This window comes from Lissotriton helveticus, chromosome 8 (genome assembly GCF_964261635.1).
Source record: "Lissotriton helveticus chromosome 8, aLisHel1.1, whole genome shotgun sequence".
NCBI lineage: Eukaryota > Metazoa > Chordata > Amphibia > Caudata > Salamandridae > Lissotriton > Lissotriton helveticus.
Genome location: NC_136069.1, coordinates 280,186,664 through 280,258,752, shown reverse-complemented (window position 1 = coordinate 280,258,752; position 72,089 = coordinate 280,186,664).

The window sequence follows — 72,089 nt, the reverse complement described above, 5'->3', positions numbered from 1 at the left end:
GTTTTATGCTGCTATAGTGTAATATTATCATACATTACTTTGTATTCTGTATATTTAATTTTATAGTGAGGGTGGTATAATATTTAAATGTTTAGAATGGCTTAATTTAAATTATTTTTTAAAACCATAACGTTCTTTCATCTGTAAATAATTTTATTGGCCCAGTTCACAAAAGTGTGTATGCATGTGTAGATATACTTATGTGCAGGCCATTTATCATTTCATTTTTTATTGTGTGATTAATAAGAACCTTTACAAGACAAGTTAAAACAGACATCACAAAACAACATTAACATATATTTAAAATGTTATATCTGGATAATATTATTTAAGCTGATGTGCAATTTGGCAAAGTGTTATGTGCATTATTATCAAGTGATGTACATAGTGAACATCTGTGTAACCAAGCCCATACATTTTGCCTACCTATAGCTCAATTGCATGTGCTTACATAATATGGTGCTGATTAAAGCATGTTCTTAAAAATGTACTTCATTGATCATTCAGGTCTGTGCGCACACATGTACACACACCCACACACACACACACACACAAACATACACGATATGTAGAATTGAGTCCTTCTCATTGCAACATAGTCTGCAATTTTATTTTGGCCGAATTTCTTTCCACCTGGGGGTTAGGTCCTTTGTCGGGAAGCAGCCCATTCTGTATAAAATTGTTTCATTTTCAAATGCATGGGAACATTAATCATTTTTTTAAGCCTTAGATGTTCATACATGTAATTAATGACCAAGCGTGGGATTTCTTTGCAAAGGTGCCCTTATCTTGTTAGAAGGAGTGCTGTTTTACAGCATTGCTGACCAGTGTTTTGAATGCAACATTAATAGTTGGTGTTGATGAAGCTGAAAAGCTGTCAGAACCCTTGCTTGACACATAAACCAATTGTGAGACGTTTTGAGTAACCTATGAATAAACGTACACTAATCACATGTTAAAGAAACATGAAAAATAAATGTAAGAGAACTTAGTTCCTGAATTGTAAAAATGTGCAGATAATTGTAGAATAGATTAAATCATATTTATTTTGATAATATAGATTCATATTTTATTAACCAGATGTTATTTCAAAGTGTGGTAAAAAGTTAAAGTGATGTACTGAAATGTTATGAAATTACGTATAATCCTCATTGAAATAGTAATGTGTGTAAAGAATTAATGAAATCTAATGTAATCTAGATAATTTAACGTATGAATTCCAAATTTCATCATATTTGCATATGTGAAATTGTGCATCGAATGAGATAAGAAAACTGATGCTGCATAGCCATTTTTAGTGCAAATGATCTGAAACCGTCAGACAATGATCTTCATATATGTATGTTTAATATAAAACATTTTATGATTTGAAATAACTTTATATGTTAGAATTTTGAAAATACAGTAATGTTGCATAGTTACATGTGATCTTTGCAATCCAACAAATAACATATTCTGAGTGCTTATAATTAAAAGGATTTTTAGTCTATTGATTTACCCTATGAAACGTATATTTCCGTTACATTATATTCTGCATATTTTAAATTAACTTTATTAGAGGCCTGCATTTTTCTTAATCTACTTTGTCTTACACTCGTGAGAAGTGTTCCTAAACTTTCAATGTAAAGCGAAACTGTCTTACTAGGAGAGTTCTCACTTGCTTACAAGGCCTGTTGATACTCTGGGAACATCTGCTATTGGAAACTGTCCTCTTCAACACACTCATATTTAAAAGGAACATTTTTTCAAAGTTTACGTATACTGGATGATCTGACAACTTACGTGATCATTACCACCTCTTTCTATAATATGTGTCTTCCTTTGTGCTGGATGACAATCATCTTATACGAACTGACTAATGGACTGAGTGGTCTCATACAATGAGGTGACCAAGGAGGTGTCACACCGAAACTAGAAGAATATATTATAGATTGGTTTGATGGATCAATGGTGGTTCTCTGACAGACCCCGAAGACTACTATTTGATTCCCTGCATCCTTCTGCTGGGAACTTATGCAGAATCTAATTGCTCTTTTCCCGGCTAATACATATGCTGTGTTCGCCAATCTTGGACTCTTTCTCGATGGGACACTACCCATGAGCTGTTGTGGCTCATGTGCTTGCTGAACTTTTCCACAGCTCCTTTTTCACCTTATGGCAAGCCCAACTAATTAGACTGTCCTGCACTCCTAAATAATAAATGTTTATTAATAATGTATTGCCCTTTTGAATATTTTTGAAAAAACTTACCCTTAACTCAACCAAAGACTATATTTATCATGACCTGTCTCCTTAAGTTGGTTGTGCATTGCAATTGATTTGTTAATGACAGGGAGAGATCAGCAAAGAGACATTTCTGATCATCAGGTACTAAAGTCATTGTTTTGTATTGCCTTAACAGAATTGTTGGTGTGCATGATTTTAGTATAGCTAAATTTCTTCAGAAGGTTAGGGCTGCCAATAATTCACTGTCTCCTACAGTATAATTAGATTCAGTTGGACTTAATTCTTTAGAATAATAAGCTAATGGAGGCCTCTGATTCATAACAGAATGTCCCAGGGATTGTATTCCACTCACAGCTATCAGGGATGCATCTGCCTCAACAAGGAAGAGTAGTTGAGGGGGATCTGAATGCCTAAGGAATAGGGCCATGATGAACTATTTTTTCCAGGGTCTGAAAGCCTTTTCCTGCCTCCTATGTCCAATGAAAACACACCCCTTTTTTCAGAAGCCTGGTAATCGACTAGACCAAAGCTGAGAACTGGCTGATAAACCTTCTATAGCAATGAGCAAAGCCTAAAAAACTCTGCACTTCCTTAACTGATTGAGTTGATTTCTACTTTTGAGTGGCTTCTACCTTCTTCAGATCTTTGTATTTGTTATGCTGAAATAATGAATCTCAGACAATCAATCTCCACCACATGGAAAATACACTTTTCTAACTTTGTGAGCAACTTATGTAGCCTTAATTTCATCAAGATACTTTTAACCTGACTTATATGTTCTCCCATGGTTTTGGAAACAATCTAAATATCATCAGTATAAACCACTGCACAGCCATTAATGTAATCATGTAATACCTCATTAATAAAGAATTGAAAAGCTGCAAGACCATTACAGAGACTGAATGGCATTACCAAACATTAAAATATAACATACTTAGAACAGAAAGCATTCTTCCATTCATACCTTCTCTGACCTGTACCAAATGATAAGCCCCTCTGATATGAAGCTCAGTAAAAAAGTAGCAAAAAGTAGCAAAACACAGAGGAGAAGAAACTGGGGAACCCAGTCTACAGAAGGTCATCCTGATATTGTCTTAGATACTTGTTCTCTTTTTTGGTCAGAGCATAGATGCTACTGCAAGGTAATTGGGCCCCTGGTTGCAGATCTATTCTACAGTAGTAGGGTCTGTGTGGGAGCAACCTGACCCTTTTGTTTTTATCATACACATCCCAAAAACTCTGATATTCTTTGGGAATTATTACACTCGATTTACCTATGGCACTTAAAGTTTGTTCTGAAAACCCAGGAAGTGGTCTTAGTACTGTTGACAATAAGAAGAGGGGAAGGTAAGAGAACCATTTACCCAATCTATAGTGGGGTTATGCTGGTAGACCTACACTACTCCTAGAATGGTCTGAAATTGGGGGAAGTTATGATATCAAACCTGTTCAACTCATGATGTTCATTGTCCATGGAGAGTTATAAAGGTCTGTACAGGAATTCATAGGGCCAGACAGTATTTCCCGTCCATCAACTGTATGAATGTTCTCCACTGTAGGTCGAGGTAGAATAGGGATACCCACTTTACAAGCAAAAACTGCACCCATAAAATTACCTGTGGCATCAGAGTCAATCAGAACATTAATGGAGGCCTTAGACTTGGATTTCCTTTCTACACTAACAGGAATGTGAAAATGCTTAATAGGGTATTTCCTTCTGGTGTTACCCAAATCAAAAATGTTTGTATCTACAGTACGCAGCAATTTGGTCTCCTCAATTACCTGGCCTCTTTGTGTCCCGATGGCTTGAAAGAAGAGGATGGTGTCTTAACTTCCTCTTTGGGGTTATTAGGATAATCTTTTAAAAAGTGACCTGCATTTCCACAGTATAGGCATGATCTCTTCTCTTTTCGCCGTGCCGCTCTTCAGAAGAAAGAGGGCCATGAAGGCCTCTCATCTGCATTGGTTCAGGTTTGTCCTCTTTTTTAGCTTCTGATCACCTTTCCCTTGACACTATCTGTCTTGGTTCACTTCTTACTTCAGCTGACCTACTTTCAACTAATCAATCAATTCGTCCTAGTCCTCAGGCTGATTCACTAACTGAGCTAATAAGTCCTTTAACTCATCTCTCAATCCTCGGTGAAACAGAGGTGCCCTTTTTTTTCTAGGCCAGCCTGACTGCACTACCAACCTATTAGCGGTGGTTAAGTATGTGCTTAGGTCTTTATTGCCTTGTTTCAAGTTTAATAATTCTGTGTCAATTTACTGCATAAAAGTGGTAGGGACCATGTAGCTGCAGTTTCTCCTAAATTAGAAAGCACAAATGCCACCTTTGATTTACATTGAGAAAGCAATTGGGTTTGCACTTGAAGTGCAACTGACACTGATTAGGAAAGGTAGCAAATTTGGATGGTTCCCCAAAGAAGCATTCAGGTCAGGCCAACCGAACACTTTGAGCGGTTCTACTTGGACTTTTGGGCTCACTGATATGTCCGCACCAGAAGCTCCCTTATTTACATCAGACCCTTGTGAATCAGTATAAACAAAGGTAGGGAGCTCTAACAATGATTTCTTAGGTAATTTTTAATAGGACAGTATTTTAGGATGTGGGCCAGGATCACTGATGCCGCCTTGCAAGTCATCTAATCACTGAATCAATTTCTGAGTTTCACTTTGGGATTGGTGAACTGCCTGTCTCAAGTCCCTTGTCTCATTTTGTAACAATACTAATACTGCAATGATGTCAGATAGTGGTGAGTTCTGGGACTCTATCTTGCTCGGACAAGTGGAATATACTTGGGCCTGCTGTTTTGTCACAAATGTATGCAAGCAGTATTTAAAGAAGTTGCATCAGATTTTGTAAATGTGAGCTGATTATCCAGAAGCCAGCTTCCAGTGTCTCCCAAGCCCTGCTATAACTGGGAGAAATTTCACACTTCCCAAATCACAACAGCCCTCAGGGGAAATGGGATTTGGAGAAAAGAAAAGCCACAGAGCTGAAGAACCGGGGTCTGTGCAGAATGCCCACAACTGATTGAATGTGCTCACAACCTTCTAGCATCAGTAATCTAGAAAACACAAAAGGAACACTGTCACCTTCCCCTGATATCTAAATTTTTTATTATTACGTAGTTCCTACACAACCATACAACTCTTACCCAAGATTTCCCTCTTTCCTCGCTGACAACCCTGAAAACTCAAAAAGACAGTAGGTCCAGAACACTTAAGGATGAATGACCCCTAGAGTAATCCAACAGAAAAAATGAAAAGGTTAGAAAATAGCTTTCCACATGCAATTGTTTCTTATCAATACATAGTCACAAGTCTCTGTACCGTAGTAAAGTATCTTCTTTTGTTGCACTGTCTTTTAGCATCCAATGTACAAGTGACAATGCTCCAGAGCCAAGAGTCTCCAAGCAAAATCCTACACAGACCACCAAATGGACGGTGAGTACTTCTTGAAATAAAAATTGAAGCATGCAGCTTACCCAAGGTTTGAGGAATGGATTGCTGTTGGTGAATATTTTCCACTTATCTTGCAGTAGACAGTGACGGAAACCACAAGATCCAGGAAAGAAAAAGCGGTAACAATGGCCCAGCATGCCTCTCTCCCAACACGACAATCGGCCAATACTGACCGGGTTTTTGGGTGTATCCATAACCCAGAATCCTTTATTTTAAGTGAGGGGAGGGGCCCATCCAGGGCGAGTCATTCAGCACTTAAATGCCGGTCCACAGAACGCACATGTTTTTAGCGCGTCCGTTCCTCTGAGGAAGAAGTTTGAAATACTTCGAAACGCGTCAGGCTTTGAGACGCAACTGAACTGCTCAAGCAATCGACATCCCTGCTCCTCCTGTACCGAATAAAGGCTTTGTAAAAGAACAGTTGTCAGAGTGCTTCACTATGCCGGGCAACCTTGGAGCGTGTATTTATAGGCGGCAAGTCCAGCCATCGGGAGGCACCACCCCTTGAGTGGGGGACAGGAGGCTTGACATCCATCGGACCTCTTTTGGGACAACTGTTGCGGATTAAAGGAGGCGCATGGATATCGAGGCCCATCTGGGGGCCTGTAATAGGCAGCAGCTCATCAAGCGGGACTGATCTAAATCAGTGTGGACTTCATGACCCAGCATGCCTCTCTCCCAACACGACAATCGGCCAATACTGACCGGGTTTTTGGGTGTATTCATAACCCAGAATCCTTTATTTGAAGTGAGGGGAGGGGCCCATCCAGGGCGAGTCATTCAGCACTTAAATGCCGGTCCACAGAACGCACATGTTTTCAGCGCGTCCGTGCCTCTGAGGAAGAAGCTTGAAATACTTCGAAACGCGTCAGGCTTTGAGACGCAACTGAACTGCTCAAGCAATCGACATCCCTGCTCATCCTGTACCGAATAAAGGCTTTGTAAAAGAACAGTTGTCAGAGTGCTTCCCTATGCAGGGCAACCTTGGAGCGTGTATATATATATATATATATATTCACTGAAAAAACCATAGGTTATACACCATATATAGTTAGGAATTAGCATTTAAAAACCTTATTTTACTCACACAAAACCATTGAAATTCCATATATAGTTAGTTGTACTAACTATATATCACGCACCCGCAATCCACTGCTGATCATGTCACATATTACATCATTCATGACATGGTCAGTGACATCACTGATGACATCACTGATGACATCTCAAATGACATCACTGATGACATCACTGATGACAACATCCAGTGACTGTATTTTTCTGTAAAGTTAAAATATGTCTTACATATTTAAGAATGAGTGGATGTATAAGTGTCTGGATGAAGGATTTAGTAGGTGCATGACTGACTGTATGAGTGAGTGGTTAAATGTGTCTCACTGAGTGCATGGGTTAGTGACTAAACTGTCTTAATTTGTGCATCATTATGTCTGTTGTTCTGTAAACTGCTGCATGTGTTGATCAGTAGCTATATGAGTAACTATATGGGTTATTGATTGGTTGCCCAAGCATTTGTATGGGAGACTGAGAGTGTGTGTGGGTGGCTGGGAGGTGTATGACTCTGTGCATAGATGTATGGGTTCAAAAGTGCATGTGGAAACAGCTGTATGGGTGGTTGACTGTGTGCATGACTGTATTGGTGAGTGAATAGATATCTCAGTGCTACATGTCAAAGTAAGTACATATGTAAAATACAGTACATGTGAGAGTTGACATATATAAATAACTGTGCATAAGAGCCAGTGAATGTGTGAGTGGCTGTATGGATCATTGTGCTCTTGTATCCAGGATTGTATAAGTGAGTAAATATGTTTTAGTATATGTTTGAATAAGTAAGGTGTGTATAACTGTATAGTTGTGAAAATGGAGCTGTGATTGATTCTTTGCATGACTGACTAGGTGTGTAAGTAACTCCATGGATGAGTGACAGTCTGTGAGTGTCTGTTTACACTGAGTGTATCTAAGGTTATATTAGAGTCTGAAGAGGTTCATCGTATTATCACATGAATGATGTCATCAGTGATGTGATCAGTAATGTCAAATGAGATTTTATCAGTGATGTCATAAGTGATGTCATTTGAGATGTCATCAGTGATGTCATTTGAGATGTCATCAGTGATGTCATCAGTGATGTCACTGACCATGTCATGAATGATGTAATATGTGACATGATCAGCAGTGGATTGCGGGTGCGTGATATATAGTTAGTACAACTAACTATATATGGAATTTCAATGGTTTTGTGTGAGTAAAATAAGGTTTTTAAATGCTAATTCCTAACTATATATGGTGTATAACCTATGGTTTTTTCAGTGAATTTTCAAGGTTTTGTAAATGCAAATTCCTAACTATATATGGTCTATAACCTATGGTTTTTTCAGTGAATTTCATTGGTTTTTTAAAAGCTAATATCTATAGCTGTAAAATGTATTCTTCTTTAAATACAAAAATATATTTTATATGTTTATTAATAATTTTTTAAAAATATTTTTTTTGTTTCGCTCCCGGTCCGCGAACCGGGAAGCTTCCCGTTAGCTCAATTTGATGCCGCGACCCGGTCCGCGAACCGGTAAGAAATCAACATAGTGACGGTATCGCGTTGCCGCGTAATGCGTCTTATGACGTACTGCGTTAGCGCACCCGGAAGTGCCCCGGGGCGCGGACCGAGGCGCGAAACGCAGCTCCCCGGAAGCGATCCGCGGCGCGTCGCGAAAGCGCGACGTATCGCGTTGCCGCGTAATGCGTCTTGTGACGTACCGCGTTAGCGCACCCGGAAGTGTCCCGGGGCGCGGACCGAGGCGCGAAGCTTAGCGACCCGGAAGCTAACCGGGGCGCGTTCCGCAGCGCGTAACATGAGCGTGAGAGGTCATGTGACTTGTTAATAAAACTTTTCATTGGTTCATTTCACTTTTGGTTTCATAATGATGTAAGGCTAGGTCAGGTGACCTAAAAATAACACTTTTCATTGGTTGAGAAGTATTGTTTTTCCCAAATGATGAAAACCCCTCCTTCTTTCCTCACTCTGACTTTCATCATTGTGAGAGGAAGACCTATTTTGCTTGTTGGAAAATGGCTTCATTGGTAGCTTCAGCTGGTGGACCCCCACCACCACCACCACCTCCTCATGGGAAGAGAGGACCACCTCCCCAGGTCATTACCAACACTGAGGAGGAAGATGAAGAAATGGATGAGGAGGGAGAAGAACCACAGTTCTTAGAAGAGGTGCCCCGGGTTTCCAGAAAGAAAGCCAGTTTCATCTGGCAATTTTATTCGATCCCTCGTGGCCAACAAAAAAGTCAATGCGAGGTATGTCACCTGCCTCATATGCAAAGAACAATTGTCCAGAGGGACGGACAAAAAATATAGCTATGGAAATCACACAATGCACAGGCACATGACAAGGAAGCATCCACTAAATTATGGCCGGGCGGAAATAAGGGATATGCAGGACAATCCAAGACCAACTCCTGTGGCCAGACCAACAATACCGATTTCTCTAACACCAGAAGAGGCACGGGAAACTGTGCCAAATATTCAAGAAAATTTTGGGCACATGATTCACTTATGTATGCACTGTCTTGCATTATTAGCTTGTGGCAACATGAGCATCAATGCACTCAACCTGGCGTATGAACACCATGATTGCCCTAACCGCCCCCAGTAATTTTTTTTTGCTCCTGTTGAGCCCTTTTCAACGCCTGTTTTTTGTTGTTTCCCCCCCCCCCAAAAAAACAAAAAAAATATAAAATCGTTCAAAAAATACAAAAAAAACAAAAAAATGTTCAAAAAAAAAAAAAAAAATATAAAACAACAAAAATATTTAAAAAAAAGTTCTTTTCAGAACTACCTTCCCTTTCAAAAAAAATTGCTAGAATGTTTAGCACTCTGGCAAGCTCTATTTCTTTTGGTTCGCTCCCGGGTTAGCTTCCCGGTACGCGGACCGGGAGCTAACCAAAAAAAAAAAAAAAAAAAAAAAAGTGTAAGTATAAGGAAAGTAAACAGAGAGTGATGTTAAAAGAAAGACAGCTATAGGGAGTAAAGAAAAGATACTGTTTAATAGATCTATTTACCGAAGAAAAGACAGAAGAGGGTATAATTGTGAAAAACAAAATAGATAACGAAGTGAAAGAAAAAAAAAGAGAGTATAACATTAACAAAGAAGAGTTTCTTGGAGAATGTGAGTGAATGTTCAAAATAAGATTAAAACATGAGGAATAACAGAGAGAAAAAATAGAAAACAGAAAACAAAAAATAACAGAAAAAGATTAATTGAAACAGCAAAGAAATGTAAGTAACATAGAGCCATATCATCAACATAGGCAATAAAAGTTTTGCAGCTTTTATTGGCAGAAATGTGTCGCTAAAGCTGCTTTTGTGGCAGAAAACTGCCGCTAAAACCACTTTTGCACCAGTTTTCTGCCAATAAAAAGAGCAATAATTTTATTGGCTGTGTTCATAATATTCCCCTTAGTGTGCTTCAACTACACAGAGAAAGCATTATGAACAAGTAGTGATAGAGTGATCAGTCAAAGACACTAAGAGTAATAGAGACGGAGTGAGTGAACAAGAGTGAGGAACTATGAGAAGAGAGGGACTGAGAAAAAGAGTGGAAGGAGTTGAGTAAGTAGGTAATAGAGAAAGGAATGAGGGAAGTAGCAAAGGCAGGAAACTGAGGGTTAAAGAAATGAAGCAGTGGAACTAATAGTAGTTAAATGTGATAGAAATGTAACGAAAAGAGTACAAAATATTTACCTTATAATTGCCGTTAAATTACTCACTTTTTGTTTTTATACTTTCAATCTGTGAAAGAGAGAACAAACATTTGAAAAATATTAAAACATGTATTTAAAAATTAGAAAAGACAAGGGAAAAGATTGAAGGACAAACAGTTTTTCAACAACTTTGACACTTACAGAAGCTTCTGCTTCTCCAGGCCCCCTACACAGTCCTAAAGATATACATTTTAAACTAACAGTATCTTGAGGCAGATGAAGTGAGGCCTATCTTAAAACATGGTGCATCTTTTGCATTGCTGTTGTTTCAGAAAAGTGTCGCAAGACACTAAAATTTTAAATAATTGCTTCAGGATGCCAATAAGATGTCTACTGTCCAGAGGTTTGTTTGAGGTGAGGCCTACTCAGGGTTGCAGATGAGATTTACACTTGTTGAAGAGTACAGAGGAGATAATACATGTGAAGGTCTACCAATGAAGTGAGTCATGTCCACTGCACTCTTCAACAAAGTCCAAACCTCCTATGTTTCCCTGGACAGACCTAAACTTGATCTGCACAATGTGATTCGTAATGATAGGAAACACAGGTGATGTAATTGAAATACGTGCAATTTATTTTGCTCATTTCACAATCACATCACTTGTGTTTCCTTTGCTTAGGTATCTAATTGTGCAGATGTAGTCTAGCATATGAAAGAATACGCAGAAGTGCAGCACTGCATGCAACAACTTTGACACTTACAGAAGCCTCACCTTCTCCATGCCTCCTACACAGTTCTACATATACATCATAAATGCAAACAGTACAGAATTAATTATACATGTTAAATGGTTTATTTTTGCTGTTCTCAGAATGTATCAAAATTCACTAAAAACAGTGACTTGAAGGTATTCATCATATAACAGCGGGGGAAAAAAACACAATCAAAATGATTGTGTTTAAAAAACCCATACAACATAAGAAATCAAAATTCAGAACTCCTTAAAGTTAACTTACTTTCCATGACGTCCAAGGATGTCCTATGAACAGCTTACACTCTTTTGTGCTGTTATTACTTTCAGCCCGCCACTTTCTGAAAGAAAATCTCCATCGTTTTTAAAAACACGTTACATGCAATAAATGACTTCTTGCTCTCTACCACAAGTTTCCACAAGGCCAAATCTGGTCAGAGCCATTTATAACTCTTGGATTTCTTGTAAGCCAATCCCGTCATTTGGCATTTCCGCAACTTTCAGAATTAAAATGTTGAAGATCATTTTCACAATCCTGGAATAGTAATATCTTCCCCTTCTTGCTCAGTCATGTTCTACATTTCCTATGACACTGATACTGCTTACTATGAAGCAGACTTACACTACCTCTATGACTACTACAATTATTTAATTCTCTACATCACTTTTAATCACAAAGCAATGTAAAACAGTAGACAGCATTGCAGACTTACATTCCCTCTACTCCATGTTTTGATTGGCTGCTTCAATTAGCTTATAAAAAGAAACAGTTTTTCTGAACTCATTCAAAGTGCACGTATTTCTCCATGACGTCCAGTCCTATGGTTAGAAGTTATGTCTCTGAACTACACTTATCCTCAAGGCCAAATTGTGTAGGAGCCATTAGAACTTCTTGAAATTCCACAGAGCACATCCCGAGATTATTTCCCTAAAACTTTGGTTTTAAAAACACCAGGTAAGAGTTTTTAAGGTCATACGGCAATTTTTTTTTGAAAATTAAAACAGAATCATTGCAGAATGACCAGCCATTTCTAGACTTTAAATAAGCTGTGTAATGTCCTGATGTTATTGAAGGGCCGTCATGATATATAATTGCTGCAGTTACAAAAGTCCTTCCTGATATTGACAACTGCGAAGCTACAAATTTTTTAATTAAAGTTGTCAATTTTGTTCCATCAGGCCTACATCGTTGGAACATTAAAATGACATACTGGCCATATGTTCGTATAAATAATGTGGACATCATTTCAGATTTACATTGGCTACACTCCATGTTGTGATCAGCTGCTTTTACTAGCTTATTAAAGGAGACTGATTTACTGTCTGGCAAAGTTAAATATATAAATCTTTCTGAGTCTACACTAGTAGTACTTGATACCATACAGTTCTCGCAGTCATGCTGCCATTGATAAGAAAGCCCAAACAGCTGATCTACATCTACACCTTCAGCATGTAATACATCAAGCATATACATTAAAAACTCCTGACAATCTTGCTGAATATTTTGAGAGAATTGTGTTTGGCCTGAACATCTGTCTAACAGATTTCGAATTTCAGACACACTTTCTATGTTTCTTCTATCAGTGCTACATTTCTCTAACACAGAATTTAACAAACTGCAAAATCTTTGATCAGAATTGACCACAATCTCTTCTTTTACATTTTCTAGAGAAAACAAAACATTAACCACTACATTAGCATAGCAGTTGACACCAGAACTGTTTTCAAATTGAAAACCAACAACATCTTCAACAGAATCCTTTTTGTTTCTGCTTGTAATTTTAGGTTCATCGACTTTTCGTCTTTTTGCTACAACCTCCCCAGTATTGGTCACATTTCTTCGTTTCCGGCCTACCACACGTTTCTCAAACAAAGGATACTGAGGCAAATGTGGCGCATACTCTCTTCTTAACCTATTGTATTCCTTAACACAATCTAGATCAGCACAAATGTTTGTGACATCACACTCAATCAAGTACAATCCCGATAAAGTTCTAACTCGTGACAATGCCACATATGCCATACCCTCCTTGAACACAGAACTGCCAATATTCACCAATGCACTGTCTACACTTAAACCTTGCGATTTATGGATTGTCACCGCATATGCCAAGCAAACAGGAAACTGCTTACGGCGAACATATAAGTCTTTTACAAGCAAAAATCTAGCAGAACAACGAGCAATTAGCTGTACTTCCTCAATGCCATCAAATTTAATTTTTAAAAATTCAATTCCATCTCTATTTCTGTATTTCACAAAATCAACAACATTACCCATTGATCCATTTACCAGACCTCTTTCAACATGTAAATTCCTTCTTAAAATTATACGGCAGTTCAAGCACACATTCAGAGTCTTTTCAAAACCTGCAGTTTTAGATATACTCTTCTCTAATGAATCCAATTTTGTTTTCAGATTCTCAGACAAAATAATTGTTGATCCCATATGCTCTACTCTGTCAATAGCTTCCAGTTTCACAATCTCTTGCTTTTCTAAATGCAACATTTTGTTGTTAAATTTGGCACATTCTGCAAGAGTTGGCATCAAACATATTCCAGATTTCTTCTCAGTAATTTTCTGAAAAATATTCTCAGGCACAACATCTTGTTCTGGATATAAATTTGACAGTAATCGTGCATGTAAAGCTTCTTTCCCATGCTCGGTCACTTTTCCAATTCTAACATCTTGTAGAATAGTCTTGTAAACTTCATCCTTCGCCTGACGCATATTTTCATGCAGTTCATCATAATTGAAGTTTAACCATATATTGACGTTGCCAATGCTGCCTAGGCACTTCCTGGTATCTTCATGCGTGAGCATTTTGAACACAGGTTGCCCTTTCACTGGTGTCAGCTGCAGAAGATCTCCAAAAACAATGATGTGTTTGCCACCAAATAACACATCATACTCTGTTTTGAGAACTTCTTGCATTCTCAAATGCACAAAGGCAAGCATGACATTGGAAACCATGCTTACTTCGTCAATGATAAGAAGTTTCATTTTTCTCAAGATTCTTGAAACTTCAAAACAAGCATCTCCAGATAGCTTGTGATATTGTAATTTGTTGTCATGCTCCACTGGCAGCATCAGTAAACGATGTAAAGTAATCCCTTTAATATTATGTGCTGCCAGTCCAGTTGGAGCAGTGACAACACAAGACAGCGATGACTCTGTCCTTTCCTGCAAATAGCATGAAATTGCTTTAATGAGGAAACTTTTTCCAGTTCCCGCTTCTCCACTCACGTACAGTCGGACAGGCTTCAACGACGTACATGAGCACTCTTTCTTATCATGACTTAATCCATGATCAATTTGCATGGTAACTTCGTCATATATTTTCCTCTGCTCAACGTAGAGTTGTCTTTCCAACTCTTCTAAGTTAACCGCATCCTCCTGAGCATGTGCCATGGCTCTTTCCACTTCATTCATAGCAGTGGCAGCTTCATTTTCGATAACAGGTCCTCCTAGTGGATCCTGACTCAATGAAGCAGAACTCTGACTGTCCTGAGAACTGTCTCTGGCAATCTCGGCTGCAATCGTTGCTTCCTGCTCAATTTCCGCATTCAACATTTCTACATATTTGGGAAAAGCAGGACATTCTATGGTCTCCTTGGCGGCATTGAAAGAGTCTTCGTAACAGAGAAAATCTCCAAGCAGTTCCTCTTCTGCACGCCAAGGCTTGAAAAGTTGCAAAAGTGCTAAATAGAAAAACTCCTTTTTTTCAGGAGATTCGCCACTCAATTTTCGATGGTTTACCAAGTGGCATTTTCTTTGCTTGACCAGACATCCCTCACTTCCTATTACAGCATACACTCCTTTCTCAGTATCTTATTTGATGTTCCTCTTGAATATGTAATTTTGAAGAACCTCATACAGACAAACATTCTCAAGGTGAATGCTTCGATTTGGATAATATGTATCCAACATGTTGGTCTTCAAAATGTCGGTACTGTTTGGCTCCTTTTCCGCCAAATACTCAATTTCCCGGACAGGTTTGAGAACTCGATTACGCGTTGCAGCAAGACCAAGACTCGCCCAAACGATACTCCTGGACTTGGCATAGAGACTTGCTGAAGACAACCGGTCAGAACATTCGTACGCTCCGATTTCTCGATGCGACAACATCTTCAGACTGAAACTGTACAACTTCTTGCTGAGGCTCTTTTCATGGGAAATGTCCTCCCACATATCCTTCAATTCTGTCTTCTCTTTTTTGGTGATGTAAGACGTCACATACCGAGCCACAGCCATACAATTATCAGCCACAAACTGTATATCCATGTTAGCATTCCACATGGACAAAATCACCGGGTTGTAGTCATTGATGTACTTGGACTCTTCGTTCCTCTTCAAATTGTATGTGTTTTTAGGTGATTTCTTCATGACATTGTGTCGCAGCGAAGACATCAAACTGTTTACTCTTCCTTTACAAATCACCGGTCATGGAAAGCCGAAACGACATTTGGTGTAGAACTTGTCCTTGTTTCGGAATTTACGACGGCAGTACTTTCCACATCGATGGCTTTGGAAACGCAGAACTTTTTCTCTTAGGCTTTTCTTCTCCTTTGCGTTTGGAACAGCACACGTAGAATACTGTTGGATGAAACTCATCACTGAGTCTTCTGGATCCGTTCCAAATTTAGGTGCATCCTTGATCCACAGCAACATATGTATATGAGGAGCACCTCTTGCTTGGTACTCCTTTCTCCAGAAGAAATCCAACACCTCTCCAAGAGGTGGATTCTTCTTATTCATGATGAAAGACATCATAGCTTCAAATCTATGATTGAAGTGCCTACATACATTGACTGGATCCAAAGAGCACAGTTCTCCGGGTGTCTTGAATTCGATGTTATCTACGTTAGCATTTGCCTCTCGTAGAAATTCAAGTAAGTCTTCCCAGCCATACTCGGCACAGCTCAGAGTGAGGAACCATGTGGGAGTACCTAAGTTCCTCAGCATACATTTTAAATCACCATGACGACGGTACCAGTACTCATTAGTACCACGCTGACACGCCATGAGATTAATCAGGTGAGAATCCAAAATACTGTCTTGGACATTGACTTTATCCATAAAGTCACTTGCCGAGATGTTTTGCATGTGTATACCACTTTTCAAGATGTGGTTCACTGCATATGACAGTCCAGACAGATCGCTTTCAAACAGGAGATGAAACAAATAAGGAATGCATTGTCGAAACCTAGCATCTCCTGCATACAATCGCAAAGTCCGGTATTCAGAAGCAGGAATTTGATGAGGTCGCTCATCATATTTTCCTCCCTGACCTGTTTGAAAAAGCTGTGGGAAACACCGAGCTTCCAAACTTTCCTCCCAAACACTAATGGGACTCCCTTTCGCTTGTTTCATTTGAAACAACTCAATAGCATTCCCCATGACTTCCTTGGAATGCAAAGGATGAACACTATAATGTTCATATATTTCTTCACTAGTAGAGGGTTCTACTTTCTCAATTTGACCAGCACACAAATCGCTATCCTCTTCCTCACTTACTTCCTCTTCTGCAACATATACATTCTTATAGTATTTATTATTTTTTTTCAAATACAATGTTGCCTTTTTAACTTTCCTAACATCTACTAAATCTTGCCATATTTTCTTATTCTTTGTCGGAACCCCATTAACTAAGATAACCAGAGGTTCCTCTTCCACTTTTTCTACTCCAATTGTGTTAATGTTTTTCTTCAAATCTAGAGGCAAATAAACAACTCTTCCCTTTAATCCTCTCTGTAAATCTGATGGAGGCAATTTCCCTGTCTTTGGCTCCATTCTTACAATAGCCTGAAAGGGATGGATACTTTGAATCAAAATAGATTCATAAGTATTTAAATCCTTCAATTCAGAAGGAATCTCAACCAATTCCAGATTATTATGAACTGCTCTAGCAGGCATCTGGTTTTGATTTAATTTGCAACAACAATAAGTACACACACGTTGATCCAATCCCAAATCAAAACAATTTTCTACCATCAAGTATGTTGCGAAATCCTTCCATTCACTATTATTTTCCCTTTCACTTTTTGCATATAAATCCACTAACTTAGTCTGATTCTTATAATAGGTGCGTCGACAACACACACAAGTGAAATTTGGCCTCTCACTTGATTTCACCTCAAACGTGGCAATTTCCCTCTGGAAATTATCTGTACTGGAAACCTGTACACTATCTTCCACATTACCCTCTTCTTCTTGGTCAATTTCAACATTCTCCTCTTTACTTCCAAAGTAACAAAACTCAATTTCTTCACAAATATTCTTCACATCTACTTCAGAACCATGCAAAAGAGCAGCGCATAATTGTTTAAGCATAATTGCTGGACTCTTAGCATAATACAACATTCTAACTAATTTCCTCACTTTATTATGATGCACTGCTATCATCCTGAAATGATGAAAAACACTCTGGCATACTCTCCTGGAAAGACAAGCCAGTGAATGACCATGCAAACCTGTCACTTCTCTCACTCTGCAAGGATCTAATTCTTGCAACAACCTTATTTTCTGCTTCAAACTTTTCTTATTAAATGACCGTACAAAATCACAAAGCAAATTGATGGAATCCTGTCGCACACTACAAATACTACTACACTTCCAGGTGTAGACAGGACCCTTAGCACGTCTTCCTAAAACCTCATTACCTAACACCTCTTCTGTCTCTGTTGTCACAAGTTTTTCTTTTTCAACTGGACAACCATCTTTCACTTCATAAGCACGACCACTGGTGTCAACTGCATGCACCAAATCATTATCCTGGAAATAACTCTCCTCATTAAAAAATGCCTCACAGCTTGAACTATGCATCCATTCTCCAGAAAAAACTTCACAAAAATTACTACGATTAACTATTCTCTTCCATCTACTATTTCTTTTGAAATCATAAATTGCCTTGTTTAGCTTCCTAATTCTATTGATTATCAAAATAAATAACTTACGTTTAATTTCAAATGCCTGATCAATAACTTTCTCAACTTTTTTTTTTCTCTTATAAAAAACCAGTTTCTGTTGACCTTTCTTAATATTTTTTAACAAATTGCCAATTATCCTGTTGCGGAACATTCGTTTACGAATCTCCCTAAACTGTTGTTTCCTTCTACTATCATGCACAGAGTTATCTCTTGCTCTAGCAGTAACATTTTTGATTGGCCTTTCCTTTCCATTTGAATTCCTTCTCGTTTTATGGACTGAAACATTTTCTGTAGTAATATTTTTTTTACTACACATATTTCTTATGAAATATTTTGTGCTCTTACCCGGTGCTTTCTTCGTGACTTGACAAATCTTTTTGTTAGAGGACTGCTGCTTATTTTCTTTCACCTGCTGTCTTTGACGTTTTGCAGCCTTTCTCTGTCTTTCTATTGTTGGCATGGTGAAATCTTGAAATGATCTGCAGTTGAATCTGTGGTAAAATATAATAAAAAATGTTATTAACCATTATTACCAAACAGTAAATCAATAACAGTGATCAAAAACTTAACACACTACTTGACATTTTAATTAGAAGATTTTTTAGTCGTTGGCAAATTTACAATACAGAAATAGCAGAAAAGAAATGACATTTATATTTATGTTACCTGTGCTATTTTATATGTGAATCTGATCTAATTTTATGAGCATATTTTAATATTTTATTGAAGACACTACACATAACCTGTTTTTGAAGGTGTCTTTATTTTTAAATTAAACGGTTTACATTTTTACTTTTTATTAATTATAAATTTTTAAAATAAATGTTTATATTTCCATAGGCTCAAGCATTTCAGCTTCCCACCCTATGTCATATAATTCGGACAAATCTGCATCCTCATCACGCTCTTCTTCATCCTCAGGATTTAAATCATCCAAAGGATCAACATCCACTGATGTTTCAATTACAAGTTCAATGATGAGGTCAAAATCAACTGATTGCAGATTGTCGCTCATGTTGATGTTGTCCTTATCTTTAAAGAAAGATAACAACAATGAGATGTTGCAGAGTAAGAGACAAATCTCAGAGATTATAATAGTAAAATTGTTTAACAAGAGTAATATTTTGCAGCTATTATTTAGCCATGTCCAGCAATGCTGAGGAGGTGAAGACTATGTCTAAATTTTCAGTGAACAGGACTCATCTCTTCTTAACCTTGGATAAGCCTCACCGACTCTGTGTGTCCTGCACATACTTAAATGTAAAGGGGCAGATTTATGTTAAATGGCACATCCCCAGGCATGCACCAGTTAACGTGCACCACTACTCTGCCACCCATGTTGTGCCGTATTTACAATTAGATAGGAGAAAGCTTCGTCAAAACCCTGCGCCTGCTTTAAGCAGGCATAGGTCTTGACGCAACATTGTGGAGATGGGGCACCCCTGAGCCTTGCTTGAGCTGCATCGCACTTGCGATACAACTCCAGCAATCACTACCTTTACAGCACAGATACGTCACGCATCTGTGCCATTTTTGCCCCATGATGCCCCGCATTATAAATGCAGCACACCATGGGTGGCGGAACAGCGGCGCAGGATGACTGACACATCCCTGGTGATGCACCAGTCATCATAAATCTATCCCTAAGCTTCTTATCTTGTTGGAGATGAACCGCCATATGTATCATCAAAGTTTTTTCCATTTCCTAAATAGCGAACTTTAAGGAATAAATAGCGATTCATTACCATTCCTAGTTTGCGATGACCTATTTGCTAATTACAAATTACCCATTCATTTCCATGCAGCAGGAGGCCCATAGGAATGAAGCTGCAATTTGCGATTAGCAATTTGCTCATCGCAAATTAGGAATTTTTCCAAGGGTGCAGGGGTGTCTCAAGAACACCCTGCTGCACCCCCTGAAAAAGAAATTTGGGGGCATATGGCGCACATACATGCCCTAAGGGCATGTATGGGCGTCATATGGGACCTTTTGTTTTTTGGAAAAAAAGCTTTTTCAAAAGAATTCACAAATTACCACCAACTAGAAGTTGGTGGTAGTTTCCAAATCCTTAATGTCATTTTTTTACATATTTTTTGTTTGATACATTGCATTTAAGTAATCACAAAATTTGCAAATCCTTCAGTGCAATTGCAAAATAAGGAATAGCAAATTTTGCTACTCCTTATTTTGCATCAAACTTGTTTGATACATACCATTTGTCTAATTAACATTCGCAAAGGCCGAAATTCGTAGAATTTTGATCTTTGCGAATGCTAATTAGCTTGATACATATGGCCCCAAGTGAGGCCTGTCTTGCGACATGGTGCATCTTTTGCATCACTGCTGCATCGGTTTCATGTGGTACGTTTTTTTTACACCATGACATATCTGCCTAAATGCATCAATTTGTAATTTTGTCGCCTCATAGCAAATCTTTTGCACCGCTGCTGCATCATAAAAGTGACGCACAGTGGCACAAAAGAGGCATACACCTATCATAAATCTGTCCCTAGCATTTTAAATGATTAATCCAGGATGACGATAAGGTGTGGCCTATCCAAAGGTTTGTTTAAGGTGAGGCCTACTCAGGATTGCAGATTAAAGTTACGCTTGATGAAGAATACAGAGGAGATAATACATGTAAAGGCCTACCAATGAAGTAAGTAATGTCCACTTTATTGCGCCAGTCATCATAAATGTATCCCTAAGCTTCTTATCTTGTTACAGATGAACCACCATATGTACCATCAAACTATTTTGCATTTCCTAAATAGCAAATTTTAAGGAATAAATAGCAATTCTTTACCATTCCTAATTTGCAATGAGCAAATTGCTAATTGCAAATTACCCATTCATTTCCATGGGCTAGGAGGCTCATAGGAATGAAGGTTGCAATTTGCGATTAGCAATTAGCTCATCACAAAATAGGAATTTTTCAAGCGTGCAGGGGTATCTCAAGAACACCCTGCTGCACCCCTGAAAAAGAAATTTGGGGGCATATGGCACACATACATGCCCTAAGGGCATGTATGGGCGTCATATGGGACCTTTTGTTTTTTGGAAAAAAATGCTTTTTGAAAAGAATTCGCAAATTACCACAAACTAGAAGTTGGTGGTAGTTTCCAAATCCTTAATATCATTTTTTACATATTTTTTGTTTGATACATTGCATTTAAGGAATCGCAAAATTTGCAAATCCTTCAGTGCAATCGCAAAATAAGGAATAGCAAATTTTGAATTAAGGACATTTTAAGTCATTTCCACATGTGCAGTGTTTTCAAATTATGATTTGAAAATCGTTTTTGGGGAAAAGTAATGGTTTGCAAATTTATGACAAGGACATAATGGTGTATGCTTCTCTATAAGGCATTTCAGTGTCTCTGATGTCATTTTTCCCATATTACATTATAAGACCTTTCCCCATGGAGCACATTCCTTGTAAATATGCTCCCACCTGTGCATGGCGAATTTAGATTTTGACTGTTTGAGTCACATAGCCATGTTAAAAGTGACCCAAAAAAATTGCAAACGCTTTAAAAAACACATTCATGTGTCTTAAGGACATTTTAAGTCATTTCCCCATGGACAGTGTTTTCTAAGTGGCGCAAAAGAGGCATACACCTATCATAAATCTGTCCCTAGCATTTTAAATGATTAATTCAGGATGACAATAAGATGTGGCCTATCCAGAGGTTTGTTTAAGGTGAGGCCTACTCAGGATTGCAGATTAAAGTTACGCTTGATGAAGAATACAGAGGACATAATACATGTAAAGCTCTACCAATGAAGTAAGTGATGTCCACTTCATTGCGCCAGTCATCATAAATGTATCCCTAAGCTTCTTATCTTGTTAGACATCAACCGCCATATGTATCATATAACTATTTTGCATTTCCAAAATAGCGAATTTTAAGGAATAAATAGCGATTCTTTACCATTCCAAATTTGCGATGAGCAAATTGCTAATTGCAAATTACCCATTCATTTCCATGGGCTAGGAGGCTCATATAAATGAAGGTGCAATTTGCGATTAACAATTTGCTCATCGCAAATTAGGAATTTTTCCAAAGGTGCAGGGGTGTCTCAATAACACCCTGCTGCACCCTTGAAAAAGAAATTTGGGGGCATATGGCGCACATAAATTTTAACAACATTCCTTTACCTCAAAAACGATTTTCAAATCATAATTTCAAAACACTGCACATGGGAAAATTACTTAAAATGTCCTTAAGACACATAAAAGCGTTTTTTGATTGCCTTTGCAGCATGTTTGTATCACTTTTAACATGGCTATGTAACACAAACATTCAAAATCTAAATTTGCCATGCACAGGTGGGAGCATATTTACAAGCAATTTGCGCCACAGAGAAAGGTCTTACATTAAAATGGGAAAAATAACATAAGGGACAGTCAATTGCCTTATAAAGAAGCATACACCATTATGTCCTTGTCATACATTTAAAAACAATTTCTTTTCCCCAAAAACGATTTTCAAATCATAATTTCAAAACACTGCACATGGGAAAATGACTTAAAATGTCCTTAAGACACATGAAAGCGTTTTTTGATTGCCTTTGCAGCATGTTTGTATCACTTTTAACATGGCTATGTAACACAAACATTCAAAATCTAAATTTTCCATGCACAGGTGGGAGCATATTTACAAGCAATTTGCGCCACATAATTCATAATTTTCTCCTTAAAGCACACTATTCTCTATCTAAATTAAAGAAATATTTTCTCACCTTAGCAAATACTTTGAGTTTGAAAACAGTCTCAGAAACACACCAATTTGTCTTCAGCAGAGCAAAAGGTATGCACTCCAGAGTCTGCAGCTATCAAAAGCACAGAAATGCTGTAATTCTTCACACATATCTCTCATGTCACCCAATCAAAACTCTTCCCTCACTTTTTTTCAAATGAAAACCCTTCCCCCCTCTGCCCTTTCTGCCTTTTCTGCATGGCAACCACCTCTTGGAAGACCTCTGTTGTTTGCAAGTTCACACAACAATGTTGCAATTGAACTCTGAACTCTCAGTGCACCTGCATATCCAGTGCATTCTTTCATTTAATGATTTTTTATTGACCACTCAAAATACATCTTTCAAAGAACACATCCGTGCACCCTAACTTTCTGTTTTCAGCAATCAAAATCCACCAATCACTGTTACTGCTTCATGAACACAGAAACTCCACAGTTTTTTTTCATTTTACACTCTCATTTTTTCAACTGCCATTTCATTGCCACACTTCATCTGACTGCAGGAGAACCTTCTCTCACCATGTTTTCTGTCTGGATTGTTGGACATAGTTATATTCACTGGGCTCAAAGGTACGTTGAAAACAGGAATTTACCTAACCTCAATTTACAAGATGTGGAAATTAAGTGGTTTGGCCACAGAGGATTAAAATGTCACCAATTGATACCATTGGTGAAAACCTTTATGCATTTGCCCAAACCTGACCTGTTAATTGTGCACTGTGGAGGTAATGATTTGGGCACTTTGACTGGTGTAGGTCTGGAAATGCTTTTAAAGGACACCTTTGAGCAATTAATGGCACTTTTTCCTCAGACTGCCTTGGTATATTCAAATATATGCCAAAGACAGAAATGGAGGTGGTCAAACCAATTTTGTCCACAAATTGAGAAGTCGAGGAAGCATGTAAACAAATCTGTTTCAGCTTACATGAGAGACCATGGAATGGGCTCCCTGTACAACAATAACTTGCGTTACTACATGCAAGATATCTACAGAGGAGATGGAGTTCACTTCTCAGATGAGGGCAACAGAATTTTCACTCTGAATTTAAGAATGTGCATTGGTACCTACTTATAAGTACCTAAATGTACCATAAACCCAAAAGCTCTTCTCAGAGCTACCCTACATCTAATCACTCACAATTATTATTTTACTCTAACATTTTTCACTAATTTTCAACAAAGTACGCTCCCTGGGGCGCTACCCGGTACGCGAACCGGGAGCTAACCTCGCGAAATTTTTAAAAAAAATGTTTTTTTTTTCGCACATATAAGCCTCCTCAGCCACCCTCACAAAACCTAGGGGGTCAAGATAACTCTACCGTGCCCCCTTCTACCCATTCTGAACATTATTTGCCCTCCATCTTGTATCTTAATTCGACCGAAACACAAAATGGTGGACTCCCGGAACGCTTAAGGTCCGCGAACCGAGGCGCTCAACGGTTCGCGTACCGGGTCGCTCCCTGGGAAGCGCACCATCAAAAAAGGTGGGAAAGTAGTTCACAGAAAAGCCACTGGAGACAATTTCACCAAATATAGATTAGCTCATACTACATACCAATCCCTACCATTTTCACAAATTTGATTGGAATTCCATTGAGCCATTTAGCCTGTAGACCTCTCTAAATACCCTGAGGTAAATTACTTCACAAAACACATCTGAAGTGTTGGAATTGACAACCAATGAAAATGTTACTTTCATTTTCTACTTTTTTTACCTGACATTTCATTGGGTATATACCTCAACATATATAAAGGAAGAGAAGAAAACACAGCCATTTTGACTACTACTTCTTGGTGTACATTTCAATAGTATTTTCACTAATTCCTTCAACTTCTTTCTAAAGGTAAGTTTTTATTTTTAAAACTGAAGTATATTGTACACTATAAGTTAATATGGTAAACTTTTTCTGATAGTTATATACTATCCCTCTGTAGTAGTTATAGATTTAGATAGACTTCTCTGTTATAGTTATGGATGGAGTTAGGCTTCTCTTGTATAATTATGAATTTACTTACGTTAAATCACATACACTTTTTTATATTCCTACTTCCACTCTGATACTATACACTGCCCAAAGATAAATTCACTGATAAAAACTGCCTATCTAAAATTAATCCCAACAGTGCCCTATCTCTACTAATATATATTTTTTTAATCTAAATTTCAGGCAAAATGGAAGGCGAACAGAAAGTTGAATTTCAAATTGTCCTGCAAGAGAGCAGCCAAGAAATCATTGATGAAAATGATATTGAATTTTTCGATGAAACTTGGGACAATGAACTACTGCAATGTGTACAAGCAGTAGATAACCTCCTTGCAAATGAGGACATTTTACACCCTCAGAGACTACAATGTATATTCCATGATAATTATGAAATTTCTGACAATGAAATGTTAGAAAGTTTAATAAATTATGAAACACAATCACAATAAAATAAAATGCTTAAAAAATAAAGAAAATAAAAAATAATCAACAAAACCAACAATCAATTAACATACAGCATTTGAAAAGTCTATCATTCATTTTTCATTGTAGTACGCTGCCCAGAACGCTTCCCGGTTCGCGGACCGGGCGCTACCCACGCAAAAAAACAAAACATTTTTTTTTTTTTTTTGCCCCGCGGGGCCCTTTTAAAGCCTCCACATTAAACCTAGGGGGTCAGGGAGGATCTACTATGCCCCCTTATGGTTATTTCCCCCTTTGTTTTGGCCTCCTCTTGTCTCTCAATCCTACCGAGAGACAAGATGGCGGCCGCTCCGGACTGTTTAGAATGTTGACAGACACCGGAGAGCCAATCAGCTTCGCTACGCGAAGTTCCGGTACGCTTAAGGTCCGCGGACCGGAGCGCTGCCCAGAGCGCGCTTACAGATATATATCTTTTTTTAAACGTTAATTTCTCAAAATCCACTGGAGCACATATATTGAGACCTACAAAAGGCACATCGGGCTACCAGTCCCTACAATTTTGCCAAGTTTCGTGCAAATCCATTCAGCCGTTCGGGCTAAAAGTGAGGCCAACCGCCCTATGGAAAACTCAATGTTAAAAACACGTTTTGGGACCCCCCTTTTTTCTCGGCCCCCCCTGGACGAACCCCCCCCAAATTTTCAGGGGCTGCTCAGAAACAAAATGTTCCATTTTCCTGAAAATTTCAGCCAATTCCGTCCACAAACGCCAAAGTTATTAGACATAGAATTTTCAAAAATCCCATAGGGAAAAAATCCTAACTATATATACCTACTGGCGACCGCCAGTAGGTAATATATATATATATATATATATATATATATATATATATATATATATATATATATATATATATATATATATATATATATATATATATATATATATACACATACATACATACATACATACATACATACATACATACATACATACATATATATATATATACACATACATACATACATACATACATACATACATACATACATACATATATATATATATATATATATATGCCTGAAACGCGTCTGCCTAGCGTTTCGCTGTTAAATACTTGTGTTGAGCGCTGATGATAATACTGGCAATTAAAGGTCTCTTACCGCACTGAGCATGTGTCGGCCGCTTCTGTCAGAGAAGAAGAGGTTTGGTTTTGGTGTTTAACTCGGGGAGGCAAGCACCGAGTACCGGCACGCCCTCTCGGTCTGGAGCTTCGTGACAGCTTGCGAAAACTGTGGTGATGTACTTAAAATACAGCGCGACGCCCCCCTGGCAGCAAGGAACATCCACTGTGATGGTAATCACTGCTGGGGAGAGAGGAACCCTAATGTTTTGGGAATTAGGTGCGTGTTTGAGAGACTTTCCAATTATGCCTCCCAGTGAAGCTGTCCTGCGAATTTTGTGACCGTGGCCAGTAAAGTGGGGCACCACGTGGTGTTCGGGAGCCTAATCACTGTATCTGGGTTCCTGCAGCGGCTTCTACAAAACTCTGAGGGGACAGGAGTAAGGGATTTGCGCTTTTTTTGCAACCAAGAGCAGGGGGCGTTCCAAATGACTCCGATGGGAGTGGACTAACAGACATTTAAACAGGCCCCCTGGTGCAATGTGGACACAGTAGTGAAACGGGCACTGAAGAAAGGCCAATGCCTGAAACGCGTCTGCCTAGCGTTTCACTGTTAAATACTTGTGTTGAGCGCTGATGATAATACTGGCAATTAAAGGTCTCTTACCGCACTGAGCATGTGTCAGAGAAGAAGAGGTTTGGTTTTGATATATATATATATATATATATATATATATATATATATATATATATATATTCACTGAAAAAACCATAGGTTATAGACCATATATAGTTAGGAATTAGCATTTAAAAAACCTTATTTTACTCACACAAAACCATTGAAATTCCATATATAGTTAGTTGCACTAACTATATATCGCGCACCCGCAATCCACTGCTGATCATGTCACATATTACATCATTCATGACATGGTCAGTGACATCACTGATGACATCACTGATGACATCTCAAATGACATCACTGATGACATCACTGATGACATCTCAAATGACATCACTGATGACATCACTGATGACAACATCCAGTGACTGTATGTTTCTGTAAAGTTAAAATATGTCTTACATATTGAAGAATGAGTGGATGTAGAAGTGTCTGAACAAAGGATTTAGTAGGTGCGTGACTGACTGTATGAGTGAGTGATTAAATGTGTCTCACTGAGTGCATGGGTTAGTGACTAAACTGTCTTAATTTGTGCATCATTATGTCTGTTGTTCTGTAAACTGCTGCATGTGTTGATCAGTAGCTATATGATTAACTATATGGGTTATTGATTGGTTGCCCAAGTATTTGTATGGGAGACTGAGAGTGTGTATGGGTGGCTGGGAGGTGTATGACTCTCTGCATAGATGTATGGGTTCAAAAGTGCATGTGGAAACAGCTGTATGGGCGGTTGACTGTGTGCATGACTGTATTGGTGAGTGAATAGATATCTCAGTGCTACATGTCAAAGTAAGTACATATGTAAAATACAGTACATGTGAGAGTTGACATATATAAATAACTGTGCATAAGAGCCAGTGAATGTGTGAGTGGCTGTATGGATCATTGTGAACTTGTATCCAGGATTGTATAAGTGAGTAAATATGTTTTAGTATATGTTTGAATAAGTAAGGTGTGTTTAACTGTATAGTTAAGGAAATGGAGGTGTGATTGATTGTTTGCATGACTGACTAGGTGTGTGTGTAACTTCATGGATGAGTGACAGTCTATGAGTGTCTGTTTACACTGAGTGTATCTAAGGTTATATTAGAGTCTGAAGAGGTTCATCGTATTATCACATGAATGATGTCATCAGTGATGTGATCAGTAATGTCAAATGAGATGTCATCAGTGATGTAATCAGTGATGTCATTTGAGATGTCATCAGTGATGTCATCAGTGATGTCATTTGAGATGTCATCAGTGATGTCATCAGTGATGTCACTGACCATGTCATGAATGATGTAATATGTGACATGATCAGCAGTGGATTGCGGGTGCGCGATATATAGTTAGTGCAACTAACTATATATGGAATTTCAATGGTTTTGTGTGAGTAAAATAAGGTTTTTTAAATGCTAATTCCTAACTATATATGGTCTATAACCTATGGTTTTTTCAGTGAATTTTCAAGGTTTTGTAAATGCTAATTCCTAACTATATATGGTCTATAACCTATGGTTTTTTCAGTGAATTTCATTGGTTTTTTAAAAGCTAATATCTACAGCTGTAAAATGTATTCTTCTTTAAATCCAAAAATATATTTTATATGTTTATTAATAATTTTTTTTAAATATTTTTTTTGTTTCGCTCCCGGTCCGCGAACCGGGAAGCTTCCCGTTAGCTCAATTCGATTCCGCGATCCGGTCCGCGAACCGGTAACAAATCAACATAGTTACGGTATCGCGTTGCCGCGTAATGCGTCTTATGACGTACTGCGTTAGCGCACCCGGAAGTGCCCCGGGGCGCGGACCGAGGCGCGAAACGCAACTCCCCGGAAGCGATCCGCGGCGCGAAAGCGCGACGTATCGCGTTGCCGCGAAATGCGTCTTGTGACGTACTGCGTTAGCGCACCCGGAAGTGTCCCCGGGCGCGGACCGAGGCGCGAAGCGCAGCGAACCGGAAGCTAACCGGGGAGCGTTCCGCAGCGCGTAACATGAAAGTTAGAGTCATGTGACTTGTTAATAAAGCTTTTCATTGGTTCATTTCACTTTTAGTTTCATAATTATGGAAGGCTAGGTCAGGTGACCTAAAAATAACACTTTTCATTGGTTGAGAAGTATTGTTTTTCCCAAATGATGAAAACCCCTCCTTCTTTCCTCACTCTGACTTTCATCATTGTGAGAGGAAGACCTTCATTAGTATATCAGAAATGGCTTCAGTAGTTGCTTCAGCTGGTGGACCCCCACCACCACCTCCACCTCCTCATGGGAAGAGAGGACCACCTCCCCAGGTGATGACCAACACTGAGGAGGAAGAGGAAGAAATGGAGGAAGAGGAGGGAGAAGAACCACAGTTCTTGGAAGAGGTGCCCCGGGTTTCCCATAGGAAAGCCAGTTTCATCTGGCAGTTTTATTCAATCCCTCCAGGGCAAAAGAAAGTGAATGCGAGGTATGTGACCTGCCTCATCTGCAAAGAGAAATTATCAAGAGGGACTGATAAAAAGTATAGCTATGGGAACTATACCATGCATCGGCACATGACCAGGAAGCATCCACTTAATTACAGCCGGGCGGAAATACGGGATATGGAACAAAACCCAACAGCAACTCCTGTGGCCAGGTCAACATCGTCAATATCATTGACACCAGCAGAGGCACGGGAAACTGTGCCAAACATCCAAGAGAATTTTGGGCACATGAAACATACTTGTATGCACTGTGGTGCGTTGATATCATGTGGTAACATGAGTATTAATGCCATCAACCTGGCTTATGACAATCATAATTGCCCTAACCGCCCACAGTAATTTTTTTTTGCTCCTGTTGAGCCCTTTTCAACGCCTGTTTTTTGTTGTTCCCCCCCCCCAAAAAAACCCAAAAAAAATATAAAATCGTTCAAAAAATACAAAAAAAACAAAAAATGTTCAAAAAATACAAAAAAAATATAAAACAACAAAAATATAAAAAAAAAGTTCTTTTCAGAACTACCTTCCCTTTCCAAAAAAATTGCTAGAATGTTTAGCACTCTGGCAAGCTCTATTTCTTTTGGTTCGCTTCCGGTTTAGCTTCCCGGTACGCGTACCGGGAGCTAACCAAAAAAAAAACTTTTTAAAAAAAAAGAGTAAGTATAAGGAAAGTAAACAGAGAGTGATGTTTCAAGAAAGACAGCTATAGGTAGTAAAGAAGAGATACTATTTAATAGATCTATTTACCAAAGAACAGACAGAAGATGGTATAATTGTGAAAAACAAAATAGATAACGAAGTGAAAGAAAAACAAGCATTGGCATAGCCAATAGGTATCGACTTTTGGACCTTCTAAGTCTTTAGTTATGCAGCATAATATCCTTGGTGCAGCAACATCAACTGTTGCATGGCTAAACACGTATAAGGTCCCAAAGGCGAGACCTATTGTCTATGCCAATGCTTGTTTCTTAAGTAGAATTGCAATACGTATGGCTCTTCCATGTAAAAAAATCTTATCTTGTGCTCTAAAGATTGCTAAAGTCTCGACAGAGAACAGGCTAGATTGTAAGTAGGGTAAATTGCGCTTGGTGATCTGTTTGAGGGAGCGTCTGCTTTGCCTGGTGTCTTTGGAGAGCAATTTTGATTGTTATACTGGACAATATAGCCCTAATGTAAATAACATAGGGGCATATTATCAACATAGGCAATAAAAGTTTTGCAGCTTTTATAGGCAGAAATGTGTCGCTAAAGCTGCTTTTGCGGCAGAAAACTGCCGCTAAAGCCGCTTTTGCACCAGTTTTCTGCCAATAAAAAGAGCAATAATTTTATTGGCTGCATTCATAATATGCCCCTTAGTGTGCTTCAACTACACAGAGAAAGCATTATGAACAAATAGTGATACAGTGATCAGTCAAAGACACTAAGAGTAATAGAGACGGAGTGAGTGAACAAGAGTGAGGAACTATGAAAAGAGAGGGACTGAGAAAAAAAGTGGAAGGAGTTGAGTAAGTAGGTAATAGAGAAAGGAATGAGGGAAGTAGCAAAGGCAGGAAACTGAGGATTAAAGAAATGAAGCAGTGGAACTAATAGTAGTTCAATGTGATAGAAATGTAACGAAAAGAGTACAAAATACTTACCTTATAATTGTCGTTAAATTCCTCACTTTTTATTTTTATACTTTCAATCTGTGAAAGAGAGAACAAACATTTGAAAAATATAAAAACATGTATTGAAAAATTACAAAAGACAAGGGCAAAGATTGAAGGACAAACAGTTTTTCAATAACTTTGACACTTACAGAAGCTACACAGTCCTAAAGATATACATTTTAAAGTAACACTATCTTGATGCAGATGAAGTGAGGCCTATCTTAAAACATGGTGCATCTTTTGCATTGCTGTTGTCTCAGAAAAGTGTCGCAAGACACTAAAATTTAAAATAATTGCTTCAGGATGCCAATAAGATGTCTACTATCCAGAGTTTTGTTTCAGGTGAGGCCTACTCAGGGTTGCAGATGAAATTTCAAGTTGTTGAAGAGAATAGAAGACATAATACATGTGAAGGTCTACCAATGAAGTGAGTCATGTCCACTGCAATCTTCAACAAAGTCCAAACCTCCTATGTTTCCCTGGACAGACCTAAACTTGATCTGCACAATGTGATTCGTAATGATAGGAAACACAGGTGATGTAATTGAAATACATGCAATTTATTTTGCTCATTTCACAATCACATCACTTCTGTTTCCTTTGCTTAGGTATCTCATTGTGCAGATGTAGTCTAGCATATCAAAGAATACGCAGAAGTGCAGCACTGCATGCAACAACTTTGACACTTACAGAAGCCTCACCTTCTCCATGCCTTCTACACAGTTCTACATATACATCATAAATGGAAACATTACAGAATTAATTATACATGTTAAATGGTTTATTTTTGCTGTTCTCAGAATGTATCAAAATTCACTAAAAACAGTGACTTGAAGGTATTCATCATGTAACAGCGGGGAAAAAAAAACACAATCAAAATGATTGTGTTTAAAAAACCCATACAAGATCAGAAATCAAAAATCAGAACTCCTTAAAGTTAACTTACTTTCCATGACGTCCAAGGATGTCCTATGAATAGCTTATACTCTTTTGTGCTGTTATTACTTTCAGCCCACCAGTTTCTGAAAGAAAATCTCCATCGTTTTTAAAAACATGTTACATACAATAAATGACTTCTTGCTCTCTACCACAAGATTCCACAAGGCCAAATTTTGTCAGAGCCATGTATAACTCTTGGATTTCTTGTTAACCAATCCCATCATTTGGCATTCCCGCAACTTTCAGAATTAAAATGTTGAAGATCATTTTCACAATCCTGGAATAGTAATATCTTCCCCTTCTTGCTCAGTCATGTTCTACATTTCGTATGACACTGATACTGCTTAATATGAAGCAGACTTACACTACCTCTATGAGTACTACAATTATTTAATTCTCTACATCACTTTTAATCACAAAGTAATGTAAAACAGTAGACAGCATTGCAGACTTACATTCCCTCTACTCCATGTTTTGATTGGCTGCTTTAATTAGCTTATGAAAAGAAACAGTTTTTCTGAACTCATTTAAACTGCACATACATGTCCATGATGTCCAATCCTATGATTAGAAGTTATGTCTCTGAACTACACTTATCCTCAAGGCCAAATTGTGTAGGAGCCATTAGAACTTCTTGAAATTCCACAGATCATATCCCGAGATTATTTTCCTAAAATTTTGGTTTTAAAAACACCAGGTAAGAGTTTTTAAGGTCATACGGCAATTTTTTTTTGAAAATTACAACAGAATCATTACAGAATGACCAGCCATTTCTAGACTTTAAATAAGCTGTGTAATGTCCTGATGATATTGAAGGGCCGTCATGATATATAATTGCTGTAGTTACAAAAGTCCTTCCTGATATTGACAACTGCGAAGCTACAAAATTTTTTATTAAAGTTGTCAATTTTGTTCCATCAGGCCTACATCGTTGGAACATTAAAATGATGTACTGGCCATATGTTCGTATAAATAATGTGGACATCATTTCAGATTTACATTGGCTACACTCCATGTTGTGATTAGCAGCTTTTACTAGCTTATTAAAGGAGACTGATTTACTGTCTGGCAAAGTTAAATATACAAATCTTTCTGAGTCTACACTAGTAGTACTTGATACCATACAGTTCTCGCAGTCATGCTGCCATTGATAAGAAAGCCCAAACAGCTGATCTACATCTACACCTTCAGCATGTAATACATGAAGCATATACATTAAAAACTCCTGACAATCTTGCTGAATATTTTGAGAGAATTGTGTTTGGCCTGAACATCTATCTAACAGATTTCTAATTTCAGACACACTTTCTATGTTTCTTCTATCAGTGGTACATTTCTCTAACACAGAATTTAACAAACTGCAAAATCTTTGATCAGAATTGACCACAATCTCTTCTTTTACATTTTTTAGAGAAAACAAAACATTCATTACTACATTAGCATAGCAGTTGACACCAGAACTGTTTTCAAACTGAAAACCAACAACATCTTCAACAGAATCCTCTTTGTTTCTGCTTGTAATTTTAGGTTCATTCACTTTTTTTCTTTTTGCTACAACCTGCCCAGTATTGTTCTCATTTCTTCGTTTCCGGCCTACCAGACGTTTCTCAAACAAAGGAAACTGAGGCAAATGTGGCGCATACTCTCTTCTTAACCTATTGTATTCCTTAACACAATCTAGATCTGCACAAATGTTTCTGACATCACAGTCAATCAAGTACAATCCCGATAAAGTTCTAACTCGTGACAATGCCACATATGCCATACCCTCCTTGAACACAGAACTGCCAATATTCACCAATGCAGTGTCTACACTTAAACCTTGCGATTTATGAATTGTCACCGCATATGCCAAGCAAACAGGGAACTGCTTACGGCGAACATATAAGTCTTTTACAAGCAAAAATCTAGCAGAACAACGAGCAATTAGCTGTACTTCCTCAATGCCATCAAATTTAATTTTTAAAAATTCAATTCCATCTCTATTTCTGTATTTCACAAAATCAACAACATTACCCATTGATCCATTTACCAGACCTCTTTCAACATGTAAATTCCTTCTTAAAATTATACGGCAGTTCAAGCACACATTCAGAGTCTTTTCAAAACCTGCAGTTTTAGATATACTCTTCTCTAATGAATCCAATTTTGTTTTCAGATTCTCAGACAAAATAATTGTTGATCCCATATGCTCTACTCTATCAATAGCTTCCACTTTCACAATCTCTTGCTTTTCTAAATGCAACATTTTGTTGTTAAATTTTGCACATTCTGCAAGAGTTGGCATCAAACATATTCCAGATTTCTTATCAGTAATTTTCTGAAAAATATTCTCAGGCACAACATCTTGTTCTGGATATAAATTTGACAGTAATCGTGCATGTAAAGCTTCTTTCCCATGCTCGGTCACTTTTCCAATTCTAACATCTTGTAGAATAGTCTTGTAAACTTCATCCTTTGCCTGACGCATATTTTCATGCAGTTCAGCATAATTGAAGTTTAACCATATATTGACGTTGCCAATGCTGCCTAGGCACTTCCTGGTATCTTCATGCGTGAGCATTTTGAACACAGGTTGCCCTTTCACTGGTGTCAGCTGCAGAAGATCTCCAAAAACAATGATGTGTTTGCCACCGAATAACACATCATACTCTGTTTTGAGAACTTCTTGCATCCTCAAATGCACAAAGGCAAGCATGACATTGGAAACCATGCTTACTTCGTCAATGATAAGAAGTTTCATTTTCCTCAAGATTCTTGAAACTTCAAAACAAGCATCTCCAGATAGCTTGTGATATTCTAATTTGTTGTCATGCTCCACTGGCAGCATCAGTAAACGATGTAAAGTAATCCCTTTAATATTATGTGCTGCCAGTCCAGTTGGAGCAGTGACAACACAAGACAGTGATGACTCTGTCCTTTCCTGCAAATAGCATGAAATTGCTTTAATGAGGAAACTTTTTCCAGTTCCCGCTTCTCCACTCACGTACAGTCGGACAGGCTTCAACGACGTACATGAGCACTCTTTCTTATCATGACTTAATCCATGATCAATTTGCATGGTAACTTCGTCATATATTTTCCTCTGCTCAACGTTGAGTTGCCTTTCCAACTCTTCTAAGTTAACCGCATCCTCTTGAGCATGTGCCATGGCTCTTTCCACCTCATTCATAGCAGTGGCAGCTTCATTTTCAATAAGAGGTCCTCCTAGTGGATCCTGACTCAATGAAGCAGAACTCTGACTGTCCTGAGAACTGTCTCTGGCAATCTCGGCTGCAATCGTTGCTTCCTGCTCAATTTCCGCATTCAACATTTCTACATATTTGGGAAAAGCAGGACATTCTATGGTCTCCTTGGCGGCATTGAAAGAGTCTTCGTAACAGAGGAAATCTCCAAGCAGTTCCTCTTCTGCACGCCAAGGCTTGAAAAGTTGCAAAAGTGCTAAATAGAAAAACTCCTTTTTTTCAGGAGATTCGCCACTCAATTTTCGATGGTTTATCAAGTGGCATTTTCTTTGCTTGACCAGACATCCCTCACTTCCTATTACAGCATACACTCCTTTCTCAGTATCTTCTTTGATGTTCCTCTTGAACATGTAATTTTGCAGAACCTCATACAGACAAACATTCTCTAGGTGACTGCTTCGATTTGGATAATATGTATCCAACATGTTTGTCTTCAAAATGTCGGTACTGTTTGGCTCCTTTTCCGCCAAATACTCAATTTCCCGCACAGGTTTGAGAACTCGATTACGCGTTGCAGCAAGACCAAGACTCGCCCAAACGATACTCCTGGACTTGGCATAGAGACTTGCTGAAGACAACCGGTCAGAACATTCGTACGCTCCGATTTCTCGATGCGACAACATCTTCAGACTGAAACTGTACAACTTCTTGCTGAGGCTCTTTTCATGGGAAATGTCCTCCCACATATCCTTCAATTCTGTCTTCTCTTTTTTGGTGATATACGACGTCACATACCGAGCCACAGCCATACAGTTATCAGCCACAAACTGTATATCCATGTTAGCATTCCACATGGACAAAATCACCGGGTTGTAGTCGTTGATATACTTGGACTCTTCGTTCCTCTTCAAATTGTAAGTGTTTTTAGGTGATTTCTTCATCACATTATGTCGCAGCGAAGACATCAAACTGTTTACTCTTCCTTTAGAAATCACCGGTCGTGGGAAGCCGAAACGACATTTGGTGTAGAACTTGTCTTTGTTTCGGAATTTACGACGGCAGTACTTTCCACATCGATGGCTTTGGAAACGCAGAACTTTTTCTCTTAGGCTTTTCTTCTCCTTTGCGTTTGGAACAGCACACGTAGAATACTGTTGGATGAAACTCATCACTGAGTCTTCTGGATCCGTTCCAAATTTAGGTGCATCCTTGATCCACAGCAACATATGTATATGAGGAGCTCCTCTTGCTTGGTACTCCTTTCTCCAGAAGAAATCCAACACCTCTCCAAGAGGTGGATTCTTCTTATTCATGATGAAAGACATCATAGCTTCAAATCTATGATTGAAGTACCTACATACATTGACTGGATCCAAAGAGCACAGTTCTCCGGGTGTCTTGAATTCGATGTTTTCTACGTTAGCATTTGCCTCTCGTAGAAATTGAAGTAAGTCTTCCCAGCCATACTCGGCACAACTCAGAGTGAGGAACCATGTGGGAGTACCTAAGTTCCTCAGCATACATTTTAAATCACCATGACGACGGTACCAGTACTCATTAGTACCACGCTGACACGCCATGAGATTAATCAGGTGAGATTCCAAAATACTATCTTGGACATTCACTTTATCCATAAAATCACTTGCCGAGATGTTTTGCATGTGTATACCACATTTCAAGATGTGGTTCACTGCATATGACAGTCCAGACAGATCGCTTTCAAACAGGAGATGAAACAAATAAGGAATGCATTGTCGAAACCTAGCATCTCCTGCATACAATCGCAAAGTCCGGTATTCAGAAGCAGGAATTTGATGAGGTCGCTCATCATATCTTCCTCCCTGACCTGTTGGAAAAAGCTGTGGGAAACACCGAGCTTCCAAACTTTCCTCCCAAACACTAATGGGACTCCCTTTGGCTTGTTTCATTTGAAACAACTCAATAGCATTCCCCATGACTTCCTTTGAATGCAAAGGATGAACACTATAATGTTCATATATTTCCTCACTAGTAGAGGGTTCTACTTTCTCAATTTGACCAGCACACAAATCGCTATCCTCTTCCTCACTTACTTCCTCTTCTGCAACATATACATTCTTATAGTATTTATTATTTTTTTTCAAATACAATGTTGCCTTTTTAACTTTCCTAACATCTACTAAATCTTGCCATATTTTCTTATTCTTTGTCGGAACCCCATTAACTAAGATAACCAGAGGTTCCTCTTCCACTTTTTCTACTCCAATTGTGTTAATGTTTTTCTTCAAATCTAGAGGCAAATAAACAACTCTTCCCTTTAATCCTCTCTGTAAATCTGATGGAGGCAATTTCCCTGTCTTTGGCTCCATTCTTACAATAGCCTGAAAGGGATGGATACTTTGAATCAAAATAGATTCATAAGTATTTAAATCCTTCAATTCAGAAGGAATCTCAACCAATTCCAGATTATTATGAACTGCTCTAGCAGGCATCTGGTTTTGTTTTAATTTGTTACAACAATAAGTACACACACGTTGATCCAATCCCAAATCAAAACAATTTTCTACCATCAAGTATGTTGCAAAATCCTTCCATTCACTATTATTTTCCCTTTCACTTTTTGCATATAAATCCACTAACTTAGTCTGATTCTTATAATAAGTGCGTCTACAACACACACAAGTGAAATTAGGCCTCTCACTTGATTTCATGTCAAACGTCGCAATTTCCCTCTGGAAATTATCTGTACTGGAAACCTGTACACTATCTTCCAAATGACCCTCTACTTCTTGCTCAATTTCAACATTCTCCTCTTTACTTCCAAAGTAACAAAACTCAATTTCTTCACATATATTCTTCACATCTATTTCAGAACCATGCAAAAGAGCAGCGCATAATTGTTTCAGCATAATTGCTGGACTCTTAGCATAATACAACAGTCTAACTAACTTCCTCACTTTGTTATGATGCACTGCTAGCATCCTGAAATGATGAAAAACACTCTGGCATACTCTCCTGGAAAGACAAGCCAGTGAATGACCATGCAAACCTGTCACTTCTCTCACTCTGCAAGGATCTAATTCTTGCAACAACCTTATTTTCTGCTTCAAACTTTTCTTGTTAAATGACCGTACAAAATCACAAAGCAAATTGATGGAATCCTGTCGCACACTGCAAATACTACTACACTTCCAGGTGTACACAGGACCCTTAGCACGTCTTCCTAAAACCTCATTACCTAACAACTCTTCTGCCTCTGTTGTCACAAGTTTTTCTTTTTCAACTGGACAACCATCTTTCACTTCATAAGCACGACCACTGATGTCAACTGCATGCACCAAATCATTATCCTGGAAATAACTCTCTTCATTAAAAAATGCCTCACAGCTTGAACTATGTATCCATTCTCCAGAAAAAACTTCACAAAAATTACTACGATTAACTATTCTCTTCCATCTACTATTTCTTTTGAAATCAAAAATTGCCTTGTTTAGCTTCCTAATTCTATTGATTATCAAAATAAATAACTTACGTTTAATTTCAAAAGCCTGATCAATAACTTTCTCAACTTTTTTTTTTCTCCTATAAAAAACTAATTTCTGTTGACCTTTCTTAATATTTTTTAACAAATTGCCAATTATCCTGTTACGGAACATTCGTTTACGAATCTCCGTAAACTGTTGTTTCCTTCTACTATCATGCACAGATTTATCTCTTGCTCTAGCAGTAACATTTTCATTTGTCCTTTTCTTTCCATTTGATTTACTTGTGTTGTTATGGATTGAAACATTTTCTGTACTAATATTTTTTTTATTAGAAATATTTCTTATGAAATATTTAGAGCTCTTACCCGGTGCTTTCTTCATCGCTTGAGAAATCTTTTTGTTAGAGGACTGCTGCATTTTTTTTTTCTCCTGCTGTCTTTGACGTTTTGCAGCCTTCATCTCTCTTATTTTTGTAGGCATAGTTGAATCTGAGGAAAAATATAATAAAAATGTTATTAAACATTATTATCAAACAGTAAATCAGTAATAGTGATCAAAAACATAACACACTACTTGACATTTTAAATAGAAGATTTTTTAGTCCTTGCAAATTTACAATACAGAAATAGCAGAAAAGAAATGAGATTTATATTTATGTTACCTATGCTATTTTATATGTGAATCTGATCTAATTTTATGAGCATATTTTAATATTTTATTGAAGACACTACACATAACCTGTTTTTGAAGGTGTCTTTATTTTTAAATTAAACGGTTTACCTTTTTACTTTTTATTGATTATAAATTTTAAAAATAAATGTTTATAATTCCAAAGGCTCAAGCAGGTCAGCTTCCCATCCTATATCATATAATTCGGACAAATCTGCATCCTCATCACGCTCTTCTTCATCCTCAGGATTTAAATCATCCAATGGATCAACATCCACTGATGTTTCAATTACAAGTTCAATGATGAGGTCAAAATCAACTGATTGCAGATTGTCGCTCATGTTGAGGTTGTCTTTATCTTTAAAGAAAGACAACAACAATGAGATGTTGCAGAGTAAGAGACAAATCTCACAGATTATAATAGTAAAATTATTTAACAAGAGTAACATTTTGCAGCTATTATTTAGCCATGTCCAGCGATGCTGAGCAGGTGAAGCCTATGTCTAATTTTTCACTGAACAGGACTCATCTGTTCTTAACCTTGGATAAGCCTCAACGACTCTGTGTCCCCTGCACATACTCAAATGTTAAAGTGCAGATTTATATTAAATGGCACATCCCCAGGCATGCACCAGTTAATGTGCACCACTGCTTTACCACCCATGGTGTGCCGCATTTACAATCAGATAGGAGAAAGCTGCTTCAAAACCCTGCGCCTGCTTGAAGCTGGCATAGGTCTTGACGCAGCATTGTATAGATGGGGCACCCCTGATCCTTGCTGGAGCTGCATCGCACTTACGATACAACTCCAGCAATGTGCCACCTTTACAGCACAGATGCGTCACGCATCTGTGCCTTTTTTGCCCCATGCTGCGCCGCATTGTAAATGCAGCACACCATGGGTGGCGGAACAGTGGCGCAGGATGACTGTCACATCCCTGGGGATGCGCCACTCATCATAAATCTATCCCTAAGCTTCTTATCTTGTTACAGATGAACTGCCATATGTATCATCAAAATATTTTACATATTATAAATAGCAAATTTTAAGGAATAAATAGCGATTCTTTACTATTCCTAATTTGCAATGAGCAAATTGCTAATTGCAAATTACCCATTCATTTCCATAGGCTAGGAGGCTCATAGGAATTAATGTTGCAAGTTGTGATTAGCAATTAGCTCATCACAAAATAGGATTTTTTTCAAGCGTGCAGGGGTATCTCAAGAACACCCTGCTGCACCCCTGAAAAAGAAATTTGGGAGCACATGTTACATCTACATGCCCTAATGGCATGTATGGGCGTCATATGGGACCTTTTTTTTTTTTTTTTTAAAAATGCTTTTTGAAAAGAATTCGCAAATTACCACAAACTAGAAGTTGGTGGTAGTTTCCAAATCCTTAATATCATTTTTTACATATTTTTTTTTGATACATTGCATTTAAGGAATCACAAATTTTGAATTATTGACATTTTAAGTAATTTCCACATGTGCACTGTTTTCTAAATATAATTTGAAAATCGTTTTTGGGGAAAAGTAATGGTTTGCAAATTTATGACAAGGACATAATGGTGTATGCTTCTCTATAAGGCATTTCAGTATCTCTAATGTCATTTTTCCCATATTACATTATAAGACCTTTCCCCATGAAGCACATTCCTTGTAAATATGCTCCCACCAGTGCATTGCAAATTTAGATTTTGACTGTTTCAGACACATAGCCATGTTGAAAGTGACCCAAAAAAATTGCAAACGTTTAAAAAAAAACATTCATGTGTCTTAATGACATTTTAAGTCATTTCCCCATGGACAATGTTTTCTAAGTGGCACAAAAGAGGTATACACATATCATAAATCTGTCCCTAGCATTATAAATGATTAAATCAGGATGACAATAAGATGTGGCCTATCCAGAGGTTTGTTTAAGGTGAGGCCTACTCAGGATTGCAGATTAAAGTTATGCTTGATGAAGAATACAGAGGAGATAATTTATTGTAAAGGCCTACCAATGAAGTAAGTGATTTCTACTTCATTGCACCAGTCATCATAAATGTATCCATAAGCTTCTTATCTTGTTAGACATCAACCGCCATATGTATCATATAACTATTTTGCATTTCCAAAAAAGCGAATTTTAAGGAATAAATAGCGATTCTTTACCATTCCAAATTTGTTTGAGAAAATTGCTAATTGCAAATTACCCATTCATTTCCATGGGCTAGGAGGCTCATATAAATGAAGGTGCAATTTGCGATTAACAATTTGCTCATCACAAATTAGGAATTTATTCCAAAAGTGCAGGGGTGTCTCAAGAACACCCTGCTGCAACCCTGAAAAAGAAATTTGGGGGCATATGGCGAACATAAATTTTAACAACATTCCTTTACCTCAAAAACGATTTTCAAATCATAACTTCAAAACACTACACATGGGAAAATTACTTAAATTGTCCTTAAGACACATAAAAGCGTTTTTTGATTGGCTTTCCTGCATGGTAGGGTCACTTTTAACATGGCTATGTAACATAAACATTCAAAATCAAAATTTTCAATGTACAGGTGGGAGCATATTTACAAGCAATTTGCGCCACAAAGAAAGGTCTGACATTAAAATGGGAAAAATAACATCAGGGACAGTCAATTGCCTTATAAAGAACCATACACCATTATGTCCTTCTCATGAATTTAAAAACAATTCCTTTTTCCCAAAAACGATTTTCAGATCATAATTTCAAAAAACTGCACATGAGAAAATGACTTAAAATGTCATTGAAACACATGAAAGCGTTTTTTTTTTGGCTTTCCTGCATGGTTGGTTCACTTTTATCATGGCTATGTAACACAAACATTGATAATTAAAATTTTCATGCACATGTAAGAGCATATTTACAAGCAATTTGCGCCACAGAGAAAGGTCTTACACTAAAATGAGAAAAATAACATCAAGGACAGTCAATTGCCTTATAAATAACCATACACCATTATATCCTTGTCATGAATTTAAAAACAATTCCTTTTCCACAAAAACGATTTTCAAATCATAATTTCTAAACACTGCACATCAGAAAATGACTTAAAATGTCATTAAAACACATGAAATCATTTTTTGATTGGCTTTCCAGCATGGTTGCGTCACTTTTAACATGGCTATATAACAAAAACATTCAAAATCTAAATTTTCCATGCACATGTGAGAGCATATTTACAAGCAATTTGCGCCACATAAATCATAATTTTCTCCTTAAAGCACACTATTCTCTATCTAAAGTAAAGAAATATTTTCTCACCTTAGCAAATACTTTGAGTTTGAAAACAGTCTCAGAAACACACCAATTTGTCTTCAGCAGAGCAAAAGGTATGCACTCCAGAGTCTGCAGCTATCAAAAGCACAGAAATGGTGTAATTCTTCACACATATTTCTCATGTCACCCAATCAAAACTCTTCCCTCACTTTTTTTCAAATGAAAACCCTTCCCCCTCTGCCCTTTCTGCCTATTTTCCATAGCAACCACCTCTTGGAGAAACTCTGGTGTTTGCAAATTCACACAACAATGTTGCAATTGAACTCTGAACTCTCAGTGCACCTGCATATCCAGTGCTTTCTTTCATTCAATGATTTTTTATTGACCACTCAAAATACATCTTTCAAAGAACACATCTCTACACCCTAACTTTCTGTTTTCATCAATCAAAATCCACCAATCACTGTTACTACTTCATGAACACAGAAACTCCACAGTTTTTTTCATTTCAAACTCACATTTTTTCAACTGCCATTTCATTGCCACACTTCATCTGACTGCAGGAGAACCTTCTCTCACCATGTTTTCTGTCTGGATTGTTGGTCATAGTTATATTCACTGGGCTCAAAGGTACGTTGAAAGCAGGAATTTACCTAACCTCAATTTACAAGATGTGGAAATTAAGTGGTTTGGCCACAGAGGATTAAAATGTCACCAATTGATACCATTGGTGAAAACCTTTATGCATTTGCCCAAACCTGACCTGTTAATTGTGCACTGTGGAGGTAATGACTTGGGCACTTTGACTGGTGTAGGTCTGGAAATGCTTTTAAAGGACACCTTTGAGCAATTGATGGCACTTTTTCCTCAGACTGCCTTGGTATATTCAAATATATGCCAAAGACAGAAATGGAGGTGGTCAAACCAATTTTGTCCACAAATTGAGAAGTCGAGGAAGCATGTAAACAAATCTGTTTCAGCTTACATGAGAGACCATGGAATGGGCTCCCTGTACAACAATAACTTGTGTTACTACATGCAAGATATCTACAGAGGAGATGGAGTTCACTTCTCAGATGAGGGCAACAGAGTTTTCACTCTGAATTTAAAAATGTGCATTGGTACCTACTTATAAGTACCAAAATGTACCATAAACCCAAAAGCTCTTCTCAGAGCTACCCTACATCTAATCACTCACAATTATTATTTTACTCTAACTTTTTTTACAAATTTTCAACAAAGTACGCTCCCTGGGGCGCTACCCGGTACGCGTACCGGGAGCTAACCTCGCGAAATTTTAAAAAAAAATGTTTTTTTTTTGCACATATGGGCCTCCTCAGCCACCCTCACAAAACCTAGGGGGTCAAGATAAGTCTACCATGCCCCCTTCTACCTATTCTGAACATTATTTGCCCTCCATCTTGTATCATAATTCGACCGAAACACAAAATGGTGGACTCCCGTTACGCTTAAGGTTCGCGTACCAGGGCGCTCACCGGTTCGCGTACCGGGTCGCTTCCTGGGAAGCGCACCATCAAAAAAGGTGGGAAAGTAGTTCACAGAAAAGCCACTGGAGACAATTTCACCAAATATAGATTAGCTCATACTACATACCAATCCCTACCATTTTCACAAATTTGATTGGAATTCCATTTAGCCATTTAGCCTATAGAACTCACTAAATACCGTGAGGTAAATTACTTCACAAAACACATCTGAAGTGTTGGAATTGACAACCAATTAAAATGTTACTTTCATTTTCTACTTTTTTTACCTGACATTTGATTGGTTATGTACCCGAATATATATAAAGGAAGAGAAGGAAACACAGCCATTTTGACTACTACTTCCTGGTGTACATTTCTATTAGAATTTTCATTAATAACTTCAACTTCTTTTTAAAGGTAAGTTGTTATTTTTAAAACTGAAGTATATTGAGCACTTTAAGTTAATATGGCAAACTTTTTCTGTTAGTTATATACTATCCCTCTGTAGTACTTATAAATTTAGATACACTTTTTTATATTCCTACTTCCACTCTGATACTATACACTGCCCAAAGATAAATTCTCTGTTAAAAACTGCCTATCTAAAATTAATCCCAACAGTGCCCTACCTCTACTAATATATATTTTTTTTATGCAAATTTCAGGAAAAATGGAAAGTGAACAAAACATTTCATTTGAAATTGTCCTTCCAGAGTCCAACACAGAAATCATTGATCCAAATGAGATTGAATTTATGGATGAATCTTGGGACCAAGAACTACTGCAATGTGTACAAGCAGTAGATAACCTCCTTGCAAATGAGGACATTTTACAACCTCAGAGACTACAATCTATATTCCATGATTATGAAATTTCTGACAATGAAATGTTAGAAAGTTTATTAAATTATGAAACACAATAAAAAAAACTTTAAAAAAAAAAAATAATCAACAAAACCAACAATCAATTAACATACAGCATTTGAAAAGTCTATCATTCATTTTTCATTGTGATACGCTCCCCAGAACGCTTCCCGGTTCGCGTACCGGGCGCTAACCACGAAAAAAAACAAAAAAAAATTATTTTTTTTTGCTTCGCGGGGCCCCTTTAAAGCCTCCACATCAAACCTAGGGGGTCAGGGAGGATCTACTATGCCCCCTTATAGTTATTTCCCCCTTTGTTTTGGCCTCCTCTTGTCTCTCAATCCTACCGAGAGACAAGATGGCGGCCGCTCCGGACTGTTTAGAATGTTGACAGACACCGGAGAGCCAATCAGCTTAGCTACGCGAAGTTCCGGTACGCTTAAGGTCCGCGGACCGGAGCGCTGCCCAGAGCGCGCTTACAGATATATATCTTTTTTTAAACGTTAATTTCTCAAAATCCACTGGAGCACATATATTGAGACCTACAAAAGGCACATCGGGCTATCAGTCCCTAATATTTTGCCAAGTTTCGTGCAAATCCATTCAGCCGTTCGGGCTAAAAGTGAGGCTAACCGCCCTATGGAAAACTCAATGTTAAAAACACGTTTTGGGACCCCCCTTTTTTCTCGGCCCCCCCTGGACCAACTCCCCCCAAATTTCCAGTGGCTGCTCAGAAACAAAATGTTCCATTTTCCAGAAAATTTCAGCCAATTCCGTCCACAAACGCCAAAGTTATTAGACATAGAATTTTCAAAAATCCCATAGGGAAAAAATCCTAACTATATATACCTACTGGCGACCGCCAGTAGGTAATATATATATATATATATATATATATATATATATATATATATCCAATACAAGAAAAGAAATCGCGGCACACTTCTTGGTTTGAACGCAGTTATTTATTCAAACGTGACACAACACCTCCTATGAGTTTCGAACCGTAGTTCCTGCTCACGGTATATATATATTACCTAGTTATAGTTAGGACCTAGTTTCCATAGGAAATCCGCATCATTCTATTGGGAATAACTTTGGCGCCGGTTGTTGAATCTTCGCGAATTTCTCAAAGAAGATGGCCTGCTCTGCTCCGCTCCTTCCCTGAAAGTCTTGGGAAGATTTGTGAAGCGGGGGCCGAGAAAAAAGGGGGGTCCCAAAACGTGTTTTCCCCATTTTAATTTCCATAGGACGATTAGACACGGCTACAGCCCGAACCGCTGAACGGAATTACACCAAATTTGGGAAAATGGTAGGGTCTGGTACGCAGATCACCCTTTTGGTTAAATGGTGTAAATCCCTCCAGAAGTTCCTGAGAAAATCAAAAGAAAAAAATATATATCTGGGCGGAGCCTAACCACGCATCTCATCGTGAGATCTGATTGGCTGTCAGCACTTCATCCAAGAAGTGTTGGCAGCCATCTTGGGAGCAATATCCTTGATAGCACCTCATTAAAAAGCATTGCAGTTAATAGAAGGTTTTAGGACTTTAGTTACATTATAAATAATTTGTTGATGGTACCATACTCATTTTAGGAATTGTGGTGTGCTCTAAGGTGATTTTACCATGTAAAAAAGCCTTCTGCTGGGATATCATGAATCATGTTTGAAAGAAAACTATTATCTCATGCTTTTCCCACAGTGGTTTGGAAGGGGATCTATAAGCTAAACTGAAAGCATATTTTCTGTAAATTCACATTATCTTTCTCAGTCATGTGAGAATGAAGTCTGACATTCTCAGTAAAACATGTACATCCAACAAGGGCAGAGACTGTCAGTTGATTCCTTTGTGTTCTACTGCAGCTACCCAGAGTGTTCTAAAGAACAACTAGAGCGCTAACAGTCCTACTTATTACAAAGGTATGGCACACCTGAAGCCATCTTGATTGGAATAAAGTGGTAACTCTTAAAACATTTAATTTAAAAAGGAACAAAATGAGGGGGTTTCTTTTGCCATAGAAAGTATGATTAGTGCTTCAGAAAGAAAAATTAGGGCACATTTTGAGTGACTTCTCAAATCCTCTTCTATTTCATTAAAAACCTCTGACATGCAGACTGAAACATGCACTTTCAATACCAGCAGCAGACTTCCCTGGTGAGCAGTAGCTTTACTACAGTGATCTAATAAGCAACTAGCGTGCTAACATTCTGAATTTATGGCAAATGTGTGTCACATCTGAATGCCTTCTTGATGGAATCAAAGTAGAAAACTGAAAGTATTTCCTACTGAGGAGACTGTAGTAAATGAGGAAATTAGGAAACTTCATAACAAATAAGTCTCCCAAGATGGCCACCAGAGACAAAAGAGCCCAGATGTAGCCCAAGTATAGCCCAATGACAGAATGTCCCAGAGTGTTCTAAAGAACAACTAGAGCGCTAACAGTCTTACTTATGACAAAAGTATGGCACACCTGAAGTCATCTTGATTGGAATAAAGTGGTAACACTTAAAACATTTAATTTGCAAAGGAACAAAATGAGGGGGTTCATTTTGCCATAGAAATTATGATCAGTGCTGAAGAAAGAAAAATTAGGGTACATTTTGACTTCTCAAATCCTCTTCTTATTAAAAAAATTCTGACATGCAGACTGAAACATGCACTTTGAATACCAGCAGCAGACTTCCCTGGTGAGCAGTAGCTTTACTACAGTGATCTAATGAGCAACTAGAGTGCTAACATTCAGAATTTATGGCAAATGTGTGACACATCTGAATGCCTTCTTGATGGAACCAAAGTAAACAAGCATTGAAAATGCAATAGATCTCGCCCTCGTTTAAGTTAAAGCCATTCTGTTTGTAATGAGGTGGCTTTTTAGCTTTGCTTTTATTAGTGTTTTTCAAACTTTCATGTAAATAACATGCATATGTATGCATAGATGTATATGTATGTATGCATTTATATTTGTATTTATATAGATATGCAGATTATATATGTTTATATATCTATGTATATATATATATATATATATATACATCCATATATATAAAAGCATATGCACATATGCATATATAGATATCTGTATATGTGTGTGTGTAGAGAGAGGTAGAGAGGTAGAGGTGTAGAGGTAGAGGTGTAGAGGTAGAGAGGTAGAGGTAGAGAGGTAGAGACTAGTAGAGAGAGAAGTAGAGACAAGTAGAGAGAGGTAGAGAGTAGAGAGTGAGTAATAGAGAGTAGAGAGTGAGTAGTAGAGAGTAGTAGAGAGCAGTAGAGAGAGTAGCAGAGAGTGAGTAGGAGAGAGTAGTAGAGGACATGATAATCCAAATCCAAATGTTTCTCAAGAAAAGTCATTTTCAATCGTTGGAATATTGGCGTTTGGGCAGATATGACCCACGGACACGGTTTATGACTTTTCTTGAGAAACATTTGGATTTGGGTTATCATGTCCTATAATTTGGAATTTTTGAAAGACTAACTTTGAGGATGCTATAAATTACTCAAGTCCATGGATGCTGCTGGGAACGCCCCCAGCAACACCCATTGCAGGCCCCTTTAACGCAGGACACTTTTTAAAGGGACTGATATTTATCAGGCAGGATTACGCCACAAAAAGTGGCTTAGTCTTGCCTGATAAATATCACTCAGTTTTCTGCGCCACCGGAACGTCACAAAAAGTGACATTCCGGAGGCGCAAGGGGCTCGTAAATAAGGCCAAAAAGCAGTAATGATGGGACCCCCTCTAGAAGTGAAATCAGGCCAGGGAACAGAGGGGAAAAACAAAGTACAGTCAGAAAAAAGTTCCCTCATTGGCCACAGCTATTTTTAACACGTATACATCATATTCTTCATACTACCGGTGACAAATACACAACAATTTCCTTTGAATTTTCTTCACCAATATATATCATTTTTATTTTTTTGGGTATAAATTATTCATAGCTTTGCTTACACTTTTATATTTTCATTAAGGTAAGATTTCATATAGAACACAAAATTACACAATAAGCACATCTACAGTGATTAAATAATACATACAAGAGAAAAACAATAAGAGTAGATATATTACATATCACACACTAATGAAAAAAGAGAAAGTTGTTAAATAACAGTCTCTATGCCCCTGAAAATACACAACCGTCCACAACATACATACTCATTCATACTGACATAGCATACACATGCACAGCGACATATACCTTCAAGTCAGCTCTCAGACCCTTCAAGACAGTTGCATTTTGTAAATCCCATACCGTCAATCTCCAGGATCCTCTACTTCTATCCCTACCCATTCCCACCCTTGCTAGTAGTGGGGAGTGGTCGGAGATCCCTCTAGCTTTATACTCCGCCGTGTCGTCTATTGTCAAGTTTTGTCTGGGCATGAAAACGTAGTCCAGCCTCGAGTATACTCTATGGGAGCCCGAGAAGAAGGAGTAGGTCTTCTGATCGGGGTGTAGCCACCTCCACACATCTGTAAGTCCCATGTTTGTAGCCATTTGAGAGAGGGGAGTCCGGGTCTGATCCCTGGACGCCGTTCCCGTCTGGTCCATCCCTGGGTCCATCACATCATTAAAATCTCCCCCAAGAATCTGTGTAGTGTCAGCTGTGTCTAGAAGAATATCTACCACTTTCTTAAGCGTGTTGGCCTGCAGTTTTGGGGGGGCATACACTGAGAGTATCGTGTACTCGCGCCTATTCCATGTCCTCCTTACCCCCACATAAGTCCCCTGTGGATCCGTCCATGTTCGAGCTATACTGAACGGTGTGGTCTTTTTTATCATGATGGCCACCCTTCTCGAGCCCGTGGTGTATCCAGCATGTGCCAATACCTTGTACTGACCTCTGGCCAGGAAGGCACAGTTTGTCCCTTTGAGATGCGTTTCCTGTAGCAGTGTTATGTCAGGATTTAGCCGTTTAATATAAGAAGTCACCAACCCTCTCTTAATCTTACTGCCAAGCCCATTTACATTCAATGTCAGGACACTGAATCCCCTTTGGTCTCTGTAGTTTGTCACGTGATCACCCGGCAGTCTAATGTGTGTGTTGGATAGTACAGTTGGTCTCCTGTGTGGAGGCATTGTTTGGAACACTTAAGTGTGCGGCCACCATGACATGATTGCCCCCCCCTCCCCTCCTCAACTCCACCCCTTCACCCACCCGACCCCCCCCCCAACTGAACTCCCGTTCCCCAACATCCTCAAACCCGCCGCTGCCCCCCATTCCCCCCTCCCCACCGCCCCCCCCTTCAGTCTCAACCTCCGTCGAACCAAGACTGCTGGCGGAGAGGGTCTGTCGCCCTCCCTTGGGTCCCCCCACTTAACCTACAGTTGCACCTTACGTAGCGGGTGAGTTTCCCGCCCGATCAACCTGCAATGATGAAGAACATAGCATAGAAATAAATTACAAACAGTAAATAAAGGGGTGTTTGTAACTTGCGTGCCCCCTCAACGATGAGCTGTTTTCTCAGTTACCAGTCCTGTCCCCTGTCAGGATTGTGAGTCCTGCGTCCCATTGCCCAGATCTTCCGCCAGACCGGGCGTCTCCTGCTCTAGCTCTCGGATTGCCGTCTCTAGGGGATGTAGGGAGCGTCCTTCTACTTCCTCCCCTTCCGATGTTCGGCCACCCGGGTCGTCTTCGTCGTCAGAGGCATCACGATTGGCCAAGCAACTGAATCTGGACCCCGGCGCTGCTGCCCTCCCCGCTGAAGATGCCGAGTCCTGTCTCCTCCGTCCGGATGTGTTGGGACCCGGGTATGCTCGATCTGTCGGCGGCCTTCGACACCGTTCCCCACGAGGGCTTGCTCACCAGACTTCATGAGATCGGTCTGAGGGGGACGGTGTTCAGCTGGTTTACATCTTTCTTAGCTGGTCGCCGACAGACGGTCTGGGCCTCCTCAGCCTCCGCTGAGATGCCGCCATTGGGAGTCGGAGTCCCGCAGGGCTCTGTATTGAGCCCGACTCTTTTTAACATCTTTATGACCCCTCTGGCGGCTCTGGCTGAGTCCTTTGGGGCCCAGATCGTATCCTACGCGGATGACACACCTGCCGGAAAGGGGAGGACTTTGATGGAGAGAGTATCCGTGAGTGCCTTGGGGCGGTTTTCAAATGGCTCCAACTGAACAGCCTCAAGTGCAACTCAGATAAATCGGAGGTACTCTTCTTCGGCTGTCAATCCGACCCGGACTGGCAGGTGTGGTGGCCTGTGGATATGTCCCCTCCGAGGCAGTCATCTCAGTTAGCGAAGAATTTGGGGGTTAAAATTGACAACGGTCTGACCTTAAGATCTCAGATCCTTGCCCTTACGGGCACCTGCTTTGGACTTCTCCGTATGCTTCGGAAGTTTTTTCCGTTGCTTTCCGAGGAACATAGGAGGATTACGGTGCAGGCCTTGATCGGTTCTAGATTGGACTACTCTAACATCTTATATCTTGGCCTGCCCGAATACCTCCTGCAACGGATGCAGGTGGTCCAGAATGCAGCAGCGCGCGCCATTTTTGGTCTGCACAGGCGAGTTCATGTTCCCGGCCTGCTGCAGTCGCTTCACTGGCTGCCTATCAGACAGCGGATAGCTTTTAAAGCTTTGACCCTCGCACATAAGGCCTTCTATTCCACGGGGGCCAAATACTTGCAGAGGAGGCTTATGCCATACCGTCCTTCTCGATCTCTGAGATCAGAGTCGAAGTTTCTCGCCATTGTTCCTCGGGTGAGGAGGGCTCGCTTGGGTGGCCGCTCTTTGATGCTCCGGGCTCCTCAGCTCTGGAACTCTCTGCCCCTCTCGCTTCGCAGCAATTCAAACCTGCTATCTTTTAGGAAGATGATTCAGAAAAGGGGGTGGTGATGAACAGAGTGTCTGAATTAAGCAGACCACTCTTACCCAGTCCAAAGATCAGGGCTTGATCCATCACCGTTATTTAGCTCACTGCCCCATCCCAGCTCAGAACCTGGCTATATGCAAATTAGTCTGTCCCTGGCCCAGTGCATCATGGGAACAGGGCAGACCAAACTACCAAGCCAATTCTTCACCAGAAAGGAGACAAGCTTCCGGGGACCGGTTTCTGCCATTTCAGGCGTCGTCGGCCCGGCTTGCTTGAATCCTGATGGAGCAGTGAGCAAGGGACTCATGTCTGAGTATACCCTTCCACGCTTATGGTGGACAAAATGATTCAGAAAAGGGGGTGGTGATGAACAGAGTGTCTGAATTAAGCAGACCACTCTTACCCAGTCCAAAGATCAGGGCTTGATCCATCACCGTTATTTAGCTCACTGCCCCATCCCAGCTCAGAACCTGGCTATATGCAAATTAGTCTGTCCCTGGCCCAGTGCATCATGGGAACAGGGCATCTTTTAGGAAGGGCTTGAAAACCTGGCTTTTTGCCTCTTAGATTTCATTTTTTTCTTTTTCCCTTCCTTCTTTTAGGATGTTGTGTTTTGTTTTCCAGGATGTCAATAAAGCGCCGGGACACTCTGTTGAGTAGCTGTGCGCTATAAAAGTTACAAATAACATAACATAACATAACATAACATAACATAACATAACGTATGGTGTCGTCTGCGTACGTCGCCTTGTCCGCGGCTTTTTAAGTCTTTGAGTCTTAGGGGGGCTGCGCCTAAGGCTGGCGGCTGCCATCTCCTCCCTTATCCTGCGGCCTTCGTCCGCAGCCCCTCTGAGAATAGGATGCTCCTCCAGCCACTGCCAGGCCTCTTCCTGGCGGTTGAAAAAGTGAGTCTTGCCCTCAAATATCACTTTCAGTTTCGCTGGAAAGAGCAACATGTACATTATGTGTAGGTCTCTCAACTTTGCTTTTACAGTATCATAGGAGCGTCTTTGTTTCTGCACCTCCTGGCTGTAATCCGGGAAAATAATAATGTTCGTATTTTCTAGACGTATTTCTCCCAACTTCCTGGCCTCTCGGAGTATAAGATCTCTGTCCGCAAAGTTCAGGAAACGTGCAATGACCGGTCTCGGCCTTGCTCCCTCCGGGGGTTTCGCCAGGAGCGCCCTATGCGCCCGTTCAATTACAAAGCAGTTCGAGAATTGTGCCTGCGGGAAGGTTGTCTTCAGCCAGGAGTGCAGATAAGTCGCCATGTCCGCCCCCTCGATACCATCTCTAAAGCCCACGAAAAATAGGTTGTTGCGTCTTGCCCTGTTTTCCGCATCATCCACCTTCCATAGCAGTTGCCGGTGTGATGCTTGGAGTTCCGCCATGTCCTTCCGGAGGGTGGTGAGGGAATCTTCCGCCTCGCTGATCCGTGTCTCTGCCGTCGTCACCCTCTCTGTCAGATTTCGGAAATCCTGGCGCAGGAGCAGCACCTCCGAGCCTACTTCGCCTATCTTGACCTCCAAAGCTGTTCTCGAGTCTTGTATATCCGTCCTAGACGCTTGTATCGCCTCCAACAGCATTGCAGTGTCCGAACGCGCACCTGTGGCCACCGGGATCGTCTCTTTCTGTGGACGGGCCGAGGCATAATTATCCATGGTATCCTGTTGATAAGCGTGGCTCAAATCCACCTGAGCGACTTACCTCACTCATCTATCATTCTCATATAATAAGCCAGCCAGGCAGTGGAGAAGAATAAACAAGTAATTTTATTAGGCCACAAACTCCCATATGAGAGGGCCCTGTCTGACCTCACTCTCTAAGAGTGTGGTGAGAGGACTGCCTCATATCATCACAGTAACACATTATAATACAAAAAGGCAGAGTAAAACACGCCCATACTGGAAAAGTACTGGACCCCGGAGAGGATAAACAATGGCCTCATACAAGAGGCATCTGCACCTGGAATTGCAACATTCTCTCTTCTGACTCCAAGGACACGGAGCCAGGCCTTAGCATCTCCAGCACATGAGAACAGAGTGATAAGGGGTTTCACTAGTAGTTTCAGTCACAGTGAGCTGAGAGACAAAACTGCTGACATGTGGAATATTCCTATTCCTACGGGAGGGGGATGAGCAAGTGCAACTCGCACAGAAAGAGAAATGCTTCAAAAAATGGTGGCACACAGGCCAAGCTAAGAAGACTGAAATAATGTCACACGCATAAATGAATAACTAATAGAAGAATATAAACGTAAATGCATAAATGAATATATCAGTAGTTAGACACATTCTGCTAACTCATAAGCATAATGTATGCAGTGGGCGGGGCATGGAGAAATGAAACCTATCAGACCATCCTTTTAGCAGACTGTGGCTAACTTTATTAACTAAAAGGAGAGCCTTTACATCAAATTCTAAGGGCCAGGACACTATACTGATCAAAAATATCATCATCAATAAGCATTAGCCAGTGAATTTCATGAAGTTCAACAGCATTGGAAACAGGGTGTAGTCTTGTTGGCCTTCTGGAAACTCGTATATTGCTGGCACACATGGAGCAACAAGGGGGAAGGCAATAAACACAGAGGCAGCAAGTCAGTAATACACCTACATTTCCTACAACCCAGTCGGGGAGTCAGGAAATCAGGCTGTTGAAAGAATTTCACCCTACCAATCAAAGTGTACCAGCCCACGCAGCTATTCACAGGTGTCAAGGGAAGTGCCAGTAACCTGTCCTTCTTATATGCAGCGGAAAGGAGTAACCCACAGACCCAGCAATCTGTCACCTTACACAGCATGGCCATGGTCACAGAAGTAGTGCAGCATGCTATAGGGCAGGAAATGCAGAGGCAACAAGTAAAAGAACAACCCCTGCCATACCTACTAGGACAATAATTATTCTCTGGGTGTGAGGCACCCTCCTTTTTGACTAATCTAAATACATCACACTTTAAGTCATGAGCAGGAATTAAATGCAAATAAGATCAAACTGTCATCATCAAGGAAAACACCCGATTGAATCCAATACTGAGGGCTCACTTGCATTATCAGCTAGGACCTATATCTAACATCCTTGGAGTAAATATTTTATCAGGCTGAGAAATGTGTTTTACTAAACCACTCAAAGTATACTAACCCTCACAGCTACTTCCATAGGGCAAGAATACAAGCAACAATTTTCCACCCGTGTGTGTGTGTATGAAGGCAATGACCCACACACCCAATAATTGTTTTGCTGTTCTATGAATAACATGTGTCAGGTGCAACATTTGAATACTACATCATATTAATGAACTTCCCAGTGCTCCTCTTCGTGAGGATCTAGAGTACCAATGATATCATCAGGTGGCGTTGAAATACTCATGAAGGTATGTGTCAAGCAACAAGAAACTAATTCTCTAAAGAGAAATATGAAAGCAACAGTTAGGATACAAACAAACACAATATTAAATTTGTAGACCAAGAGAAGCAAAATGATCAGGGACATCTGGACAAGGAGCCGCAGGGGCTGCTCCTCCATGGGAATAGGAACATTCAAAACACAAATTTCCCTAGCTAAAATGTCCAAATTAAACTAAAGGAAACAATCTGCAACACAGCCAGCCAGAGGGGGGTCTTCTCCCTGTGTCCATCTGAGCCTCACAGGTAAGCTCGTATTATCCATCAAAAATTCAAAAATCATCTGCGTTGGAGCTGCACTTGCTAGCAACTCAAATGGAAAACAATCTTGGCCAATGATGCAAAGTCTTTCTTGCAGAATTTTAGCAACCACCAATCCAGGTAGTGCCCTCTACAAATTCTGTCCAGTGTCTCGCTCAGTACACCAGATATGAATCTAACAGATACTAAGAGCACTGTATCTGTACCCTAAGACTAAAGTCTCTCCCTATCTCCTACTTTTCTTCTCCTGGTGCACCGCTCTTCTGTCGAGGCCATAGATTGTATAAAGTGTGAGCAGGTACCTTAGCAGACAAAACTGTAGATTCCAAAACAGATGGGGAACAGGGAAACCTGAAGCATAACCACTGGAGAACTGGCGGCAGCCTTTTGCACAGACAGAACTGCCCCTCTCAAGTATTTCTGAGAAACGAACCACTGGGGAACTGGCGCAAAAGCGAAGAGTGAGTCCTCCATCTCGGTCAGGCCTGCCCTTTTCTTACCCAGGAATCACACACCTACAGCAGCTTCAGTGGTACCTTGGCTCCAAGCTAAACTTCCATTGGTATCTTCTGACGACGGGACTTGACTTGCACTTGAAGTTGAATCCGATGCTTGGGTCCCCTCTGGCTCGGGCTGTGTGACTCATTTCTATTGATGGACAGAACAAAGGTCTTTAGACAAGGCATATGAATAAAATTCAAATTCAAAGAAACCAAATGAGGTCTATTCTGTGCTTTCATATTTCTTTACCCATGTCAATTTGAAGGTGAACACATTGTACCTATCAATACATTTGTGCACTGACATTAGGTAATACATTACATATCTGACTTTTCGCTGTATTACCTGTAGATGGACGTTTGCATTTATTGAATTCTAAGAGAAGAGAGAAAAAATAAAACAAAACAGACATGTTGTATTCCCCCATTTGCACTTGAGAAACAGCAAAAAGGGAAGTTCAAACCGCTCTTCCTATAGCGAGTACACAGCGTCTACTTTATGAACCTTCACTGTTGTGCAAAACTTCAAACACTTCTAATATTCTTTTTCTTTACTCAAAACAACTATATTTTTTTTGCTCATGACCATGCTCACATATTACTAATTTCTACAAATCTTTCATTTCTAAAAATATTTGTGCTGAGGATCACACATCATCTTTTCACTTTTTTCACTATTTAGACCATGTAACATTTTATTTAGGGGAAAACCTGTTCACCAGCTCTAATAGGGAATATCAGCTGAACTTTACCGGCTAACTGATAAGAGACTTGTACACCTTTACTTAGTGCTGCACAATAATGGTGTTGTTACCTAGGAATGTGACACAAAAGTACCGACCTATTGTTCCCTTCAAAGGTCAAATAGGAAACACTAGTCAGGAGGCAACTCAAGACCTGGCTGTTCGAGCAGTAGCGGACCCCTTCCCCCCAAGCGCCTTGGGACCCTCCCGGGTGAGTAGCGCGCTAATTCTAAAACTCTCAGTTTACCCAACACTTGTAGAACAAAACTACCCACGTCTAATTCCCTTTTTAGATCAAAGCAGGACAGGAGGGAGCAATACACATGTTACCTAGTTCTAATTTATATGAGAGCTAGCGGGGAGCTAGCTCCAGCGGGAAGCTAGCCTCCTCCCCCATTTTTTACAGAAGGAAATCTGAAACATATTTCACTTCGGTCAATACCATCAACCACTGGGTGTAGCCCTGAGCATAAACAAAATTCTAGGGGATACGTAGCACTTTTGAGAGGGCTAGAACATCTTTTAGCACATGTAGAAATGTCATTGCCATAAAATGATATGTGTGCCTATTAATATCAACGTATCTGAGGAAGAGTAGTAAGGAAATGGAACTGGAACTGGGACACAGCTGAAGTCCCCCATAACTAGGCACTATGCGACATTCATTAGGGAAATGGCGGCAAATGGAAAATCTATAAATGAACAAAAATTACTGAGGTAATGGTCAGGCTTGTGACACAACACCATGAGTACACCGTAGAACTCTCGTATTTTTCCCTCCATACCCCTTTTAACCAAATAGACAAACACTGCTGAAGTGTTGCCTGTGAAATTTAGGGACCAGAACAAATTCCCCATAGAGGAGCTTGTTCTAGTATCAATAATAGAATTATCAAAAAATACAATACAGAGACATACAAAGAATAAAAACAAGCATACCAAGGCAGCAGGTATACTTGCTGTGTTAAGCACAGATAGCATAGAAAATTCACTGTAACGCATGCAAATGAGCTGTGACACACAACACGATGCCATGCATTTCATGTACAGTGAGCCTGTGGCTCAAAACCCAGCATGCTGGCCTACTTAATTTATCAAGCTTAAGATCGATCAGCATACCATCCACGCAGAACAGAGCAAGCAATGCACAATAAGCCAAAGAAAACATAAAACACAGAATAGCACAAAGGCCACAAAAAGAAAACACAATATTAGTTACTCAAAGGACTATTTTTTTTTCTCATGCATATACTCGCATCATGCGGTGTCAGTGCACACTTAATCTGTCTAGCACGAAGCTGCATCAATACTCACCGTAACACACAGATAAAAAATATTTCCCATTGCACTGAAACGAAACAAATCAAAACACACACAAAAGAAACAACAACACAGAGAATATTGGACAAAAAGCAACCACTTAGTAAAAATACCTTTCACAAATACTTACCGTAAAACCTATGCTTGGAGCACATTCACACCAGTTCACTGTTCACTTTCCATTCTGAAAACCCTGTCTGCTGTCTTAGATAAGAACCTGTTCTAACCTCTTCAACCATCAGCCATGAATATAAAACATTTAGCAGCATTGAAAATCACATGACAATCTGGTAATGGCATTTAATGCAGCATCAAAAAGGGAAAAGATATACATTTACGTTCACTTCATTCACTTGTCATGAGCCAGGAATTTCCATATTTGCGTAAAAATGTTATTCTTGTTACTAAAATACCAAATATTTCTGCATAGTTATCTGTCGCTGTGTAAATGAGCCCTCTTATAACCAATGCCGTTTCTTAACTTTAAACAAAAGGGTGCCATATTCTCACCTCCAGAACATACTAAATACTCCAGTGCACACTAGCAGACATTTGCACACTCAGCGGGTGGGGCACTGGACCCACTGCAATGGTGCCCCATGGGCAAACTGCATACAAATACTGTTACACACATATAGACATTACACACATATATACCTTCCCACCAGGCCGCTCCTATGAGCAACACAATCAATATTTTTACTTGCCCTCGCATCATCAGTACTCTCCACTGGTATCCACTAGCAAAGACACTAATCAGTATGCCAATCAGGGACCCCCCAACTCAATTATTATTGAAATAGAAAAAATGTTATACTAGGACATTGTCCAACATTGAAACAAAAATCAACACCAAAAATGGACACAACAGACAACCAATAAATCTCTTTTTACTGTTTGCCATTAAACTGCACACAAATTAATCACTTACTGAATACCATCCAAACAATAGCAGTAACACTCACTAACATATTGAGTAAATTAATTTTTCTCAAAACAATCCTTATTTTTTCAGGCTGGGCCATGTTAAAGTGCAATGTTCTATGTCCAAACGAAATGACCTGTTGAAAGTTATTCATAATTTTGTTCCTCATTCTAAATCACATGTGTTCTGAACAACTGCATTATACTTCAGTCTAAACCCTCATAATTATGCAGACTCGCTGTTGCTGGCTCCAGCTGTGTATCTCTGCTTTCTGTGCCAGGAGCAGAGTCTCCTAGCCCCCCCCCATAATCTTCTGCCTGCACTCCTCTCTCGCTCTGTTGGTGCTTCTGCGAACCCATTGGAATGTGGTCATCACACAAGATCACATCTACTGTGCTGTGTTACCAGCATCTATATTTTCATTGTACATAATCTTCCCAGCTCTGCCCACACTCTCTCCCCTTCACTCAACCCTTCCAGAACCTAATAATATTCCCACACTGGTATTCTAAATTGTGGGCTGAAACACATTCATTCGACAAGTCATGTTTAAAACTAACTAAATAACTGCATTTCACTTTCACCGTCTGCTAAGAATTCTGGGCTGCTAGCCAGCCTTCCGCCTCCCCTGGCATTCACCACCAAGGTCAAATCTGCCTCGCGTTCGGGTCTGGCGCTGACAAAGCCAATAAGTCCTTCCTAACTCTTTGTAACATTCAATAATTTAACACTATTTCGGCAAATACATTTCTCATTCTATTTTTTTTTGTTTTTCACTTTACACTCTTCCCACATGCTATTAATATACATTCTAATTACTGGTAATCAAATCCCTTTTACTCCATCTTCTACTGTTCACAAATTGAGGGAATGGAAGAAACTAAATTCTTTTCCCATAGAGCACAGCCCTGCATGCACTTTTAAACTACACGAAAAACACACTGATAGTCAGGCACATCCATCTCAGATAGCTCACAAGGACCAGACAATCTAACTTATGCAACAAGACGCACTCACTTCATGCAAACAAACATTTACACAAACAAAAGGCGGCTCACAGACTGCTCTCAACCCAAACCAATTATAACAAAATAAAACATGTTACATGAAATACATACCCCATCCTCTTAATCACTGCTCACATTGGCTCACTGAGCCACTAAAATCAACTTTAAGTGTACACATTTTGTCTTCTTTTAAAACTAAAATGTCCTCTTTCTGCCACAACCTTAGGAATCAAACATGATCTGACAGCAAGCAGTGCCTAGCAAACAATCTCTCTTGCAAGTGATCTATCTTAACTGCATCCGAAATATTAAACAAAATCAAGAGTCTTCTACAGGAGCGGGTTGGCTCTTGGCCAATCTGACATCAGTTGAACTGCAGCAACACCTAAAACATTGCAACCTAGTGAAACACGGTATCTTGCACACTCAATCAAACACCACCAAACTCACTCAATCAGATACCGCCAAAGAACCCACACATCTCCTGGCACAAAAGAACCAAACAACTATCTCCACACAACCACACACACTTCCTATGCATTGAGTCCCTGCCAAACACGTGTTACCATAATGGGACAAGGCCCGTCGACCAAGTCCTGGGGAACCTGGACCCTACCGCAGACCGAACAGTACACTAACTGTTCTGAAGCTGGAGGACACATCCGCCACCCGGGTGGCACTGCAGACCATTGAGCACTTTACCCCGGAAGATCTGGGACTCTTCCCTCAAACCACTCACACTAGGGGTTTGGGTCCTTTCCCAGTATTTAACCGTGGTGAGCCACACTCCAGTCTCAGTACTACCCGGTCGGATGCTCTAAAACAGACATCCACCCAAAACCCTCATCACCAACAGTCTGTCAGAGCGCCACTAGCACTCTGAGTTCCCCGGAGCACACTAGCCCCAGGAGCACACCGGCTCCTCCAATCACCAGAGACACACCGGTCTCAGAGACACACCGGTCTCATGGAGCATCCCAGCTCCCTCAATCAACAGTCGGACCACTCACCTTCTGCTCGCAGAACCGACCTCCACCGTTCTCCACTGCCGGCTGCTGGGACCAACACGGTCAGCTCCAAGGTTCCGCCTTCTGGACTCCGGCGTAGGATCATGGACCGGGACCTCTCGATCAGCAGGGTGGGGCAGCGCTGCGAGAACCAAGCTCGGCATCAAAGTGGGTACCCAGACCCACCGTGCCGACCAGAGGGTCTCCGGCCTTCTGCTACCCACTTACGGGTGAGAAAGGTCCTAATCGCGGAGTCCCTATTCGGGCTGCCATCTGATAAGCGTGGCTCAAATCCACCTGAGCGACTTACCTCACTCATCTATCATTCTCATATAATAAGCCAGCCAGGCAGTGGAGAAGAATAAACAAGTAATTTTATTAGGCCACAAACTCCCATATGAGAGGGCCCTGTCTGACCTCACTCTCTAAGAGTGTGGTGAGAGGACTGCCTCATATCATCACAGTAACACATTATAATACAAAAAGGCAGAGTAAAACACGCCCATACTGGAAAAGTACTGGACCCCGGAGAGGATAAACAATGGCCTCATACAAGAGGCATCTGCACCTGGAATTGCAACATTCTCTCTTCTGACTCCAAGGACACGGAGCCAGGCCTTAGCATCTCCAGCACATGAGAACAGAGTGATAAGGGGTTTCGCTAGTAGTTTCAGTCACAGTGAGCTGAGAGACAAAACTGCTGACATGTGGAATATTCCTATTCCTACGGGAGGGGGATGAGCAAGTGCAACTCGCACAGAAAGAGAAATGCTTCAAAAAATGGTGGCACACAGGCCAAGCTAAGAAGACTGAAATAATGTCACACGCATAAATGAATAACTAATAGAAGAATATAAACGTAAATGCATAAATGAATATATCAGTAGTTAGACACATTCTGCTAACTCATAAGCATAATGTATGCAGTGGGCGGGGCATGGAGAAATGAAACCTATCACTGTCGTGCGGGCTTAACTACCGGGTCTCTTTTCCCCATCTCTCCCTTCTTCTGACACTCTCCTCTCTGGACGGGTCTCTCACGTCCTTCTTACCGGCTGCTTGACTTTCGTGGGAGAAAGGAGGTGGAGGGGAGTGTGACGACCCTCTTGGACCACTGCTGCGGTAGCAGCGTTGTGCGACGGTGACGCCCGGTTCCTCTGTTTTCCCGTTCTAGCTCAGCAGCCTGGGTCTTCGCCTTTTCCCTTGTATTAGAACCCCAGTTGCACCGTTATCCTTCTCGTGGTCCGATGACCAAATAGTCGCCTGTAACTTGCGGAGTCAGGGAGAGCGGATGATCCTCTTCTACTGCACTTCGCAGCTCCCCTTTATGTCTGGGTCTCCCATGGCACCTGTGCACCCTGCAACACCCGCCTGCCCTCGTGGCACTGGCGCTCCGCACCCTTGTAAATGTAAATGTAAATGTAAATGTACAGGAATTTATATAGCGCAAATCACCAAGCGGTTTCTAAGCGCTTGCTTAGGGAACCCGTCCTGGTATTCCCCTGTGAGATAACCCCGGCAGGGTATCCGCAAGGTGAAAGCCAGGCATCCCGCCGCGAGGGGCCGTTGTGGAGATTAAGCAAGCTATTGCCCAGAGTCGCAGAGTGTGAACCTGTGAATCGAATAGGCACCGGAGCGTGAATTGTCAAGTCCATGGACATTTTAGGACTCAAGACCCCGCCGAGCCGGGAATTGAACCTTGGTCCCGGGCTGACCTCTGCTTCCTGGTCTGCCTCCTCTAACCAGTGAGCCACACTTCTCCACTTCTGCAGCGTCTCACCGCGGTCCACTTCTGATATCTTCTTCGGGGCTCATGCGGTTGGCAGCACCATGAGGATCTATTCTTGCTCCCTATGCCCTCCGCGTCTCACCCTCCACTCCCGGCCCTCCACTTCAGAGGCTGGCGCGGCTTGGCGGGGGACTGCAGGGCATTCCAGGGTCCCGAATCCACCTTTCTCCTGTCACCGTCAGGTGACCTCGTTTCTCTCAGCCCGGCCAGAACTAGCACTCCAGATCCCAGCCCTCAGGAGCGGGCCCGTCTCGCAGCTGCGCCCCCTCCGTGAATCTCAGGTCCCGGGTCGCCTCTCTTCCGGCCGTGCAGGTCCCAGGGTGGTCAGTGCCAGACCAGCGTGATCGGGTGAGTTCCGCCTGCTATCCCCTGGTACTCGATTCCCCCCCACACGGGTGTCTCGCCTGGGGTTAGGTCAGTGGGTGCTCCGTGGCATACGCTTGGCATGGTGTGCAGCTCCCTCACCGTCCCGGACGGGGCTCAGACTGGTCCCAGGAGGCCCGGCTCTATCAGGTCTACATCAGTGAACACGAGGGCGCTGCACCGGGGTCCCGTCTCATTGCGGCAGTGCTCCACCTCACCGCTTACCACTTCCCCTCTCAAGGTGCTTATGTCGTCGGGGTCCGGTCTCGGGGCCCTACCTCACACGGGTCGCTTCGGTAGAGCCGGCCGCCATCTTGCTGTAGTCGTTCCGCGCTACAGGCTGCTCAATGTCTGTTAGGGCGCTGCACCGGGGGCAGTTTTCGCAACGGTAGCCCTCTACTTCACCGCTTGCCACCCTGGTGTCGGGGCCCGGGGCAAGAGCCTACCTTTCTCGGACGTTGCAGCGGAGCCCGCCGCCATCTTAGTACAGGCGTCTCTCGCGATCGGCAGTTCCACGTCGAATTATTCAGCTTTAACGGAGCTATTCAGGGTTTTCTCCGACTCTGTAGGCTCCTGGACCTCTGCGGACCCACCTCCTGCGTGACAGGGTCTCAGGACTGATAATTACGGCGCATCTTGATACAGCTCATCGGTAGCTACTCCGGAGCACGTCCTATCCAGCCATGCTGTTGGCCACGCCCCCTTTAACATACAATACTGAGTCGAGACAAATACAAAAGATACTGTCCAAAAATTGGGACATCCTGAAAAGCGACAACATCATAGGTGGTGATGTTCCCATGAGACCGACTATCACTTATAGAAAAGGAAGAAACATCAGAGACTTACGTGTACTAAGTGATATCACCACTTACTCCACTACTCAAGGTTTTGGTCTCAAGGGATTCTTCCCTTGCGGCCACTGCAAATCCTGTAAGAACAGTACCCATGTTAAGAAAGTGGAATACAATGGGATAAAGAAAGAAATCAATTAATTTCTCACCTGCAGTACCACACATGTCATCTGTGTGATTGTCTGTCCCTGTCAGTTATGGTACATAGGCAGCACTACCCTACATGCCAAAAAACGCATACTGGAACACTACCGAGCCATTTCACACATCGATGAGAAATATCCAGAGGCAAGGCACTTTCGTGACAAACATTACTCCAATCCCTCACTTTTGAGTTTTTTCATTCTGGAACAGGTTGACAGGAACCCTAGGGGCGGCAACAGGGTGTTGAGATTGAGGCAGAATGAATCCAAATACATTATTAACTTTCAGACATAGGATCCGGGAGGCCTTAATCAAGACGAGGAGCTTGCAGTCCACCTGAAAGAGAACTGATGTTTTTCTTTGATGTTGTATTACTTTGATGTTTCATGAGTATGGACTTATGTCTCCCTCAACTTCTATCTTATTAGCTAGGAGTTTAGAGCATATTTCCCCTGCTTTCCAGGGGCATACCCAACCTTAATGCACACGATGTTATCTGATTTTTTGTATTTATATTCTCTTCCTCCATGGTTTAGTGCATTTTACAGTTTATTTATTTTTCAGTGATGCACTGTATAGATGTTTTTAACTTCACCAAATGATTGTTTTATGTATTTTCCAACAGGAGAACAGTTGGGGAAAGGGGCCCAGGCACTGCACTCACTTTCACGGGCAATTTTTGTCTTTCTCACTTTGAATATTCGTTTCACTGAGCACGCCTCTTGATGGGCATCTATGGCAAGCACCGTGGCACCACGGCAATCTTTTGGGCCTTCTCAAGTAAGGACATGTCTCTATTCAGCTGCGGAATCTAGTATTTTACTTGGTAACTGTTTCCTGCACTGTCAAGCACTTATGTCACTTGACAGAACTGTGTGTACTTTGAACAGCCTGGACTCTCAAAACATGTCTGCATTCTATTCTCTGTCACCCACTGCACTGTCCATTCAAGACTATCTGGCCTTGTCTGACATGCTGACTAGGACCAGTGGGGATCGTTTGCACTCGAGCTGAATGTGGGAGTTAGCTCATATAGTGCGGCAGCCGCTCATGATTTCCTTATAAGTTACGACAACTGTATTTATATAGGAATGGTTGTCTTTGGTTTGTTTTGTTTATTTTTGCACACAATATCATTTGATTGAATATGTTATTTAGAGAGCAATTTGACATACAATAACGCTAGAACCTGTACAAGTATCAAAACGAACATGTTCCAAGATGGAAGCCTTTTAATGCTGTTCAGCTATTTACTGGGTTCTTTAGCATAACATATGTGTTTTGTGTGGCTGCTCACTGGCGCCCAATTTTCACATCTTAATGAGATTGTTTTATATGTATGCACTTATAAAAACAATGAAATTACATTTCTCGACAGTGTGTACCACTATACTGTTCAAAGATGTCATCCATTTGACTGTTGAGATGTGTGTTCTATGTCGATGTTTACGGCCTGCCTGAAAATTTATTAGCACTGTTTGTGCATATTTCCACTTACGTGATCAAGACTTTTACAGCCGAAACATGTTGTAGGTGTAAATAAACTCCCTTGGACTTTGAATCTTGGCGTGGTATTTGGTATCTGAGAGCGTTGCTGATTTTGGGACTTGTACAAATTTGATTACCGGCGTGCTCGGCCGGAGTGCATGCCACCTCCCACGGGGCCACCAGCAGTCGAGACGGAGCAATCTTGGGAAAAAATATATATATATATATATATATCTGAATATCTCCGAACCTCTCTGTGGCGCCCAGCCGGACACAACCAAAGGACGAAATACAGACTCCAAGTAATGTGGAAAAATGCAGGTCTTTATTTTCAGTTTGTCAGACGCGTTTCGAATACTCTTGTATTCTTTCTCAATTCACAAACAAACAGTCCACTTTCACTTTTTATATTGTTTTTTTGTGTGATGCTTTCACCTCCCCTCTGTGATGTGTAGAAGTAGAGGAAATACTAAACAAATATGCATGCTGGGACTTGTAGTTGTTGGAAAAGCCATACTGAATTGCTAGCATTTTAAGTTTGTATATATATATATATCCAACCTTCAAAACTCCTACTAGCTGGGAGCCCCTGACCCTCAGTGCTGCCTCAGCAAGACGGTAATGGAGTACTCTGCCTTAGAAACATAAACCTCCAAAAATTATGCTGAAGGCAAATTCAAGGACATGAGGTGCTTTATTTAATCAATACCAGCTGCAGTGTCACTACTTATCAAGATGTGTTTCGGCCCCATGGTGAGCCTTAATCATTGATGAACAGGCTTTTATAACAGGTGCCAATATTTAACACCAGACTGCTCTGTAGTGCTGCAGTCTGCCAATCCTTTATTTACCAAAATGCACCAAAGAAGTACCACTAACAGTTGGAATTGCAGAGCAACAATTAAAAATACCATCCAATGTCTCTCAGCACTACAACCCATAATTCAAATCCATGGGCTTCCAAATTGCTTCAGCCCTTTCGGTGCCTCAATAGCTTTAATATCTTATGAGCCACATCACTCCAAAGTCAGCAAGAGGAGGTAGGAATTGCTCTCTTGCACTTCGTTGCTCGCCCCAACCTTCAATATATATATTAGTGTATTACCTACTGGCGGTTGCCAGTAGGTAGTTATAGTTAGAACCTAGTTTCCATAGGAAAAGCATTTTTTGATTTGCTAATAAATTTGGCGTCGTTTGACGAATCTTCACGAAATTCTCCCAAAAAAAGTCTATCCAGGTCAGCTCCTATCCTGAAAGTTTGGGTGTGATTCGTCAAGCGGGGGTGAGAAAAAAGGGGGGTCCCAAAACGCATTTTGCGTGTGTTAATTTCCATAGGATATTTTGAGACAGGCTACAGCCCGAACTGCTGAACCAAATTACACCAAATTTGGTAGAAAGCTAGCTCTTGGTTCAGAAAGCAACCTTTTTTAAATAGTGTAAATCTGTTCAGTAGTTGCTGAGAAATAAAAAAATAAGAGTCATAAAATCAATTTCTCATAGGAAACTTTAGGGAAGGCTACAGCCCAAACTGCTGAATGGAATTACCCCAAATCTGGCAAAAAGGTAGTGCTTGGTTCAGAAACCGACCTTTTTTTAAATGGTGTAAATCCGTTCCGTAGTAGGTGAGAAATTCAAAAAATAAAAGTTTCCATATCTATGGCCGTGGTGGGTTTGCGACCTTTCCCGACCACGCGCTTCATTTTAATTGGCTGCCAACACTCCAAACCAGATTGTGTTGGCCGCCATTTTCCGGCTCCGTAACCCAGTCAGAAGAAATGAGATAAAATTAAATTACCATAGCAAACTCTGCTTTGGATTTTGGAAGCGGGAGCAGGGAAACCTGCTCTCTCTTTCAAAATCCAAAGCAGAATTGCTTTTCCACACAGGGAACTGCATGTCAGCAGCTACCTGTGTGGAAAAGCAATGCCGGTACCCGCAGGAGGCGGGGAGCCGGCAGGGTCCGTGGGGGCATTGGGGTTCCCCCCATGGTCCCCAACGAAGAGGCCAGGCCCCGGGGGATAGAATCCCCGGGGCCAGAAGTGGCCTGGGTCGTGGGCCACGCGTCCCTCCTCCCCTTTGTTGTATAATTTTTTTTTTACAGGTGGGCATGCCTCGGGGGATGGGGTCCCCGAGGCAAATGTAAATTAGTGGAAGTGGACGTTTAAAAAAAAAGAAAAATTGGAGTTGCGACGCTAGCGCTGCTTTCAGCGCTGCCCCCGTGTAAACACGATGGGTGCGCGGCTTTCAGCACGGCCCCCGTGTGAACCCGATGGGTGCGTGGCTCTCAGCGCGGCCCCCCATGTGAACGCGATCGGTGCGCAGCTCTTGAAGTCACGACTCCAAGCAACAAAAAAACCAAAAAATATATATTTTTTTTTTCAAAAACTAAATTATATGTTGGGTTATTAGGTGGCTCTAAAAAGAGCCCTTGTGTTTATTGGGAGAATGTTATAGCTACAGGTAAGTTCCGATGCAGAGGCATAGGTTGTTGAGAAGGATTCTGTTTCCCTTATCTGTGAAATGTACACCGTCACTCCTGTAGATGCCATCCATATCAAAACGCAGATTGTTGTTGTATATGGAACCCATTCTATGGTCTCTGAGATAAGCTGAAACAGCTTTATTGACATTCCTCTTCAATCCAGAGGTCCCCTAGGGGCCAACTAGCCCACCAGGTACCTCCAGTAAGCACCACGGAGCTGCGTTGCAGAGTGTTGTAAAAAGGGGCGTGGCCTCTGAACACCTCTCTGCAACGCAACTCCTTGGCGCATACTGGAGGTACCTGGTGGGCTAGTTGGCCCACAGGGGACCTCAGGATTGAAGATGAATTAATTCCCCAACTTAAAACGCGCCACAGGGTGTGTTTGCACACGTCACCTCAGGCACCGCCTCCTTCCTTCAGCATTGTGCAAATATTCCTCTGAAATCAGCCGAAGTACGAATTCCGATTTACTTACCTGTTATCAGGAGTGACCTCAGTGCTGCAACTTTAAGCCCAGTACTGATCCTGAAAAGTAATTTTAATTATACTTACCAGTTACTTGAATTTCCTTTCATAGGAATCCATTGTGTGGTTTTCACCAGAAAAGTTTCTAAGTGTGGAGTTTTGGAACTTTAAAATATTCCTATAAAATCAGTAGAGCTACAAATTCTGATTTACTCACCTGTTATCAGGAGTGACCTCAGTGCTGCAACTTTAAGCCCAGTACTGATCCTGAAAGTAATTTTAATTATACTTACCAGTTACTTGAATTTCCTTTCATAGGAATTCATTGTGTGGTTTTCACCAGAAAAGTTTCTAAGTGTGGAGTTTTGGAACTTTAAAATATTCCTATAAAATCAGCAGAGCTACGAATTCTGATTTACTCACCTGTTATCAGGAGTGACCTCAGTGCTGCAACTTTAAGCCCAGTACTGATCCTGAAAGTAATTTTAACCGTACTTACCAGTTACTTGAATTTCCTTCCATAGGAATCCATTGTGTGGTTTTCACCAGAAAAGTTTGTTTGGAGTTTTGGAACTTTGAAATATTCCTATAAAATCAACAGATCTACGAATTCCGATTTACTCACCTGTTATCAGGAGTGACCTCAGTGCTGCAACTTTAGGCCCAGTACTGATCCTGAAAAGTAATTTTAACCGTACTTACCAGTAACTTGTATTTCCTTCCATAGGAATCCATTGTCTGGTTTTCACCAGAAAAGTTTCTAAGTGTCTATTTTCACAAACTAAAAATATTCCTTAAAGATAGCCTGTATGACTTAAACGGAGTCTTTCAACTGTTTACAGGACATGCACCCGTGCTGGATCCAGGATCCACCAGTAAGAAAAAGTGACGATAGCACTACTTACCTGCTAAAGGAATTTCCTGCTATAGGATAACATTGGTGATTCTATGTGAAAAAATTGTCAACTTTTAAAATACAATAATATTCCTTAGAAATTACTACTGTAACTAAAACACTTTTACTCAACCGTTTATAGGAGATGTCCGAGGAATGAATCTAGGATCCAGTCCTGTGGTTAGAAAATTAATCCATAAAGTAACTAATTGCATTTAACTAGAAATTCATATTGAGGTCAACGTTGCATTGTGTTTGAAATTGTGTTGCCCATCGCAAAAACTGTAACTACTGTACTTAAAAGTGTATTGCCTATTTGCAAAGTATTTAAACTAAAGTAATTCATTCTGGGAAAGTATATTTTGTAATGTAATGTATAATGTAATTATAATATAGTTTAAAAAATAAATATCTAAAAATAAATAGTTTAAAAAATGTAGTAAATCAGTATAAAAAACAACAACAATTAATACATTAAAAAATTGTCATTTACAAAACCTTTGAAATTCACTGAAAAAAACCCTAGGTTTCAGGCCTGATATAGTTAGGAATTAGCATTTAAAAAACCTTTGAAATTCACTGAAAAAACCATAGGTTTCAGGCCTGATATAGGGCCAGATGTATCAAGGCCAAATGGGTTCGCAAATGCCGAAATTCGCAGAATTTCGGCGTTTGCAAACCCATTTTCGCAAAATGGTATGTATGAAAGGATTTGGGTGCAAAATAAGGAATCGCAAAAATTGCCATTCCTTATTTTGCGATTGCATTTAAGGAATCGCTAATTTTGCGATTCCTTAATTGCAATGTATGAAGCAAAAATAATTTTCAAAATGCCCTTAAGGAATAGCAAATTACCACCAACTTCTAGTTGGTGGTAAATTGCGATTTCCTTGAAAAATGCACATTTCAGCATTTTTCAAAGTGCCATGTGATGCACATACATGCCCTTAGGGCATGTATGTGCACCACATGTGCACCCATGCTTATTTCAGGGGTGCAACAGGGTGTCCTTTGGACACCCATGCACCATTGAAATTAATCTCAATTTGCGATTAGCAAATTGCTAATCGTAAATTGAAAATAATTTCACATTCATTCTATGGGCCTCCTGGCCCATAGGAATGACTGGGAAATTATTCCTTAATTGCGATTAGCAATTTGATAATCGCAATTAAGGAATTTTTAGAAATCGCAAAAAAATTGCGATTTTCTACATACATACCATTTTGCGATTTCTAAATAGCGATTCCTTAAAAATCGCTATTAAGAAATCGCTAAAGGGTATGTTGATACATATGGCCCCTAGTTAGGAATTAGAATTTAAAAAACCTTTGAAATTCACTGAAAAAACCAAGTGATGTCACTGACCATGGCATGAATGATGTAATATGTGACATTATCAGCAGTGGACTGCGGGTGCGCGAGATATAGTTAGTACAACTAACTATATCGAAGGAATTTCAATGGTTTTGTACGAGTGAAATGTCCAGCTAACTATAACACCCCTAAAACCTACGTTTCTTTCAGTGAATTTCTAAGGTTTTTAAATGCTAATTCCTAACTCTATCAGGCCTGAAACCTATGTTTTTTTCAGTGACTATATATATATATATATATATATATATATATATATATATATATATATATATATATATATATATATATATATATCACCTATAGTTAGGACCTAGTTTCCATTGGAGGAGCGTTTTTGTTTTGCGAATAACTTTGGTGCTGTTTGACAAATGCTTGCAAAAGTTTCAAAACTAGTTTGACACTCACTTCAGGTGCTGCCTTTAAGTTTTGTGGTGATCCCTCAAGTGGGGGCTGAAAAAAGGGGGCATCCCAAAACGCGTTTTCCCTATGTTAATGCCCATAAGAAATTTACACATGGCTACAGTCCAAACCGCTGAACAGAATTACACCAAATTTGGCAGAAAGGTAGATATTAATCTAGAGAAGTGTCTATTTCTGATTCGGTGTAAATCTGTGCAGTAGTTTTAGAGATATTAAGCAACATCCAAATCTGAGTATATATATATATATATATATATATCTATATATATACATATATATATATATATATGTATATATATAGATATATATATTACCGACTGGCGGTCGCCAGTAGGTAGTTATAGTTAGGATCGTTTTCCATAGGAAATCCGCCAAATTCTATTGGGAATAACTTTGGCGCCGAATGAGGGATCTGCCTGTAATTTTCCCTAACTTTGCCTCGCTGCGCTCCGCTCCTACCCTGAAAGTTTTGGGGGGATCCGTCAAGCGGGGGCCGAGATAAAAGGGGGGTCCCAAAACGTGTTTTCCCCATGTTAATTTCCATAGGGCGGTTGGACTCACTTTTAGCCCGAACGGCTGAATGGATTTCCACCAAACTTGGCAAAATTGTAGGGACTGGTACCCCGATGTGCCTTTGCTATGTCTCAAGATATATGCTCCAGTGGTTTTTACGAAAATTAACTTTGAAAAAATATATATTGGGCTACATTGGGCTATATATATGTTAGAGCCCAAATGTAGCCCAATGTAACCCAATGTAGCCCAATGTAGCCCAATGTAGCCCAAAGATGGCCACCAGAGACAAAAAAAACAAATGT